This window comes from Phalacrocorax aristotelis, chromosome 3 (assembly GCF_949628215.1).
Source record: "Phalacrocorax aristotelis chromosome 3, bGulAri2.1, whole genome shotgun sequence".
NCBI classification, from domain to species: Eukaryota; Metazoa; Chordata; class Aves; order Suliformes; family Phalacrocoracidae; genus Phalacrocorax; species Phalacrocorax aristotelis.
Genome location: NC_134278.1, coordinates 73,923,615 through 73,995,703, shown reverse-complemented (window position 1 = coordinate 73,995,703; position 72,089 = coordinate 73,923,615). Strand labels below are relative to the sequence as shown.

The window sequence follows — 72,089 nt, the reverse complement described above, 5'->3', positions numbered from 1 at the left end:
AAACCTTCACTGAATCTGAAACAAAAGGAAGGGGAGAACTTTTCCAAATTTTTCATTTTTTAAAAATTTGTCTATTTAGCTTTCATCAGCATTTTTAAATTATTTTTGACAGCAGAGGTGGGTGAGAGCTGGTTGGCATCCTTGCAGCAGAAAGCCCAACCAACAGTGAGCTCTGCAACAATTTCAGCAGGACTCCATGAGCACCTTTGGATCTGATCTTACATTGATCAAGCTGATCTCTTGAGGCAAGAGGACAGGAATTTATTTTATGTTCTATCTTTCTTTTTTCCTTTCCTTATTTTCTGGTATAAAGAACACAATCTAGTCTTTTTCCACTTCTGAGAAACAGCTAAGTTGCCTTCTTTCCAAATGTTTCCATTCACTCCAGCCTTATGTACTTACCTATGGCAATTTGAAATATTGTACATTTACACTGTGTGGTTTCAGTTCAATGAAATGCACAAGTGTTTAACTGCTTTCCCATACAGCCATACCTTAATAAGCTAATAGCCAAGTACTTGTGTTAGAACTTTCTTCAGTGAAGACTAAAAGCCAAACCAACCAACCCAGAAAAGTAATTTTTGCATAGTTAGGCAATAAAGTGCTTTTCACCATACTATTAAAATACAACTAAAGAGCAACAGGAGAGAGTCATGATCAAATTACGCTTTCTACAGTGTTTTACTACACTGCTGCAACTTGACAAAAATATTTTCTGTCATAAAAGGCACTTTTATATAACAGGAGAGCAATTATACGTCAGCTAGTGATACACACACACCCTCCCCTACATTTCTCTGTGCCCATCTCAAGAGGGACATAAATCTAAGGGCTCTCTTGAGAGATCCTACTAGCTCTGCTTCAAAAGAGCTGCAGGAGAGTTGGGTATTTTGGGTAGTTCTTGCTTGATTTATTAAGAAGCAAGAATTTAAAATAGTTTAATTTTTTTCTTACATTGAATTTTCTTTGAAGGGTGCAAAGGTGTATGCTCTCATTTATTCTCTTTTCCAAGCAGAGCAGCTGAATTCACTCACAGTCCACTCACTTGAAGCAAAAAGCCAGGTTCCTTTCATAGCTCTTTATCTTGTTTTAAAGCCAATTGTTTGCTTCTGCCAACTCGTAATTGCACAGAAAGGTTGATGTCTGTGAGTGTGAAAGGAGGTTTTCTATCATTATGTCTAATGGCTGTTCTGCTCTGTTGGTGATTATTCATTTAACTCTGATGTTTGCGGCTCTTGGCGGCAGTTACTAGAAGATTTGCAGCAGTTGATGTTATTTCCTATATGTCTTTCACAGGATCATTTGTTTTCTGTTCCAGAAAAACATCAACATCTTAATGCAATTTATTCCTCTGATTAATGGGAGAAGTAAACCCACCTATTTTTCTAGTTTACACTCATTTTATTCAATAAGCTACAGTTGTAGGTATTCAAGAATATTTGAATTGATAACACGCCTTGAAATTTTAATCCCTGTGTGGAAAAGAAAGCATTTTTACCTGATTAGTCTTACTTTTTCCTACCACCTGCTACAGGAAACAGAGATATTAGGGAAAAAGTATTTTGCAATAATCAAATAAGTTGCCAAAGTGATATTTGGTTTCTGTGTGCTCGCTGTGACCCATGAGGAGGCAGCAGGCTTTTGTCTGCCATGAGCAATAGGTCTATCATTGGGGAATATAATTACAATACCCTCTTTGTGAATCCCAAGACTGTGCCCAAAACACCATCATCTACTTCAGAGACTAAAATTCACATTCCCAAACTAACCTATTTTGAAAGTCCGTTTAGTCAAATAGTCTCTTTCTATAAAGAGTGTAGAATTAAGTGATTGCTCAGTCAATGTGAAACAGGCCAAAATGGCTCCTGGTATTTACTGAGGTAGTGCCATGGTCATCAGTGGAGAGGTATGTATTTATAGAATATACAATTGATACAATCAGTACTGATGAAAAGTATGAGACTGCATTTTAACTGACATCCTGACATCCTAAATACTTGGATGACAGTCTGCAGCTGTAAAAGGCACCCATCCCCCACCTTTGATTTTAGCAGACATTTTTACACTTAAAAGGAAGTTAATTTCTTTAAGTCTTAAAGATAAAGCTTTTTTCTTGAATTTTTAGCAGGAAGAACTTAACTGTCTTTTACTGAGTTAGTAATGATTCAATATATCTTAATCAGAGTATATGCCCTTCAGAGACTGAAGGCCTTGTGAAACTTTACCTGCAGCCCATTTGTAACGTCAGTTTGATGAAGTTCAGCGCTTGTTTGGTACCATAAAAAATGCAGACTCATTTCATCGTCATCAGTTCCCTTATGCATTCTCTGAAGGACATAAAGTTACCTGCCCAGATCTCTTGTCTAGTTTAAATAGGTATCATACGTATAACTTCTCACAACAGTTATACTCATTATTTGCTACCTCCTTTCTTATGTGGTCTGATATGGTAAGCAGTCACTGTCGATCAATGGGAATGTTTTGATACTGTCTTCCTGTATAATTTACATGGTACTTGGCATTTTTGGCCCTGGTTTTCCATGGCAATGGAAATACCTGCTCAAGTGCAAACTCTACTGCAAGATTTTTTAAAAGACAGTTGTTGAAAGGTAACTCAATTTTCAGCGTTTATTTTGTTCTGCCTAAGGAACTTTAGTTTTCTTCTCCAAGGAGTTAATCTATTAATTAGTTCAGCCACCCATTCTTATTCACTGAAAAATAGCTAATCCTCCAAAAACATTTCTTCACAACATTGAAGGATTTTATCAGATCCTCTCCATTATTACAGGGTGTTTTGCTGGGAGTCCAGTGACTGGTAGAAGATGTCACCATACCATGGATATGGTCACCAGCAACTTCTGAATCCAAAATGCTGCAACAGAAGCTGAGAGTTCCGCAGCCCAAAACCTCCTCTGAAAAATAGCCAGTTCTGTAAGCAAAAAGAAAAGCCAGGAGCTTCAGTAGGGGAGAGTAATAGGTTTGCTTCTGGATGAACATTAACATCCTGTAAAATGTCCCTCAGGACTGATTCCATCAGTATGAACTAGGGGCTCAATATGACCAATTTGCCATGCAAGTGAATTATCTGTCACTCGCCTTCCCTCAGTTTTACTGCTGCTAGTGGGCCTCGTACGGGTTTTGCTGGCATGTGATGTAAGATTCTGGTAACTTTGAGTAGATTTTTTTAAAAGGCTGGATAATTTCATGCAATCATTAACCACCTCTTGCTGCTTGGCATGCTGAAATAATAAGGGTAATTGAATATCACGCTTCTGGGTGTGAGCTAATTGCCTGCAGGGCTCTGGAAGGATGTTTCTTCCCTGTACACCGCATAGCATAATTGGATAGGTAATAGGTGTTATGGGAGTCTTCCACCTTCCTCAAGAATATCAGTGCAGAAGGCAAAATGTCAAGTTAGATGAACAAATTATTTAATCCAGTACGGTGAGCCCTCTGCTCCTATGGTGCCATGGTGAGCAACCAGTTGGATTGCAGGATATGCACCTGCCATTGTTGATGAGGTTCTGAGTAAGCTGGGTCATTATTTTTAACCTGAAATGCCAGCAAAAGCCCCAAACTTCTCAAAATGCTCATCTCTATGGCAACCTCCATATAAAGTATTGTTCAGTTGTGAATTAATATGTATTTATGCTTAAATGAGAACCAGGAGTGACTATTCCTGGTTTTACAAGCACACCATCCCCTGAATCCCTTTAATCTTCTCTGTGTGCTGCTGAATGTCAGGTAATGGAGAGGCACAGTGTGAGCTCAATTAGTTTAAAATCTTATCAGTGTAATTGGGCAGGATGAGCTGTATTAGCTTGCCAAAGATGACTCCACACTTTCAAGTTATTTACTCAATTTTATATTCTTCTAAATGCAATTAATTGCATAACCATTAGCAAATAATATTAATTAATTAATGGGGTTCCAACCTAATTGTATGTGATAGACATCACCAAATGAGTCCTTTGAGATGACTGGAAGGTAGGGAAGGTGATTGCTACCATGAATACCAAATCTCCTCAGCAGTCTGACTCACCTTCAAATCATGTTCAGGAACGATTAGAAAAATGGCATGTGAGAAAGAGGACTCTAGAGCTTGCATTGCCACACACAAGGCCTCAGCATGGAGATGCGGGGTGTTATTAAATCAGAATAACCTTGTGTAGGGGACCAGCTGGAAGAACAAGCAATTTAACACCAAGGCTAACTTGTAAGCCCCTGCAACAGAGAACCGTTTGAACCATGTGAGCTCTGCAAAACAGAATCTGGCCATCAGAGGAGGGAGCTGAGAGATAAGGAGGCATTTGTTTTATGACTATATCCACAGAGAAGAACTGAGAGACGGATAAAAGGGAACCTTCTGCCTCACCTGGTCGATAAAGTGTAAAGTCAGTCAAAAACTGTGGTAACTAGGGGAAAGGTAAGGGTAGCGGGGGGAGATCACGACCACGAACTCAATTCAGGACTGAGAAAAATTGTTCCCCACTCCTGTAAGGAGCATGCATGCTAAGCACACAGCTGGTAGGGATGGCTAACCAATCGACACAAGATGAAACTGGATAAGGGGACAGGGGTGGGTATCCCTTGAGCCTTTCCAAGGAATGTCTCAGACACTTGCAAGACAAAAACCCTGGGGAGCAGTCCGTAGTGACCAGTGGACATAAAAGGGGGAAGACAAGTGCCATTGGGGGACACTTTTTTGGATGAGCGCACCTACTGACCAGGCATCTGCCATTGGCTGGACCAATGCTGGGACCCAGACCACTGATCTCTATTCTGCCCACACCCATCCCCTGCTTTTTTCCATACTTTTACCCTTTCTTAATAAGTAATGCAAGGCTTGGGACAAGTAAGTAATGCAAGGCTTGAACTAATTAGGTAGCACCAGACTTAAGCTAAGAAGTAACTTTTACAATATTGTTGGGCCTCTGTTGATACAATTACAAATATACACAGTAGAAGTAATGTTTCTGTATGGACCTTGAGTGTTGTTTCACCTTAATTCACACTGAGAGGCTTGGCAAATCTGAGCCACCTCTCCCCCTTTCCCTGGTGGGATGTGACACCTTGGTGAAAACAGGGGTCTCAAAAAGCTAGCTAAAAGAATGACTGTACTACTTTCATCTGCCTTAAACAAACAGCATTTCACTGACTTCAACAAATTCCTGTCCTCTGAACTCTTTTTTACTAGCTAAACATTCTTCTCTTGATTTCAGCTAATTGAGGCTGAAATCTTTCTGTGTAACAAGCCATTTACTCTGGGAGTTGTTTGCGAAGAAGCCCTGCCTGTGCTTGTCAGCACACCACTGCTCCATTTTCTTCCCTTCAGCACCGGAGTAGCCTCCACCCAAGAAAAGCAAGCACATTGAAGGTATGCTATGGGCTGCTGTGCTTGCTGCCCTGTTTTCTTGCAGACAGCAATGCAGAAGCTACACAAAATTATATCACTGACTATTCAGTTGCTAAATTGAAGTCCCAGAATACTGTTGCTATTATGCCATTATAAGTGCCATCATTCATAACAGTTGTAACCCCTGAATGCTTGTGGTTATCTCAGGTCCTGAACTGCCTTACTAGCTAGAACAGGCTGTTATGATCCTGACCAGTTTTCTGACATGTGTTCATTGTGCATTGTCAGGGTACTGCTGTTATGATCAAAACGTTCAGGAGCAAGCATTCATTTGACATTTCTGACTTGGGCTATCTAGGGAGCCTATGTTTCCGTGGGATGAGTATGTGAGCTGGGGTCCATCAGCACCCATGATTTTCTGCAAGGATGTGAGGACCTCTGAGACGCAGAAATCATATCCTGCCTAAAAAAACTGAGAAGCACCTAGAAATTAGTGGGTTTTGATCAAAACAATAGGTATAGGGTGTGACAGGTAGACCAGATACCTTCTACATGATACCTGTAATACAAATAGGCTTAAAACAGGTAAGGGATGAGATGAAGTGTGATTTATTTTCCAAAAATTGTATTAGTTCAATATTCATTTTTAGCTACACTTTTATCTGTGCTGTTTCTGCTGGCTTGTGCTTTGCTTCTGTCCTTCATTGTGGGACAGTGTTATTATACACAATTAAACACATTTCCAACTTGTACTCCTGAGACTGTGGCAGCTGTACTTCAATAGAGGGTGAAGACAGACCAGATGGATAGAAGGTGAAGTGCTGTCAGTCCTCTGGGATTGAAGATGCCACAGAAATGCAAACAGAACCTATAGTTTATAAGGGAAAATAATGTCCTGACAGTCTGATGAAAGACTAACTCAGAAACCCCTCATCCTCCCAAAGATTAAGATCTGGGAAGATTGATATGTGTGCACTGTCAAGTACTTCATCTTTTTTATCCATTTTTAGCTTTTTTTTTTTTTTATGAGAAACCATACAAATCTAATCCGAATGAGGAAAGTCACCTTCCCTGGTGCTCGGTTTCATTTTCTTCAAGCAATAGAAATGAAAATGAAAATTCCATTTTAAAAAAATGAAAAGAGGAACTTTCTCATGAAGGTAGAAAAAAAAAATCTTCAGCAGCCCCACAAGTAAAACTCTTTAAAACTGTCACTCACATCCTTAAAAAATGAAGCCCTGCAAGTCAGACTATTCAAAACCATATGCAGGTGCTGCACATTTTTTTTTCTTGAAGACCAATAGAAACTGCAGTGACTTAAAAATACAATAAATACATAGCAAGGGAACACTTGAGAAGGGAAGGAGAGAGAGGAGACAGAGGTGAAGTCAAGTGAATTTGGAAGACGCTTTAAGAAAAGATGATGAATGCTGTTACGACAGTTCTTCTGGGACTTCCCGTTCTGTGCATTAGTCAGTAATGAAAGAAGCTGCTGATGTGTAGATCAACATTTAAATCCATGATACTTCTGGCAAAGTGTTTCTATCGGCTTTATCCTTCTTGCTTTTTATACTGTATCTATTTCACATGCATGCATTCCTATTTCTTATCAGCCAGATGTTGCACATCCAAAGCAGTGCTAACTCCTATGAGATCAATGAAACTTTTAACCTGAACTGCAAAGCAGGATATCTTTATGTTTCCATGTGTTAATCTTTACGGTCCTGAGCAAAGGTATGAATTCCCTGATTGCAGCGGTAAGCAACTCTTCACCTCACCAGTTCTAGCCAAGCCTGAAGCAATGAATTGTGTGAATATCTGCACCCCTGTTGGGTTTACAGATCTGCCCCTCGTGCATATTTTACAGCAAAGATTTCCAGTCAGCCGGATTGACATTATTCTATGAATTGCCTATGAAATGATACAGCTAAAGGGCAGTATGCCCAGGAATGACCAATTCAAGTGTGGCGAATATTGACTGAAACAGAATATTTCATATTATGAGGCCTTGCTTGGATTTTTCTGTAAGGGCCTGAGACACACTCAGTGTTTGCATTCCCAACACCCCCACCTGCTTTACAGACATGCCATCCAGTCCAGCAGCAAGAGGAACTCATTGCAGTGACTGCTCTGTAGACAGAGAGCTGAAAAAAATTTTCCTTGCCCAAAACCGTACAAAGAAATCTGGGTTTCTACAGGTATCTGGTTCTACCCGGTTTTGGAGAGGTAAAAGGAACAATGAAAATGAATCCTGTGTTGCTGAGGTCAGTGACCTGACATCTCCAGGGAGAGAGGATGAACGATGAAGGAGGAAACCTGCTCTCACACCCTGTGGTGCCCCGTAGCCCTGACACATCTCTGCTCTGTCAGGTGAGATGAAGACAAAGGTGCTTTTAGGTGTGGTTCTCAGGAATGCGCTCTTTCCACAACAAAGTGTTTTCCCTGCAAAATGTTATCTGAGCCTCCGGGGCTCTCTTGTCAAGATCACCCCATTAAAGAGTTAATCACAGAAATTACATGAGATATGAGGTAAACCGTAGCTCATCCTTCTTCCCTTTCGTATTAGTATACAGAGATGTTATAATGTGAAATATTATGACATGAGAATGCATTATTCCCTCAGGAATATCTTGGGGGAAAAGCAGAAGAGAATATAGCTGAATTTAATGAAATTGCCAGTTACAGTACGGCTACTTGCAGGGTAAATGGCTGCTCTTTGCCAAGTGCAAAAGCATTATTATACGCATAGAAGAACAAGCCCATGGCAAAGGCAAACTGTAATCACTGCAGAAGGTAATATTAAAAATAGGATCTTCTGTGGATTTCTAGATTTCCCTTATATTGTGTATATTTTTCAGAGCAAAATAACAAAACTGATAAACTGCATTTTTTATTTGGGCCCGTATGTAGGCAGCAGACTTCAATGCGCATGTCAGCAGCAGACATTTTTATTAGGACCCCACAGACACAAGGATCTGTAAAGCTAGAGCCTTTTTTCCCTACCTTCTTGGGGATGCTGGAAACATTTCGACAGAGTTGCCAATCCCCACCCCCCATGGGTGTTTGCATACTTTCTTCTCCCGGCATGCTTTGCCTCACTTTCCAGGTGTCTCATTTCCTTTTCAAGCTGGTTTCTCCAGCTATCCCATTTTTACAAAGTTAATAGCAAGCTTTCTTTGGGTTTCTCTTTGCCTGTCTGCCCAGATGACAGCAGGTTGGTGTGGCAGGCAGGCAGGAGGTCTGGGCTCTCCACTGTCCTCTGAAACACATTGTCAGTAGGCTGACCAGGATTTCATCACAATATTCCAAACACATTTTGTGATGACTCTCAAAATCTTGCTCTTATAAGGAGCCTTGTGTGGGGTTTTTTTAAGCATTAATATATCTGGTTTTGTGCCAGGCTGCAACAGCTGACATTTCTATAAACTCTCCCTAACGCTAATCCCCGTGAACAGGTACAAGGGCATGCCGCAGTAAGCAAGGGGCTCCTGACCCTGACTTTGCTTTATTTTTCTCCCCTCTGTTCTCCCTGAGGGAAAGAGGTGCCCCAGGCGAGGAGTCTGGACCACCAGCACCCACAACACTGCTACAGTGGGCACTCAACAGCTTGGGCCCCAAGGTATTTAAAGTTAGTTTATAGCTCTGAGGTGAGGGGCTGGTCTCTGCTGCGAGACTGCCCTCAAATCATCTTCTCTGGCACATGGGCACTTCCCACCAGGAGGACACGGGCCATCTGTCCACCACGGAGCTCTCCCAGATTGCAATGAACTCCCACGGCAACTGAAAAAATCATCCCTCACCTTGACTTTTAGGTCATGATTTTGTATGTCCTCTTTTTCATGAATATATTTCCCGAGGGACTTCAGGCTGGTTCAGATTTCCCCCACCATGGCACAAGCTGTTTGAGGGCAGAACACGAAGAGTGTGGGAACAGCTTCAAAGGCACGTGGCCTTTTCTTTTCCTTCTTTCCCCCAAAGCGATCATTTTTAGAAAACTACCAGGAAACTTGTGTTTTCTGTTACTGTTCTGCAACTAAATATATAGTTTTCCTTTTAAATTTTTATTTAAATGATTTGATCATTGGAGGAAAAGAAGAAAAAGACAACAGCAAAAACAATTTATTTACATTATAAACCTACAATGTTTCTCCGTTCTGAACTATAACTTTTGCTGGCAGTATTTGAGCATCTCATATAGGCTAAGAAGGGGAAGAAAGAAACATTTCGCATGTGGTGAAGCAGCACCCAGCCTTCGCTCTCCTCCACTACGATATACACTTTCTTCACCTTTTGGTTCTAGCAGATGTTTGCAAGCTGTTGAATAAAACAGGGATTGCACATACATACACAGTTTTTTTGTCTCTCACAACAGATGACAGCCTCAGAAGAAGCTGAGATCCAAAAACCTCTTTAGGCTCTGGGGTGCCAGCAGTGCCAGCGTGGAACACTTCCATACCTTGTATACCTCAGCCACTAGGGATGGGATTTTCAACACTGTAGACACTTTAGAGAGTTTAGGCTTCATAGTCTAAATATCACTTACTGGCTGTGGGTATCCTAAATGCTGATGTAAGCATATACCATATTTCTTCTGAAATACCAGAGATTATTGTGATACCTCTGGCATAATAGCCTATTCATAGGAATACTTGTTTTGGAAATGAGCATAAAATCCGTAAGTTGCTTTAGCAATAAGCTCTAGGCTAGGCTGCAGCATGGTGGGATCAAGCCACCCGCCCCAGAATTATGGTAGTGCAAGTGCCAGAGGAGCCACACAGCAGCGCTAATGTAGCATTTATGCTAGAGCTCATGCCAGAGCTGTGCCAGTGTGCAGCGCAGATTTGAAGTTTCATTGGGCCAGAGAGAGGGAAAGCACAATAGAGATGTTGATGGTGGGATCTGGAGACCAAGACACTAATGGTTGACAAGGAGCCTGGTGGCCTCCTTCCTGCTCTCCAGGATGTTTCTGGCTTGCTAAGGCTCTTTAACATAAATTCCCTTTGCGTGCTATACCGCTCAGTGTCTAGGGCCACATCCTGGGAACCATGGTCTTGGAACATTTTGGGCAGAGGAGTGAATTAAGGCTAGGGTCCCGCTTTCTAGGCCAATATTTAAGCCCTGGATAATCATGATGCGCATTAGAGCCGTCATCCCTGCCCCACTACCCTGGAAGACAAGGGTGAGTCAGCAACTTCATTACAAAGGACAGGTGTCTCCTCTGGGGACGGTGCTATGTCCTGTGTCCCACGCAGGCAGAGGTACTTACCTGAAGTTCTCCCAAGCTAGGGGCAGGCATCAGATTTGCCTCTGCCCTCTGATTTTCTATTAGGTATCTCCAGGTGACACCTCAGCCAGCATGCAGGTGGCAAAAGGGGGCTGGGACACCCAACAATATAGCCTCGTCTGGTAAAATTTACGTGGTTTTATGAAGTTTTTAGCTGGTAATAAAAAAAACTTATTAAGAAACTTCCTGCTGCCTGCTCAGTAGCTGGGGTATTATGACTTCTGCAGATCACATACCCAGAAATAAAGCTCTGGGGAAAGGGATGGGGACTGGGACAAGGTCTTCAGGAGGCATTAATCAGAAACATGTTTGGACACATACATGAGAACTCTCATTCCTTTAAGTTATCTTCCATTACTTCTAGATCTTTTATCTATGCATATATACGCATCAGGATTTTTATAAATAATGTAATTCACCAGAATTACAGTAGTGCACGTGCCAGAGGGGCCACACAGCAGTGCTAATGTAGTGATTGCTTTCACTTTGTTGTTTAATTGCTCAGAAGCACCATTTGGTGCCTGCAGGATTTTTGCATCTTCAAGCCTCTGTGAGATGGCCAGATCAGTGCAGGTGCTCACTTCCCTCTTTGTGCTGGTGGCCTCTGACCAGGGGCAGTGAACAGATGGGAATCAGAGGAAAGCAAGAGTTAAAAGAATGAAAGCTATGTGGGAATGCATGCCCACTTTATTTAATATCTTAATAAACCAGAAGGTTTTTGTGGCAGCAGTTAACAGGGATAGAGGGAAAACATTTGTCTCTAGGAAAGCAAAGGTTTAGAAGTGACCTTCTGAATGTCTACACCTAAACAAAGGCTCAGAGCAGGGAGTTCCACTTTAAAACACAACAAAATGAGTTTAGCTCTGCAGCGATGCTGTTGGAGACCTCATGCTCAGCAAAGCTTTTGCAGATGAGTTTGTGTTTAGGTTTGGGCTAAGGTTTTGTTTATTCCCACTGTACTTCATCAAGCTCTTAATATTCTGTTATGTGTGTGCTTAACAGAGCAGACGCTTCTCTGATGGAGAAGGTGGAGAAGAGATTAATTACACTCTGAATCTTCAGGTACAAAAACTAGGGGATGTGAAATGCACCACAAAACAAACAAAATAACGCAGTTATTCCTCCCATGTGTAGAAGACTTGTGGAGTTTCTTGCCAGAGGCCACTGCGAAACACTTGAGGCTTATGCCCACAGGAGACAGACCAAGTACTTCAACAGAGATATATTATAGATTACTAACCAGAGAAATTACACCAGCTCTGGAAATTGCTTGAGCTACAAATGGTCAGAGCCTGGGGGCAGTGTAGTACCCTCTATGATTTGCCCCGTTCTAACTCTGCCTTTGGCTTCTGCTTGTAGCCACTGCCCAAGTCAGGCTATTGGGCTGGGTGAACCCTCAGTGTGCCCTTATGCAGCCACTCTGTAAGTGAACTGCTCTGTGCAGCTACGGCCTACAGGAGAACAACATTATTAGCCTTGCACTACAAATACAGAACACAAGACTAAGTCTCAGGCCCTGTTTACAGGGTATCTCTGGGATTTAACTCATGTTTTTGAGCTGAGCAAACGAGGTAGGCGTAGCAATCGCCCCAGAAATCAGGAAGGAAATATTATTCTTACAGGTTCCTGGGAGACACGAAGTATAAATCAAAGCAAACTCAAGCTGTTGGTGATCACTATTCATTGACTGTTCTCATTTAGCCACCCGCTTGACTGATGAAGCTCCACCACCAAACAGAGCTCCTTGGACTTCTGCCGCTTCCCCTCCAGGACAGATAATTGGAGTACGAGCAAACTCAACACAGTCCCCTTACTGTGCAGCATTTTGAAATGCCTCTCAGAAGTCACTACGTTATAAAATGCCCATGTACCTGTAGTAAAGAGGACTGTTTGTCTTAGCATTTACACCCCCACTTGTCAGCAACTGGGGAAATCTGCTCCTGTGCAGCCAAGGCACTCTGCTGGTCACAGAACCACTGTTGGCAACAGCTGTGAACACTGGTTGAAGGAATTGTATTACAGGCTATTATCAGAGGGGAAAATAACTAATGGTAATCAGTGAACAGCTTCAACACATCCGTGCCAAAATATAAGCAATGAAAGAACTAGATATAGGAAAAAATATAAAAATAACCAGAGATCCATTCATAGGAAACTGCTGTAGCTCTGGTATCTAGTACGCAGCTCCAAAGGGCTCTGAGGCACACATCATTATTTGCATGCTGAAGAGACCAAAAGACCATTCACAACCATTGCAAGTTGCAAAGTGTTCTTCAAGACCAGGTCTCTTCACTGCAGAAGGAAAAGCATAAGGGTTTCCTGACTAGCAACTGATGTGGGAAAAACCCACACATTAGTTCAAATTATGTCTAGAAGTACTGATGGAAAAATCATGCTGAACTGTAGTTTTCAGATGCTTCAGCAGGGACATATCTTTCTATCTATCTATCTATCTATCTATCCATCCATCCATCCATCCATCCATCCATCTGTCATCTACCCATTTATCTATCTATCTGCTCTGATTTCTGCACATCTCTTGGAGGTGATCCAAAGCCACACAGAATCATTACACAGTTTTATGCTTCTCCCTACCAAGTTCAGGAACTATGAAGGAACAGGTGAAAAGAAGGAGTTGTGGCACTGAAGTAGATAAGAGTATTGCTCTGGTATTTGGCAAGTCAGGAATGGGCAGTTACCAAGAAACGGTAAGGAAGCCCATGGAGAATAAAAGTTCTACAAGTCAAAGAATTTTCCTCAAAATTTCTGTAGTATTTGGGTCTGTTTCAAGCAGGAGAAGAAGCAGGGGCAGAAAGCAAGCAGGAAAGTACAAAGAGTAAATGTGTAGAGGAAATCACACCCATGCATAATGCAACAGAAACATGGCTAAAAACTGCAGGCTTTCCCCAAGACACTGCAGAGCTCATTTGTGTTTCCAGCCATTACATATCTGACACATACACATTCATTCTTTTAAGTTGCAGTCCTGAAAACTCTCATTTTTGGTAGGCCTTCTCTTTATTTTATTTCTTTTTCAGGTGGGCATGTGGCACATGAACACAGATGCTCAGACAACTCTGCTGGTGTGCACAACGCAGTTTTCAGATATTGCATTTCTAATGAAGTTCCAACACCCATTCCCTTGAAAAACAAAGTGATTTCACTTTACCACCTTACGCAACTTGTTTGAATCACAGTCATGTAACAAGCAAGTGTCCTTACCCTTTTCTAAGGGCTCACAGCACATGACATTTGCTGGGGCCATTTTAGTTGCAGCAATGCACCAATTTAGAATTTGTCTCATCAAAAATCAAGGTGGAGAATGCAGCAAAGCACTTAGGCACCAAGTGTAAAGTTTTCAACTTGAAATCCCCAGGACTATTCTTGTACTGAAATTTCCACAAGTGGTAAGTGCTTTGTTAAATCAGTTTCTATCTAAAGGAGGTGTCCCCTGAGCAGAGCCTTTCAGAGCGCAGAAGGAGGATCAGCAGATCATCTGCCTGAACCCACTTCTAAAAAAAAAGGAGCAAGGGTATGTCGATGTGCATAAGCGTGTCTTCTGTTTGACTTCCTGAAACATTTCCCAAATAATTTTCTCTCCTGCCATGTCATATGAAAAGCGGGTAATAGAGGATAAACATTCTGGTAACACTGCATTTCTCACCAATCTTTGTTTAACAGGTGAGGGGAGGTTTAACATAAAATATAACATAGTGAACCCTGGATCTTTACAGCAGCACAAAAACATAACAGTTTCAGAAATAGTTTCAAATCTAGATTATTTTTATATTTTCTATACTACCCAAGCATTTGTTTTAGTCTGGAATATGACAGTAGGTGAGCTGAAAGAAGATAACTGCACGTTCTAAGCTCAGTAATACCTCAATAAAATAGGATGATCATCATTAAAACCACAGAAATTACCCTAGGTATATAACATTTATATCAAATTCTCATATGATCTTTGGGGTTTTGGTTTTTTCTTTTTAAATCAGGGTGTCACTGAAAAACAGCTTGAAATTATTGCTATTCAGGAAAGCAAAATAAGAACCATGTTTACAGCTAAAATTAAGTTATTGATTTCCGTTCCATAAGCAGAAATACATGAATGGCAGAGCTCAGCATTTTCCAAAGTGTACTCAAGTCATGTTCCCAGCAATCAAGAGAGGCCTAATCAAATTTTTTCCTCTCAAAAATAATGATCTTGGCAGATTTTGTTAAATAGCTTGCCAGGCTTTGCTGTTCCTGTAGATATTGTGTGCTTTTAGTGATGGCTTGGTGCTGAGATGTATTTGGGTCTCACTGCTGCATTTCCTCAGACCCTGTGCTTATGTCTGCTAACAGCTGAATGAAATATTTCCAAGTGCACTGAAATAAGAGTGAAGATCTGAATGCATCAGCCACACCACCGCCCCCCGGGAGCAAGCCCTGCTCACACCTCATCTCTGCACCTTTCCCCAGGTTCCTGGCCATTCCCCAGCCACTCTTGTTCACAAAACTCTGCCTGGACTGCCTCCCCTCCCTGTCCTCAGCCTGCATCCCAAGTCCTTTCCTTCTTTCCATGTGACATGAGACCACTAGAAGGAAGGCCGCCTGGCCACTTGCTCTGCCTCATCTCAGCAGACCACTGCTTCAGGTCATGCATTTTCCTACTCCTGCATCTAAATCCTTCTCTGGTGGTCTAGTACATATCTACTTATTGCCTTGTGAAATGTTTTGTAGTTCTTTGCATGAAAATTACTGCAGAATAATATATTTATTTTACCATTTGGGAATGGTGGAAGATGTCAAAAATTCAGAGCAGCATTTTTAATTTTAGTTGCCCATAGTTGGGTATCTAAATTAAATTAAATTTAAAAACCCCCAAACCTAAAACCGCATCACAAATGAAATTTTCAGTAGTGCTGAGAACTTCATGATTGCTTTCATTATTCTCTGAAAAGAGCACTTGGATGGAAAGCGCAGTATAAGGCACCAAGAAAACTACAGTAAGTCGGAAGGTGACGGCATCTGTTCATGCATCTTTTATTTCCAGGTGAATAAGATACCCCAGCTGGAAGAAGGCCAGATCAGAGTCCTGGTTCTTATTGCTAGACCGTGTGTTACCTGTGAGCACCATCAAACTGCAATGCTCACTCATGTACCAGGAGGGTATGTGGGGGACATGGACAACTCCCTGTGAAATTTAAGCCAACCATTTAGACCATATTAACATGGAGTTGCAAAGTACTTGAAATAGTGTCTGATCAAGCGCTCACAGGCACCCACACAGCCACTGTGGGTGGAGGCACTGAGAACAGCAGTTGTCCCAGTTACTAGTAAAGGACTGAGGTGAAGTATCCTTTGTGTCATGTTGAGAAACAGAATAACTCAAGTAAAGAGGTTAAATGGTCCATTTCACCTGCAGAAGCAGAGTTCAGCACTGGGTGCAGGACCTGTCTCTTGTCTTCCAGTCCACCCTTCTCCTGGCTGGATCCTGCTGGGCCATCTTGGTCCTGCAAGATGAGTTTAACTCCCCCATTCCAGATATTCCTCAGACCTCCACATGGCAGCCTTCCTCTGAATTTGGCCAGCTCTGCCAGACTTGGTGATGGTCTGAATGATGTCATTTAACAATTAACTAACTGGGGTCAGGGCCACTGCTACTCACAGTTACAATTTCCCCTTCTGGTGCTCTGGCTTTAAGCACAGGTGTTGCAGGACAAAAGACCTCTAAAAGGCTTTCCTGTTTCAGCAAGACACATGAAGAGAAAGACACTGTCAAGATATATGCTTGTTTAGACTTCCATCTGGAGCTATCAGTTAAGCATATTTTAAGAGGTGTCCTTCCCATTAGTTCTTCTAAAGCACAGTTTCTCGGTCCTGTTTCAGAACAACACACCAGCAACCACTTTTGTGCTCACAAAGCTTCACCTGCTCAAGTACACTCCGTGAGTTAGTTGCCCAAGAGAGGATATAAAACTGGTCTCTACTCTTGAGACCTTAACCTTCCACATTTCTTTCTTTATACAGATAAATATTGTAAGCCTAAATAGTTTGGTGGTATCCCTTTAACTGATTAGTGAACTTTAAATACCAGCTATACTTTTATCTAACATACTGATTATGTTTTCAAATGACTTGTAGTGTTTGTTATCCCACTCCAAAATATTTTTCCCTTTGACATTAGCTAGGATTATACTTTCTGTATTTTTGCTTTTCTTAAAATACAGTCTTATATTAATTTCTTAACCTTTGCGGTTATGTATTTTATTGAATTTCTGAAGATTGGATTAATTTTCAGCCTTTGATTTTTTGCAGTGACTTTGGGCTGGCTGCCCAGCTTAAACATGGCTGCTACCCTTGGATGATGGCCTCACTGTTAATTATTTCCCTGCTGAAACTGCATTACCACAAAACAAATTTTGTTATAATGACATTAAGTAAAGACCATAGAAACCTGCCCAGCATTAGAAATTTTTTCTTGGCAGCTGTTTTATGCTTTTTCCTCACATCACCTAAATCAAGAATGAGACATCATTTAATATTTTACCAGCTCATGAATAAACAGGCCTTCTATTTTCCTTGATGTAAATATAACAACATCAGCATCGAAGCAATTATCAAATCACAGACATTATCCCTCAATCTTTATAAATTCAATCTCCCAAATAAGATGACACGTTTAAGCACAAAAAGGTTGAATTATATAGGTCTAAGATTCACAGTGTCATCATCCTTGTTTTACAGGGTATAAAGTTCTTATTTCCTTATCCCCAAACAAGCCTTTATATGTAAAAAAGGTTTAACAAAATAAACATTACTTACCTTTACAAATATGGCAATTTTTAAACACAAAACTGTTTATAAACTGGTCAAGACTGGAATGAGACATCCTGAGGTGAAAGGGAGGAGAGAGGAAAATATATCTAATTAAGAATGAACACCATATAAGTTCACTGTTAGCATAAGTGAAGGGCCAATGACATGTATTTTGATCGCTTATATCACAATTATGTAATTATGCTAATATATGTTAATGTCATTTCCCTTGAAAAAAAGCTGTTTTCTTATGTCAATTTAGGAAGAAGATCAATTATGAAGTCATAGGGTTTGGTCTTGCTCTTGGTGATGTCGTTGTTTCACTGAGTAACAGAAAAAGGATGAATTCCTATATATTTCCACTGTTCTAAAGCCTGCTCCCTCAGAGCAGGCCCTTTCCCTTTAAGCTATATACGTGTGGAAAATAAACCACAATCTTTTCCAGCAGATATTTTTAAGGCATTAACTGTAGAGGTGTTGATTTACCACTAAGAATGTAAACAGTTAGAGTTGGATACAGTCATCTATATTTTGTCTTCTGCTACATTAATCCAATTCCATTATAGCTAAGGGCAGCCTGATGTTCATTATCCTTCAAGAAGGTAGGGCTTGCTTGCCAAATATATGCTTCTGTGGTAGTTATTATGCTTCTAAATATTTCTTCATAATTTCTTGTTGCACAGTCCCAGTGTATTTTTTGAAGAATCATATTATTCTTTTTTTTTTTTTTAACTCTATCATTGGTTTGAAACCTCTCTCTGCAATTTAATGATAAAAGAATAAAAAAAGCAACAGGGTAATACAGTTAAGGCAAATGCCTTTGACTACCTCAAACCAAATTTTTTTCTCAATTACAGACCAGTAAAGTCAGTGGGTTTTATAAATTAGAACTCAAAAAGGACATCGTAGTAGATAACGGGGTAAGTCCGATTTTTTGCATTCTTGTTTTAAATAGAGATTTTATTACGAGCTCCTGCAGAACCTACAGCCTATCTTTTTCCTTTATCTTCGCCCAGGAGGGCTTGGCTGGCAGTATCAAATTTCAGTTCCACCCCAGAGCAGAGCCACTGTTTTGCACGTTTTTGTGCAGCACACACAGCTCAGTTGCCAGCTGTGAGACTTTCCAACTGCTCTAGAGTGCAATCTGGTACAAAACCTGCAGTTCTGGCCACATCCAGAGCTTCACTGTGCTTGGTGGTTTACAGACAGAAAGGCAAGACCAAGGACTTAAAACTGAAGTGACTAGAGCAAACAAATGCCAAAGGGACAAAAGTTCAAAGTGTGAAATAACAAGTAAGGAGTAAGGGAGAAAGGAAGGTATTGAACAGTCGTGCCAGCAAGCCCAGTCTCCTTTCACCAGGCTGCATTGCCTGCCTAAAAACGTCATGCAGAATAATCCCATTAGCACTTTGCTGATGTCAAAAGGAAAAAGAATATTCATGTAACTATAGCACTCAAAGACAAACCCATCCCTCAAGGCACTCGTTTTGTTACAAAATCACTTGTAAGAGCGAGGGCTGCATACCTCCTTCATGTCCATAGCCCTGGGGAAGAATATATACACTATTGTTTGGTCTAATAATGACTTGGAGATATCCTAAGTACCTGGAGTTACAAATGGTCCCATTCCATGTAGCAAATTCTGCTTTCTTCTTTAATTTAACAGAGGTAAAAACCTGGCTGTAATAGGGCAGAGAATACTGATGCTTATATGAGCAGAAAACCATTTTCCCCAGCTGATGCTTTTCAGTGATGAGTTATCAAAAATATTTCTACCTGGCTCCTGTTATTGTGTAAGTATTAGTTTGTCTTCCTAGGCCTACTTTAAAACAACTGTTACTGTTTATCGAATTCCTTCTATAGGAGTCGTTCTTCTCTAAATTTTGTAGCACTTTTATGACTAAAGTAGCAAGGAAATACACAAGTACATGAACAACAGACTGTCTTCATCCTTTCACCCAAAATGGATCGAGGCTAGTCTGTAGAAACAGCTAATGATCCAATCAGCATAAGAACATATTACAAATTGGAATTCTAATAGATAATCTCTAGATGCAGATTTATCATGTAATTTTACAGCTGGAGAAATGGAATATTTTAATATGATTGCTTTTTCTGTTGCTGTAGCTTCTTGCAATGATCTCTTTAGCATTTCAATTCCTAGTTGCATTCAACAGACAGGGCTTTGAATGAATGTTACTTGACCGGGTAGCCTTCAATGAAGAAGGCAGGAAGGTGTCAATGAGGAAAAAATGCACGCTACAAATAGGTACAAAGGGACCACAAGCCATGGGATCTCTTTACATTCTTTGTTAACATGATGTTGGCAAGTTGTTTTCATGCAGTACAACCACAGGTACTTGTCCCAACATATATTACAAGTTCCATCTGATGGAAAGGGCTGTCCGCCAGGGATGCTTGGAAACTCATTTTAAGCTTGGGGTTTCAAATATATCTCAACTGAAATGTAAAACTTAAATGAGTTCTACTCTCCACTTCTTATGCGACCCTTCTCCTCTCAGCACTTGATTTTGAGAGGTACATGGTAGCAAAAGCTCACCATTTTTACTTTAAACTCAGTCAAAAGGAGATAAAACTCCTGGGTGCTCACGGGTGCTCAGCTGTAGCTCTGCACATTTGCACGAGAGCCCAAGAGCCAGAGAGCAGCACTGACGTACTCCCTCTGCTCTCTGCATTGGGCTAGGGTAAACAACCCTTTTTTTTGGTCTTTCAAGGTATCAGAGGTGCCATACTACCTATGCATCTTTGCTGTGTTGTTTTTTGAGATTTCCCCCTCAAAACTGACACAGCATAGCAGACAAGAAATAAGTTATTACCATTAAAGTGGCTGGTTCCACCTATATATAGAATTGTCAGTCATGATGCTTTTTGCTATTCATGAAATTGGGAGCCAAAGACATATGACAAAAAGGGCTGCTGGAATTGTCTTTATATTTTTATTTAATAGAGAACTTTTCTTATCCATTTTCTAAACAGGCAGTGTTATTTCAAAGGATAATATAAGAAACAAAATCATGATCAAAACCACACAGGTAGAATAACTTAAATAAACATTTTTCCTTTTGAAGATGATTGAAATATAGGATAAATAAAATGTATTATATTATTCCGTTCTCCACAGAGTTCATATCTAATAGTTTCTCCATTAAGTATTCAGATAATCAATATATATCAGCTAAACTACTCTGTCAATGACTGGGTCTTTAGAGGGTCAATTTGGCTGGAAAAAAAATGAGATTTCACTGAAGAATAAACCTATACAAATTAGGTTTCTTCATGTTTATACATCCTTAATTCTCTGTTCCTTAGGAAATGCTTTCTCTCCCTTCTCTCTTGGACTTAACCTACAGGAAACTGGGTTTGCCTGAGCAGGGCTGGAAGCTGTTGGTGCCGCTGCTTAGTTTAGCTAAGGGACTAAGCAGCACTGGAAAACATTAGGGATCATTCACAAAGCCAACTTTAGCCTACTGAGGCTAAGCTCCTGAGAAACCCTCAACAGAGCTGCTCTTTGCTCCTACAGAGGAACGTATTTGCTTCACTTGGCTAAATCTAGCAGCTGTGAACATCCACACACTGCTTGTGCAAGAATAGACTTTTGCTATAGTGAAGAAATTTGTCTAGGTCAATAACAAAGAGGCTGTGGCATCAGTGATGCACAGAGGCTTATCACACAGATCCTATAGGTCCTGTTTTAGCCCAGTGGCTACTGCTTATATTCACTTGGTACCTAGGAAGACCACTGTAAGCACTGCATAGACCAGAAGAGCAAAACGTATCTTTGACTTAGAGATCTCACAGCCTAGGATAATATAACAAATAGTAGTCCTTCCCTGCAACAGAGTAAGACTTTAGTAAGTGGAGTTGTTTCCTTTCTTCATGCCACATTCCAACACGACACCAATGTCATGAAAGAATATAGCTATAACTCATGATATTTAACATTAACTACATAGGCAAAAAGAGCAAATTTTAGTTCACTGCATTAGACACTAGCTTTTTGTTTAAGAAACTGAGTTGAAAAATCAGTTTCCTTCTGGTCTTTCTCATTAATATCTCTTGTCTACAAAAACAATAGCAAACACTTCAGTAACAGACACTCCATCTAAAATAACTCACCAGCTTTGACAATGATCAGCTTCATCCTAACCTGAACCTTAATCCAGCCAAGCTTTGTATCTGTTTTTCTAAGAATGTCTTCTCTTTCTTGTCACTGAAATATTGCCAACTCTAACTATTTCACATTATGACTTTTTTAGCATCTACTCTAAAAACTCAGTGCAGGCAAGTAGTTAAAAGAAAATCTTAGTTTCCCTTTGCAGAGTTTCTAGGTCTTATACTTGCAGAAAAGGCTTGAAAACATGAATCATATCAGCCTAAACAAAGCAAGTAAAAAACCCTCAAAGGCACTTTTTAACAAAATTCTCACAACTTCTGTGACAAGCTTATAATCTGAAGAGGAGAGGCAGGACTCTGACTCATGATTTCTAAGTCCTTGGGGTTCAAATGTAAAGATTCCTCTTCACCTTCCTTTTCATCTTCTGCTTTTCTACTCTTGTATTTTGCATGAGGAACGAAGACGCCCAAATTTCTGGTAGAAATCATCTTCAGCATGAATCAGAGCTTCCTCGTCAATGTAGACAGCTGCTCTCCTGGAAGCCAAAAAGTACTGCACTTTCCGCAGGCTCCATCCCATCACATACTTCAGCCAGCCGCTGACAGCAGCTGTAGACCTGCCAACGCCAGCGTTACAATGAACGTAGACAGTATGTCCATTCTCCAGTAGCCCGTGCAAGAGGCAGACAGCTTGTGGCAACATCTGTATTCTTCCTAAGGTCAAAAAGAAGGCACGTTCATTTGCATTTGAGAAAGCTGTGTTCACAGTTGAGATTATGTCTGTACAGCCTGATGCACTGTGAATCATAATGGCAAAACTGACATATTTTGGGTTTTTTCCTTTTTTTTTTTTCCCCAAATGACCTTCTACCCGAACCTTTGTTTCTTCTGGCAACATAGATTCGGATCACACAAAATCTGTACCATGCCCAAGTCTTCTCTAAATACACATTCTGATTAACGATGAACGTGTGTGGCATATTCATTTTCACAAGGACTGAGATAAGGGAGAAAATCACATCAAACAGCACATCTTAAATACCATTAAAGTTAGCAAGACAAAAGTGCAAAGTTTTTTAGTGCCAGAGGTTTGTGAAGCTACCTACATACTGCTACTTTCCAAAACACTGTAATGAAGGCCATTATGTCAATAGTAACTGAGGGAGGGAAAGCAGAAGAGTATTTTCCTGTACAACTTAATACTGTTATGGTTTAACTGTGTATTAAGCATATGGTTAAACAACACAGAACAGTCTTTCTCACTCCCAAAGGGAGGACTATACCATATTTCCTGACACCTTTCTCTCTGTTACCCCAGGAACTGAAGATGTAACCATCAGAGCCTAACTTTTCCTCATGTCACAGATGAGCACTGACATTAAGCCCTTTCAAATCCCTGTTTCAAGGCCTCCTGTCTTCCCTGATGTCCTATTACTGATATGACAGTTCTCTATTTGTGGCAGCAGTCCATTGAAAGCACTCTCTCCTCCTGGTAGACTACTCACTCAAAAACCTGCACACTTTCTAACCTACCAGTTGGAAACAAGATTTTGAACTGAGCATTCCAATAGAGGAATTAAAAATAATAATTTATGTTACGACACATGATGCTATGGGTATTCTAAATTATTTACAAATAATTATATAAATGACTCTATGGAGATTTATCAGACTGGGATATTACAGTTAAAAAAAACAATAGATTTGCTGGGGGAGGGGAACAGCAGAGGCAGACACAGAGCACTGTCTCTCCATTTTTAACCAGCAAGTTTGGCAAGCTGTCCTGCTGTGCAAGCTTGCAGTCTTCCACCTACACAGTGTATTTTCATTATAAGGGCTGAATTCAAGCTGAAAGCAAAACCAGCCAAGCAGTTATCAATGTCATATGGCTTTACACTCAAATACATATATACTGCCAGACATGAAGTACTTTAGATGGCCTCTCTGTCTATGAGAAAATATTAGTAATTTGTTAAAGATAACATACAGAGAAATCACACTCTGTGCATTATATTTTTATGCAAAATTTACATGGAAAAAAACCACAGTCGTGAAAGTGACAGATTAGTAACTCAAAGGGTTTGTTACTATAAATTTAACTGCAAGAGTGGTATGAGCATTACCTTCAGTGCTCATGTCCGGGGTTGGCATCCAGACATAGGCAATACCTTCCTCTTTATACAGTTTAATGAGGATTTCAGGGCTCATGGGTTCCGGGTAGCGGTTGCATCCCCAGGAATTCTGAACAATGTCCCATTCGGTCTGGAAGTTCATCACAGCTGTAACACCCAGCTCATGCTTCAGCTTGACGGTCACATGCTCCAGCTGCCGAGGGCAACTTCCCAGCCAGATGTTTGGCAGAATTCTAGCATTAAGAAAACATTGCGGTGGGATCGATTAAAATATCTTAACAAAGAAACTGCCAAGTTCAGCGGCGTTCCAGCTCCAAACCTGCTTAGCACCATCACACAAACACTGCTAAGCACAGCCTTTTCATGTCATGCAGTAAACAGCTTCTTATTTCATTACATTTGCGTTGGTAATGTTTGATCCTGGGGATCAAGTACCCAACCTATCACAAAGACCCCAACAGTCAGAGAAAAAATTCAGGGCATAATTAGTAGCACAGGTCTACAAGGCATCCATCATTAAGCTTTCAGTGGAAACTTACTAACATCACAGATTAGAATAAGAAAGCTCTGAAGATTCATGCAATTTGCACCAAAAAAAGAGACACCTAAAAGATTCACATGATCCACATCTGAATTACTTTAATAATAAGCCAAACACATAGAACTCTTCCAGCTTTGTAGCTACTACTATAATGAGGAAAGTAGACAGAGAAAAACCCCAACACTACCCTTCTGTGAGGAAACTCAAAAATGAATGGGTAATTTTCTTCTCATTTTTCTCTGCTCTTGTGGAGTCTAGTGGGAACAAAAAGCAGAATTACAATACATGTCTAGTGTCCCTCGAGGCCTGAAGAACCAGAAATTTTGCAAGCAAACTTGAGAGACGTGTAGGATGGATAAGCGTCCATATTTCTGGTACTTATCTAAATCATACTCAAGACTACCATGGTTTTCCAACTGTTAATTATCATAAAACTATTTTATATCTCAACAGATTTTGACATAAACTGAATATTAAGATGCTTGTTTTCAAGATTTCAAACTGATGGTATTTACATGCACAGATTATTAGCGATCTACTTTATTTTTTCTTGTTTGCATAAACTTCTGTTTTGAACATGCAATCCACAAACTATACAAAATATCCCTGCAGTTGAACATACAACTTAGCAAATATTATTAACTACAGAAAGTGAAGCCCATCTACTACAAAAGCAAGATCCTCAAAAATAAAATGTCTGCCATGCATTTCTTATGGCTCTTTCCAATCTAAATCTCAGAGATAAATAAGAAAAGTCCAGGAAGCACTTATTATTGTTGTTCCCTGTGTTTCAGCTGCCCACAGTGAGTTACATACCCGCTAAACAAACACAGTCTTTAGCCTTAACAGCCCCTGTTTCAGTGAGACAACACGCTTGATCTCAGTATATGGCAGCTGAGTCCATATATTACATAGCAAATAACCACTTCAACTGTGTTTCAACAGTGAGATTGTTTGAAGAGATTTGACTTAGTAGTTGTTTCACATCCATGTTCGGGTCTAGAATGCAGTGAGACCATTTCCCCTTATCAATAGAAAATGCATTTGTTCTATGCAGCAAGCAAGCTTTAACCCAAAATTTCAGAAATTCAGATTTACACCTTGAAGTTGTTTCCTTTGTCACTTTTCTCACACTCCTGAACACTAACTTTCTAAGGGAGAGAAGACACGGAAAGAAAGAAGTTCTAATACGCAGGCTTTGGATTTCTTAAGCTACAAATTAAATTCAGTTCATTTATTAAGAAATATCAATACCCAGTGGACTCCACAGCAACCTGAAGGAAATCCAATAAAGAACAACAACTGTGTACTACCATTATGTTCAAGGCACAATCCCACATGTTGGTGCAGGAAGGGAGCTTCACAAAATTGCCCAAAATCCAGCATAACCAGCTAGAGCATTCCCACTGACCAGAGGGATTAGCAAAGTCCCACTGCAACAACTGTTTCACTGCCCCACTTCCCACATGCTAGCCCCACAGGAAACCCCATCCTAACCTGAAAGAGTGACTGCTGTCAGGCCACAGGGATCTGCCACACTGATTAGAGCATTTCAGTGGTGAATATAAGCTAAAGTGCCCTACCAGACACTGATTAGTGGCTGGAGATGAGCAATGCTCACAAAAATCTGTAGCGGGGAAAGAGAAACGGCAATATCACTGATACCTTGTGACAATAAAAGGATATTCTTTCAAGAACAAGAATATTAGTATCCTTCCTCCAAAGGCTTTCCTGGAGGCTCATACATATGTAATTCTCTTGGTATTTTCAGAAACATCTAATACAATAAGTTACCTTGACGGGAGAGCAAAAGTGTGTTTTCTAGCATTTGATTGAATCAGGAGTGACTAAAGCATTCCTGAGATAAATGAAAATCTGGGTAGTACTCTTGCTTACAGAAAAATCAATGCTTTATGATTTTTTCCCCCAACGATTATTTAGTGGGTGAATGTCACAGCTGTGCTATCTGCAAGACCACTGCGATATACACCATTTGTTTATTCTGTTTTTGTAGCCTAAAGGGTGTTGTCCATGATGAGACCTCCTGTATTTCACAGTAACAATTGCATTTACCAAAGAAGCTGATGGGTTTACCAAGTTTTTATCACTGTCTTTCCCTATAATTAACCAAATTAGTGGTGGCATTCAGAGGATGACCAAAACAACATATTTAGGAGAGCCAATTCTTGTGAATTATTTTTCTGATCAGGTCCTAGAGTTTAGCCTTTGAGAGGACCAAGATGCAGCCTTGACCTTGGTCTTCATCTTTTCTCTACCCTCTGCCTTGTGACGAGGCACATAACTTTAAATGGTGATACCATCAGATTATGATGACCCAGAACTATCATCCTGCATGTGCTCCTTCTTTTGCCATTGGCAGCCTTTAAACAACATATAGCAGCATATTCTTAGGTAAATACGTGTCTCTTCTGGGCCTTCCTTGTTCTTTTTGCCTGAACCTGTGACAGTGAAAATACTAATAGCACTCAACAGAAATCAGACGAGGTTCCTGCACCTTTGTCTAGAAAATCAGGAACATTACTTAGATTGCTATCTGATGTCCTGAAATGCATATACAAAGATTTTCAAGTGACTAAATTCTGCTCTCCAGTGAAAGATCTGAACACATTCAAATATTGTGTGATATGTAGAAAGCACATTGATGACAACTCTCACCTTCAGAAATATTTTCCTAATGTCCAACATGAATAGCGCAGTCACAGGACACAGTGACTTGTCTCCACAATGGACACAAAGAACAGATTATTCCTTGCCACTCTGCAAAATCCATTCACCTATCTGAAAATTACTAACACACACACACATGCTTGTCATATGCAAAGCATTTGACAATTCTTGCTTGCCTTTGGACTCTCCAGCTGGTCAACATCTTTCTTAAGATATTATGCCCAGTACTGGAAATAGGTCTCACCATTTCTGAGCAGAACTGTTTAGTTACCTCTTGTGCCTGAAAGGCAATATCCCTATTTATAGTTCCCTGATTGTCCTTTTACAGCATGACACTGTTGACCTATATTCAACATGGAATTCTGTTTGCAAGTTAAGATCTCTCACAAGAGGTAAGCCTACTCAAAGAGAGTAAAATCTGGCCAAAACAGAACTATTTAAGTTTTTATTATAGTTACAACTGCCAGTGGTATCAAATAAAACTAAACAAATATGCAGCAAAGGAGCAGATGAAATTCACAGTTGAATGCATCTCAGGAATGTGTCTTGGAATAAATAATCTCAGCCACTCACACACATCACGGGGTTTTAAGTTAACTATAATCAATTAGAAAGGGAAACAGTACATGCTTGCAGTGATGCTTGGTGAAAGTGTTGCTTTATAGAGGGGTCAAAGTGGCAGTATTAGCCTGTACACAGAAGTGAACTAAAAATGACAGAAAATTTATAGTAACCTTCTAAAAATCAATGATCCCATTCTATGCACTCCAGCTTTGAACTTTCTATTAACTATTTTGTAGTATCAAAAAAGATACAGAAAAATGAAAGCATTCAAAATACAGGAGATGCCAGCTCTTTCTTGTGAAAATCCTTTCATATGAGGGCAGACTACGAATGTAGCATATTTGAGAGGTAATTGGATGACTGTTTAAAGATAAAAAGGGGCGGGGGGGGCAAATTAACTGGCCCTATCTATATAAAAGAGGTAAAGAATCTCAACTTCTGTATAGTTTCACCCGTAAAGCAACCACTAAAAGATGAGAAAAATGGCAGATCTTTTTTAATAATTTTTTTTAATTATTCTTGCATCTTCCTCCAAAATACGACAACATAAGCAGATATCAAAACAGAGGACTCCCTGGTTTGGTCTTGTACAAGAATTCTGGTTTCATTACATTCTCTTTAAATAAAGGACAGAGAGATTTCTCAGCAAAATGCCTCCTTACCAATGAAATAATAATGTAGAACTGAGGGGTTATGACACCGACATTTCATTGCACAGAGCATGTGGGTAAATGACTGTGGTCTTAATCCCTTCTCCCGCTGACTTCCTGATAAATTCTCCTTGCAGAAGACAAGCTGACAGAGGCTTTGTGATGAGAGGTTGACTTAAGCAGGATTGACTGAACACAGTCTGATGCACTCAATTGCTCAGCACGCAGACAGGCACTACAGGCCAGAGCAGGAGAGCAAGGTTTGAGGATACAATAGTCTAACTCACAGAACACCAAGATCTAATAGCCAGGCTTAATAAGCTCACTCTTATCAATAAAGATGGATTAAATGGACATAACCTTAGCAGAAGTCATCAGAGAAAAGCATTGACTAATGATAAAACTATATCCTACTGAAACAACACAGCTGTAGACCTTGTGAAAACTACTTATATTTTTGAACAAAAACATGCTTTTACCTAAATGCCAAATGTAGAAGGAGCACAAGTTGTTGTTTACAAATTTGTTCTGCTTTACCACTGAAAAAGTGCACTTTATTGTGAAGATTCCACCTCAGGGCTTTAAATGAGGAGAATTAAATAGCCTACAATGTAGTTCCAAGGTGGGTTTTTTTCCTCCTTCTTATTTGGCACTGTGATGAAAAGTAATTAAGCTCTGGCAAATTTTCTTCTTAGATGTAATTTGGACTACTTATCTAGCCTCTCACATGGGAGCAGACTTGGCAGCTAAAAAGAAATACCTGCTTTTATCACTTTAGAACAACACTTTGTCAGCTTAGCAATATGCAAAGTTTCTCAGGCCCTTGAATTCTGAGTGTTATGCTTAATAGTATCTTTTTTATTCCATGGTCGCAAATTTATGCATGAATGTGGTATCAAACGACCTCATTTGCTGATATGCAGAGCAAATAAGCCATTAAGATTTGACCTTAAGCTGACAATGTGCTGAAATAAAAACAGGTAATAATAATATCAAACCAATAACTGAAACATAAGGTTACCCAGACATTCAGCTACAAAGCAGTTCCAGTAGTACAGTGCCCTCAGGTTCTGCTGTCTTAGGAGGAGATTTCTGTAGCTTCAGCTTGATGGCACAAAAGGGCTTGGTTGTCCCCTCGTCACCCACCAATCTGCATTTACAGCAGGTGGTACGGTGCACTCTTCAGGTTGTGAGACAAGGAGCAACCGTGCTAATGCCTAAGCACAGCAGAGCTCTCCTCCTCGTTCATAACCTCCTGGTGGATTCTGACTCTGGGGGGCCTGTAGGCTATGTGTACTTTATGGATTGTCCTGGTTTTGAATGCACCAGGGATACAAGATAAGAAGGTTCAATGTGAGTAAAATTAAAGTCAATTACATAAGAGAAGTTTAGTCTACGTGGACTCACAAAGCTTTCTGTTTATGGCCCATTTTCCCCTTCCATAGCAATCCCAAACATTCCCTTACAATGAGCATAAGAGATTTATTAAATGAAACTCAGAAAAACATCTCATAAGGACAGCTGCAGAGATCAAGGGCATCTCTAGCATCCTATACACTACCAGAGCAGGGAACATGTTTGACAAAAACACCTAGACCTGGGAAGTAAACCACATCCCACACTACAAAGATTGCAGCAATACTTGGAAAAATAGGAAGTAGAACTATGCTTGAGAGTCACAAAATAATCCTTCCATTGTATTTAGTACTAGTATACCATCATCAGGAGGAATGGGAAGGAGGAACACCTGGAGAGCGCAGCAGAAAGTACCAGAACAATCAGAGGTCTGGAAGACAAGCTGTTGGAGAAAAGACTGAAAGAACTGATGGTGAATATCAAAATGAAAATACTGGGATGTTCCAACCTTAACCACTTTGTGATTCTGGGAAAAAGGGTAGGAGTTTCCAAGCATATGAGAGATGGCTATAAAGAGGCAGGATACTAATTTGTTCTCCAAGTCTGCTGTAGAGGCAACAAGAAGAAATGAACTTAAATTGTGGTAGGAAGAATTAAACTGAGATTAGAAAAGCTTTTTAATGGTAGGAACGGTGAGGTAATTGAATGGAAGCATCACAGGGCTGTAGAATCTCATCACTGAGATGAGATCATATCTAAGATCAGGCTAGATAAACCTGGAATAATTTAAATGTAATTGAGACTAAGAGCAAGGAAATGGACTGGATGCTTTTTGATGCCCCTTTGAGCCTATGATCTATGACATTATAATCATAAACTTTAATTACCATCTCTGGGATCACTACCTATATTAATTTATCAAGCTCCATCTTGAAATAATTTAGGTTCCTTGTCCTCCCTGCCCTGTTTGAAAGGTCATGTCAGAATTCAGACATCATTCCTTTGATGTCAGAAACCTTGTTCTAATTTCCACCCTAAATTCATTCAGAAGCAATTAATTTCCATTTGATCTTAAAGCAGGTTCAATTTCAATAATTCTTCTTCCTCTCTTGTACTAATTCCTGAATGTCTTTTACAAATAGTAATATATCCTCTTTCTCAGTCTTCATTTAACTCTGCTGTCTATCTCAGACACCAGAAGTAGCCAAGCTATGGTAGCACAGAGTTCCTTGCAAGCCAATTTATTTTGCTCCAACCCTATGCCATAGAAGCTACACAGCCTGTAGAAAATGCCCTCATTCCCTCCAAGGTAGCTCAGGTATCCCTGGTTTTCACTGTAGTTTGTGATTAAGGCATATGTTATGTCAGGGAACCCCTGACACAGAAACAAAAAAGAATGTTACATTATTTTGAATTTTAAGTGGGTTTGCAAAACCAAATTTGCTATTCCTATTCCACCTGTGATGCAAAGACGATGTAAAGTTCACCTGACAAGAAACCTTGGGGATTCCACAAAGTTGCTGTGAAGAGGGCAACACAGAAGAGGCAGTGTAACCTCATTAACAGGGATCGTGCCATTACCTCAAAGGCCAATTACTGACAGATCAAATAGACCAGACTGATAAAGCCAACCTCCTCCATGCCAGGACTAGAACATGTTCCAGACTTGTCTGCTCCCTGGGAAATGGAAGTGCAAAAGGGACTGTAAACCATCTTTGTTCTTCTGGCCAATAACAGATGAAATTTATCTGATTTTGTCTCTCGGAGAAGTGCGCATGCTCCAGTAAATTCAATGGAATGGCTCTCATTAAGCTTGCAGTACATTTGAATCTATACAGGGGAAAAACCACACTATAAACCCTTCTCCCCTCTCATTCACCTCACTCCATTAAAAAGCTTAAAGCCAATGAATTTATACCTTATACCTTTTTTATAATCTATTTTATCTCTACTCTAGATAAGATCTAAAATAACTTGGTCACACAAGACTTTATGTACAAGGTCCAAACTAAATTGTGGAAGATAAAATTTTATCCTCCTTGTATTGAAAGGGAAAAATCTTATGCCATATTTCACTATGTATTTCTACTGTGAAGATAAAGTAGTCAGTCATAAGCACACCAATGCCTTGTTGGACAGGGTGTCCAGATCTAGCCTTACAGGACTCAGTCAGACTTTACTTTCAAATATACACGTAATGTTTCTACTGATGCCTAAGGAGCACACTGCATGCAGCAGAAGGCAGGATTTGCCTTTGTAGGGAATGACTTTTCTCATACTTTTATTTGTATAATCGTTATCTGAAGTAAACGATATGCCAATGACAAAAATACAGCCTGAGAAGAGAATTAGGTTCCAAGGCTTATACCAAACAACCTGGAAAAGACTCCTCCATTGGCTTGTGAGGATTAATACTTAAATGCTCCAATTACAGATTCTTGTCTCACGCAACCATGGTTGCCAATGGTTACTTCCTACATATGCCTCTGTTAGGTTGCCAACATTCCCATTTGTTTTGAATTAGAACGAATACTCGGAAACACATGAACAACAGGCTGCTAAACTAAGCCAGATCGTAATGAGCCATGAATCTCTTGGCATTAGGAATGAGAATTTCTAGCATGAATGCTTAGCAATGGGAATGATGCCACTGCTGGTGCCTTTAAGTTAAAGCATCTTAACAAAATTGACTTAAACCACTACAGATGAACTTTAAGTTAGTGCCTGAGAAGTTCCAGGAATCGTTGGTAAAAATATCTTTTGTCGTCTCTCACAGTTTACATATTAGCAGTTGCTTAGAAATCTAGACCGTGAAAATAATAAAAGATGAACCCACTTTTCAAAATGCAGCACTTCAGATCCCATGGAAATGCTTTCCAGTCTTCAGAAACAAGCACATATTCATGAAAATTACATAATTGCAAAGCACTGTTTATTGAAGGGTGGCTTTCTGATCCACATGGGTGCGGTCCTGTGCACCCGGCTCTCGGTGTACGTACTCAAGCAGGCGGGTTGGACGAGATTATCTCCAAAGATCCCCTCCCACCCCTACCATTCTGTGATTCTGTGATTGTGTGATACGCACATGTACGGAATACTGGAATCCCCTCAGAACTGCAACAGTCAGAGGAAGAATCACATCCATCCCATGTGGTACCATCCAAATACAACAGTCTTGACGGGCTACGTATCCGTGTTCATTCCAGTTAAGATATTTATCCAGAATTTCTAAACCTGCATCAGTTCATTTCTATTAACTTTAAAGAGGGACAGACACATTTTACAGTAGCACAGGCTGGGGGACGACATCCTAGAAATATTGGGAAAAACTGAATCAATGCATCACCACAGTCAGCTACATAAATATCTAAAAGAACGTGTTCCCACAACAAAGTCAGATGAAAGGGACAACAGCTGCATGGTGCTGCCACAATAAAATTGTCAGAAAACTTTGTTTTAGCTAACATACCTGGTTACTAGATTATAAACATAAAATTAATAACCCTGGTGGACGAGTTGCCAGCCTCAAAGGTTGAGGCTGAGACTGTAATGGAGCTACTGAGAGGCCCCAGAATGACTGTGTAAGTCTTCTTAACACAAAACTACAAAGTATAGTGGGATCTCTTGAAGAAGCCTTGGATGTCAAAAGGAAAAAAAAATCATTTGACGCAAATTTTACGGATGAGCAATGCTGCAGGTTTTACTGGAGCCCAAAGATTGACAAGAATTACCAAGAACTGCCTATTTTTTAAACTGCCACTTTTTTTTCTGAGATTTCTTTCTTTTCCTAGCAGTATCATTTCACCTGCTTGGAAATTGAAATTGCAGGTATTTGAATGACAGCATTAAAGTGATCTGCTGCTACTAAAGTTTATATAAACGTGTTTACATTCTCAGCTGAATTTAACTTTGTAAATTTGTAAAACTTTACTTGTACTGGATAGCCTTATTACCTAGACCGCAAATATATTTGAGAAGCTTTTCCCCCTTTCATCTCACCAGATTGAAGCAACTCAGTATTACAGGAAGCTGAGAAATTCAGTCTTCTGCAGTGAAAGCAGTAGTTAATGCTGTGTTTAGGAATGGTCTGCACACGGCCAACCCTTCAAGCGGGCAGCCTGACTGCAGAAAGAAGGAACACTAAAGAAATTATTTTATTAGGGAAGTTGTATATCCTCCTCGTCAGACCTTCACCTTGGGAGAGTGAAAGCACTGGATATAACTGTTCTGAAGAGTTTTGAAAAGGCAGTCTGGAGAAGCTAGAGAAACTAAAAGAAAAAAAAAAATTAAAAAATAAAAGGGCTCTAGAAGCCCACCAACATCCACACATATATACTAGCACCGAGCATCCAGCCCCTGAACTGAAAGACAAAGCCACGGAGAGCCTTGCTGCTGGCCCACAGCTGATGAATGGACTTTCTGCATGAACGTTACCATCCTATTCCTGCTGCTCTTCACTCAAGTACTTGAAATTATAGAAAGGCAGGGTGGGAGGGAGGAAGGGAGGAAGATAAAGATTCTACTTCATTATTGATCTTCTTTATATTCTACATTTTCTTGTGTCTGTATTAAAACTTAAATTTATATTTCCCCCTTTTCCTCTTCTTGCATGCTTGAAATCATATTTTCTATTATTAGGTTTTTCACATCAAAGAAAAAAGACATTTCATTTAAACTTACAAACCCTGGTGTCTACTGAGCCAATAAAGAGGAAATCCATATTTCTTATAACTTGGGAATGTCTATGACATTTGGCTCAATTTTTATCATAGTTCACAAGAGGTCATACATTAAACCTCTGAACAATAGGAGAGATTATGTATCTGACTCCCTGAAATTAAATTTCCCAAAGCACAAGCATTAAAGGAGGGAATAAGAAATTTTCAGTTCAGCCTCTTAATATGTTCCGTGGGAAGACAAACACAGTTCATTTCTTTGTTTTTAGTTTTTTCTTGCAGAGAGAAAATTGTATATGGGAAAATATAGCAGCAATTCGATAATCTCTGTTTCCTCTTGGGAAATAAAATACTGATGTTTCTGAGACAGACTTCAAAGAAACTAGAACTACATTGACGTTTCCTTCCTAATAAATAATTTTTTATCCTTTAAATAGGATTATCCATATTTATATATGCAGGAACTTTTTCAAAATTATCTTGTAAATATCTGGAGTACTTAAGCATGTAAACTTGCATTTATATCCCTCACCATTTACAAAAATTAGTGAAGACAGAGGTAGAACTTGTAACAGCTTCAGCTTACTACAGTTTTAAATGAAGTATCTTTTACACTTTCCCCATGTCATTTCAGCTGAAACAACTATGCAGTGTTTATGTCAGACTTTCTGACTTACAGGTTACATTTCAGAAATACAGTATACACTAAGCAAGCAAACACCAAACCAGACTGTGGTAATAAACTGTCGGACGGTGTCACCTTTCACATTTGGGGACTGAAAACTTTTTCATTTTGAGGCTTTTTTTTTTTTTTCTTTTTGTAAGTCAGCCGCAGGATGGCTGGGCTAACGTGCCCTAGGAGTTGTGCCACGAGAAGAGTAGGCAGAGTGGGCCTATGCTACAAACACAAGTCCCTGGTCCAACAGTTTCACCAGTTGTAAATTTTGGAGTTTTCTTCGCAAAGTTCTTCCGGTAACAACCAAATATCTGAATTCACTCCCTCCTGCTACATTAAATAGCAATAAGGTTGAGTACACAATCTCTGCTTTTGAAAAAGGAGCTTCTGCTATCTTTAGATAAACTATATTAAGAAATGCCAGTGATTACAGGGCACCTAATAAATGCATGTAAAATCTAACAGGAAATAAATATCTGCAAGACAACTGGAACATCATCTTCGGTGAAAGAGCGATGCTGCCCCTTCCCCGTCATCCTAGCTGTGAGCTAAATTGCCCAGGATTTCACAACCTCAGTCAATTTCGTTCACAGTCGGCAATGCCAGCAAATTGCTTTCCAATGGAGACAGAACTTTACTCTCTCACTGACAGCCTGAATGTTAAAGAGTAGAGATTCCGGAAAAAGGGCTAAGACCTCCAGAAGAAATATAGACCAGGGACAGGGAGGCACAGTAAAACAGAAATTAGAAGCAACAGCAGTTTTTGCCCTCTAACAGTGATACCCCACATAAAGTTCATATTTACTATGAACAGACATATTTGTCTGTTATATCCCACAGAGAAAGACAGAAGAAATAAGTATGTTTATTCCTCAAGGTTTTTTCATGGAGGGTTCCTAGTCTTCCTCTGTTTTTACTCCCAGAATGACACAGAACTGGAAGTATTTCTTAAGAAGGAAATCTTTTTGTGCAGCAACACACCTGTGAAAAGATCCATTGTAAAGAGCAACAGTGGTTATAAGCAAATATTACCCATTACCAGCCAGCTGATGAAAAGCATTCATCTTGCCATCAACAGCCAGTCTGTGCTTGCTGCCATTTTATCAATGAAATGCTCATTCCTGAACAGTCAACCCGCTAAATAAGTAATTCTCAGTCAAATGCTCATTCCAAATACCAGATATGAACAGCAGAATGCTAAAGAAAAGTTCAGAAAAAAGTCCAGATAAAACTCACAAGAATATCCAGACAGCATGTTGAGCTCCCCTTTAGCTTGTTGTGTCCTGTTGCCTACTCCCTGTTTACAAATTACTTGGCTAAATTACTAGCTCTTTTGAATTGAACCCTTATTTCAGTTTTTCTTCTAAAGCACCTTGCAAGCCACAAGTTTCCCGTATGTGAATAAAAGCCAGTTGCTTCCACAAAGCAGCAGCCGGTCTTTGCAGCTTTCTCTCCCTCTGCCATCTCACAACACTCGGTCTAACTCAGCTATGGACTTCCTACCAGGTTTTTTAAATTTTTTTTTAAAAAATTTAAGATTTGCTAAATTCATCTAGCTGACTAGAAGCACATTGAGCCATGCTCAAATTTATACATACATAAATTATTTGGTTTCCAGAGGAACGACATATCTAATAATTGCTGCCCTGCAGAGCTTTGTGCCGATGCGGCGTTACAGGCACCAGGGCTCTTGCTGTGGTCCCATTCCTCCTCCTGCTGGCACACACATGCTGACAGTCCAGCAGTGGCACTGCATGGAGCTCATAAAGCCCAGCCCAGCGACAGATGAAATGATATTAACTTCTGAGATGAAAGTACACTAAGAGCTTTGTTGCTGCAAAAGCTCTCTTTTGCCTAGGGAGCATTACTCTTTCGGGTTTTCAGCAATACTACCATAGGAAGTTAATGCAGATCCATACCACTTCCCTAGCCATCAAAGTTTAGGGAAGCCAACTGGTTCTTCCTGGGCTAAGCCACATGGCAGTTTGAAGGGCTCTGACATTACTTCTGAGTGTGATTCAGACTGTGGTTAGGGGAAAAAGAACACTTTTTTTCAGGTGTGTAACATCCAAAAGATTTCCTTTATCTACCCATTAGGAATACATTGGGTTTCAGCAAAAGTGAAATCCATGTATCAGTGTGATTTGCCCTTATTTGCTTTCAAGAATTATTCTAATTGCTCTATAACCTAAGGCAATATAAAATTCCCCATTAAATCACTTATAAAATGTTATACTGTTTAGACTGCATATATGAACTGTTCAAAATTATTCATTTATCAATAATGCTGACAGCATACATTGTGGCTTTATAGAAAGAGGAGAAAACACTCAGAAAAGCTGGTGAATATTAATGATGCCTACCATTTGAAAAATTGCTGACAAAAATATTAATAGTTCACAAGTTTGCTGGTTTTCAGTCCCATTTGCTGACAAAATAATTTTTTATATTTACATGACTCTATCATATTTACAGAGATAATTTACCATTCATCAGCCATGACAGTGTCATCCCAATGCCTAGACAATGTTTTGCGTCCCTCAGCCACTGCAGTACACAACAAACCTGGCAGCATGCTGGCTAGTCACCATTCATCAGATTTAACAGACCAGACACCGTAACAGAAGTAATACTGAGAATTCAAACACTGATGACAGCCATGCAAAAATCTTAATCTAAAAGCTCTGTGATGTTTTTCTTCTGGCAAGATTTACATCACCCATTCCAGTGCCAGATTTCACTTGTTACTACGGCACATAGAAGATACATGATTAGAAATGAGTAGCTGAGATGCAGGAGTGCCCATTTCAAGCTTCTTTCTAGTGGTCAGGTGGCAGGTCACAGCGAGGGAACCAGAGCTGTGCTGACAACAGCTGTTTGCTAATAGAAAAACAAACTGACAGAAAAGTGACTTCCATCGATCCGGTTCATCCACAGTATTACAACGGTACCAGTTTGCGACTGCACCGCTGCCACATCCTAACTGCATTCCTGCGCACAATTCACGGGACTGAGATTTGCAGCTAACTCTCCGACAGCATGACTTGGGTTGTCCCAGCCACGTGCCATCCTGCCCATGCAAAAACATAAAACTTGGAAAAGCAGAATCAGTTTTCAAGTTTTTAGCCATTGTTAGGGAAGGTGCAGCGCGGGGAGTCCCTGGAAGGAGAAACTTTTTGTTTGGAGGGGCAACAAATGTGGAAGAAAAATGTATTTGTTACCCAATACAGGGATACATCCGAATTAATAAATGTAAACAAATAAGGACTTTAAAAATGGATTAAAATCTGGCCTTGTAATGTGTTTGTCTTCCCACTCATGCTCCTGTTCCCTCACACTCTTAATTTTCAAGAACTTAAATAAAAAAAATGCATAAAAGTCACTTCTTACACTGGTTTGAAACCCATTTTCTTCACAGCAGAGACTAGCAAAAGTATTTCACAGCTCCAGTTGAGGGCAATATAGAAAAAAATGAAGATATCCAAGGGACACAAAAATAGAAGTCGTATTTAAAACATTCTGTAAAATATGATTCCCATTGGTAAGTCAACAATAGCTCTAATTTAAAGTAATTTAAGACTATAGCCCAGTATAATAAAACAAAATTCAAATGAGTGGTCAAATGTCCTAGTTTATGGGATAAACATATCACAAAACGTGCCTTAGAATATTCTCATTATTTAATGTACAAAAGAGCCAGATAACTTTACAGTTAGAGCCCCAAATGCTGAAATCAAAGGCCAAATTCCTATTCATGTTAACGATTTTCAATCAGGATTATTTTACTAGAATACAATTGAAGACTTTTGTTCCAGAGCTCATTATTTCTTATTCTTTTCTCTAATATTGTTACCACAAATAGGCTTTAGGCACAGGGGACAGCTAGCTCTCAGCTTTTAATGTTAATTACGGTAATCTCCACAGACATCATCACCTCTGCTCTTAATTCATAATGTAATCATAAAGTATCAGTTCAGCTTTCTACTACAGTAGTATAGTTCACTGCACTCGGCGGGGGGTGGGGGTTTGTGCCAGCTCCCTCTAAAGTTTTTTTAATAATTCACTTAATTGCACTTAAAACAGAAGGATATTTTATTTTGTAAATGAATTAAAACTAGTAATTCAGAAGAGAAGTTGAAGAGTAAAAATAAAAGTGCACCCTCTTGTATTTTTTCCAGTTGCATAATTCAATGGTAATTCTGACTTCATATGGAATAGAGATGGACATTATTCACTAATATAGGCTAGGGACGGGATACAAGATTAAGATGAATGGCCCTGGTTATCTACAAACGGGTGTCTTCAGGCACAGCAATGCTCAATGCACTGCCTAAGGACAGCTTCCCACTGACATCTGAGACGTCCTATAGCATCTGGAACATCTGGTACGGCCAAAGAGCTACAGGAAACCATGCTCCTGTAGTGCAGCAGCTGGAGGCCAGACAGTAAACTTCAGAGCATCTCAAATGACACTAGACATCAACATTCGAATAACCAGAAAGGGTGTTTAAAGCCTCATTATAAATCAGTAGAGATTTCATCAGCATCATCAATGGAGTTTGGAGACTGATTCAATTCTTCCTTTCACTCTAAAGTAGACATCTAGTCACCAGTGAGTTAAATTGCTGTATAGAGATATACGAATTTAGTGGTCTTAAGCTCAAGCTGAGTCCTACCACAGATGCCTTTAAGTGTATCTTTTAAGTTCATCAATCCCAGCAGTGTTCCAACATTCAAATAGCAATAACTGCACCTTGTATGACCAAAATAAGTTAACAGAACCTACATTATTTCCCTTCTCCAGTGATTCTCAGGCAAAAATATACCCAACCAAGTTCTTGTCTTCCACCCCAATTAAAGATGCATGTCAATCAAGCAAATGCAAATTTTCTTCACATGAGAATTACTACAGACAAAAGGAAACTCAGTGCTCATTGGCAGAATCATAGAATCATAGAATGTCCTGAGCTGGAAGGGCCCTGCAAGGATAATCAAGTCCAACTCCTGTCCCTGCACAGGACAACCCCAAAATTCACACCATGTCTCTGAGGGCGTTGGCCAAGTGCTTCTTGAATAGCATCAGGCTTGGTGCCGTGACTGCCTCCCTGGGGAGCCTGTTCCAGTGCTCCACCACCCTCTGGGTGAAGAACCTTTTCCTAATACCCAACCTAAACCTCCCCTGGCACATCTTCCTGCCATTCCCTCGGGTCCTGTCATTGGTCACCAGGGAGAAGAGATCAGCACCTGCCCCTCCTCCTCCCCTTGTGAGGAAGCTGCAGACCATGATGAGGTCTTCCCCTCAGTTTCCTCTTCTCCAGGCTGAACAAACCAAGTGACAGATGCTCCTCATATGGTTTCTCCTCTAAACCCGTCACCAACTTCATGGCCCTCATCTGGACACTCTCTAGTAGCTTTATATTCCTAGTGTACTGCAGCGCCCCAAACTGCACACAGCCCTCGAGGTGAGGCCACACCAGCGCAGAGTAGAGCAGGACAATCACCTCCCTTGCCCAGCTGCAGTTCAGTGCCTGATGCACCCCAGGGCGCGGTTGGCCCTCCTGGCTGCCAGGGCACACTGTTGGCTCATGTTCAACTTGCCATCAGCCAGAACCCCCAGGTCCCTCTTTGTAGAGCTGCTCTCCAGCCTCTCATTCCCCACACTGTATGTCCATCCAGAGAATATTGCTTTAGTGCCTCAAGAAGTTAAGAAAGAAGCATCTGGATTTTTCCCTGGATCATTCCTCACCCACTCACCTATCTACCTTAACATTTTAGTACAAATCAGGAGCGCACACTTTATGAGAGTCTCTTGATGATGCTCACTTAACACTTACAACCTACATTACTATGGCAGTGCCAAATGAAACCATCTTACCAATAAGCTACAAAGCATCTGGAAACACTATATCATAAATTAAGTTTAAAATACAACCATCAAGAAACAAACAAACAAAAATACTATTGCCAAGCGCAAGTGTTTATTTTGACTTTTGCTTTATTTTGTCTTACAGAAAAATTTAGCGGCCTAAACACTGACAACAGCAACACATTAGTCATGTTTACAATTTCTTGGATTATATCCAGCTACAGGAACATCCCACTCGCTCCATAAACATGAAATAGTAATATTTAATGGCCTTAATATTTAAGCGAAAAAAACCCTCAAAGAATTGTTGTCAAGACCCACGGCTACTCTCGTGTAGTGACTCCCCCATTAGATTCTTTCATATTTAGAGCTGATTGTCTATTTTCCTCTAAAAGGTTTAGCAGCTGTAACAATACTTCAGTTAAGAGATTAGCTATCATTGTCTGAGAAATTCAGTTACAGAAGCTAGTTCAGCTGCATTCTCTTTGCAAAGCATGTAAAAAATGTTTCTTCATCAGATTTAAGAGATATGACCCACAAAAAGCACACACAATGACTAAATTTACAGTTATGAAGACAGTAAATTTGAAACATATATTATTAGAAATTAGACACCATAGATGGCATCAAAATATATGTCCTAAAATGAAGAGGCAGTGGTCACACATCATATTCAAATGAGTAGGCAAAAACTATGGGAAGTCACTGCTTATCAGGGGTGGATTTGGGAACCTAAAATTAGTCTGAAAATAGAAAACTAACTAGATAGTTTTTCCTCTTGGTGATATTTATTCCCACAGCACCTAATTCTGCCATCACGCATCAATGTCTCCAACACATTATTTAAGGATTTTGCAGTTTCAGGTGTCACTTCCTCTCTTGCTCTTATGCAACGCCTTTCTTCTGAGAATTGCAGAGCTTTTTATATAAATAATAAGGTATATAACACCTATGAATTAGGAAGTTCCACCTTTCACAGATGGAACTGAAACAGAGCTAACATGCTGCAGATCTACAAATTTTCTGAAGTCATCTTCTCCCAGAAAAGATTACAATATCTCTAATTTGCTTTGGAAAATTACTTTGTCCTAAGTGAACTCTCCTGCAATTTGAAGGCATATTATTGCAGTAATATCTAACATGAAAGATAAGGGACTGTTACATCTTCCTGAATTAGATTTTGGTGATATGTGTCATTATCACCAACACAAGCGAACAGTAACACCACAGAGGTATCAGTCATGACTCTGTAGGTGTGGGCAAACTCCATATCACACTTTAAAAAAATTAATTCAAATCCTGTGATGCTTCAAACCACATCATACACTCACCAACTTGAATGACCAACACAAAGTGAGTTCTCTAAATTTAAACATAAATTCACTGATTTATGAGCAAATACATTTATACTGAGTAAGAAGAATCTGATACCTCAGAGTGTTGCCATCAGCCTCAGCATGATTCGGAATGATTTGGGGCAACAGCAGTAAGCAGGCTGCCTCACCCTGCTGCAGCCTATTTAAAGTTTATGCACGTTTTATGAAGAAGGAAGGTGGTAGCAAAGCTCAGAGCAACTGTGTCTAATTGTGATTAGACAGACAACAAGTAAAATCAGTCTGAGGGCTCATGTAGGAGGCCATTTTGACAGAGATAAACTTTCTTCTCCAGCTAATTTGCACATGGCAATCCTGTTAAGTGGAGGAACATAGAGAAGGGACTCACGTCAAAAGTTTTCACCAACAGATCACTTCTTTCCAGCCGCCACTGTTCTGTAAAGATCCTACAGCTGGTGGCAGGGTGCAGCATTTGCACTCATAAAGCTCCCTGCAGTACCGCTGCCCCCATTACAGCATGGAAAAAGTAAACTTAGCCAGATAACTACAATCCAATCATACACTGAGCTTTTAACCGTACAGGTAGAGGGATTGACTCTTTGCTCTGTTTTGGGGTGTGGGTTTTTTTGTGAGTTCTTTTTTCTTTTTGATGATATTAATCTCCATAGTACTCTTCTGAATCAATAAATCCATTACAAAAAATAAAGGCATTTTCATCAGCTCACTTCAGCTGCTCTGCCAAAAAAAAAAAAAAATCTTAATTAGCCAGTATTTTTGGGCTGCTTTGTTATCATCAGCAGAATGGTGAATCTGCCCCCAACTGCTAATAATTAAAAAGTCATTTAAGCCTGCATATCTTCAAAGTATTCAAAACAATTATGCAACAGGACTGTTATGGGGTACGCTCACTTAATATAGCTTAAAGAAATGAGATAAGAATTACTTACTGAAGATGTACATATAAGGTTGCCTTGCAATGAAGGCATGTGTGTGTGAGAGGAGATCCTCACCTGGAAAAGACTACACAACTCAGAAAATTTTCTCCAAATATTCTTTAATGGAATCTGCAGCTCTTTACCTCATCTTGGAAACATATAGTCATGCAGATAAGGCAGTATTGAATGGATAACTGCTGCCTCTGGAAAGGAAGATAAGTTAGCCTTTGGTGCTTATATATTTGCTTTTTGATAGCTGTTCTTTCTCACAAATTTCCTCTGTGAAGCAAAGATTATTTGGAATTGACAAGTCTGTGCTTTGGAATAAACATGATTTTTTTTCTCTGATAGGGTGTTGGAAACAGATGCTTAAGATACAGATAACAGCATGGTCTGTCAGGCGTGTTATATAGATTGAGGGGGCCTCAGGGAAAACGTACCAAGCCACATGAATACCTACATATGCCTAACATTGCTTATGAATCCATACTATTCCAAAAGATACCAAAAGAAGGAAATCATTCCCCTCACACACTGCAACTTTGATGAGAAAAAGACAATTCTGCTTCCTACACTGTGTGAGGGTGGAGGCAAAAACTTAGAAAGAGGAGACAAGACCAGGAGGTTGGAGTAGCTGAAACGGAGAACTTCACACAAAACAATGCTAAGGCCTAACGAAAGCACAAGGCAATTTGATTTCTTAAAAAATACATCTCACTCTGGGATCATTACCTATTCTGTAACCAACACCAGCTACATGCGGCATATCAGGGCTGCCAGCATTCAAGCCATCATTATCAACCAACAAACTTGCTGTCATATCCACAACTGGAGAGGAAGAAAAAGTTATAAATGGTCCCAAATTCCTCACTGCCACTTTGTTAACCACCAGTGCTAAGGCTGCTGCTCTAAATACAACCTGTGCTTTATCTGCAGCCCTAAAGGGTGGGTGCCATCTTCTCTTTAAGCCTTACTGGTCCCTAATTCAGGCCAGGATGCTTCACTGGTGAGGCAGCAAAGAGGCACTTCAGACTCTCTTTCACTGCAAGGTCTGGAGGTCTCTGCACCTTCTCAGGCTCCTTTCCCTCAAACAGCAGCAGCAGTTCTAGCAGCACTTCTTGAACCTGGTACTTCAAAGATGAGCTATACTGTTACAAGAACCCAAGATCACAGGGGTCTTCTAGACTCAATAGTCCATGGGAATTGGCTGGACTCAAGAGAACTCTAGGGAAGTACAAACATTTTAGGACTTCCCTAAGTTTTAGCTTTTTTTTTTTTTTTGAAGGGCTCGATCCACAGAAGCAGAGGTCATCTGTAAGAGTTGTCACAAATTGCAGTTGCTGCCACACGAGTGATAAAGTGATCCCCTAGAGTTCTGGTGATGGAATATATTCTTTTTATTTCCCCAGATGATGTTCTGCAGCAAAATATCCTGAACTAAACACATTACATACATGCATATTTACACATGTATGTGGACAAGCACTTGAAAATGACAGTTCCTCATAAATTTATCCATAGTTACCAATAGTCATTTTCAGATGTGATGCAGCTTAACGTACCTGTACAGATTGCAGGTATCCTTAAATTCAGAATCTCTCCTTTTTATTACTAAGTGGCATTTAATTGCCAAGAGGTGTTGAAACTTTATTAAGCTTTATGGTTACACACATACTGCCATTCACCACTTCAAATTCAAAGTTTGCTGACATCCTGTTGGTACAGATTTTCTGTTTGAATGCTTGACACCAGCCAAGCCCTGCACTTTTCTTTTACCTGGAGTAATGGATAGCTTGATGTCCTGCAATATTAAAATAGAAGTCAGTTGTGTGCTTCATCTCATCCGTATGTCCAGAGACTTCAATCCAGTGTGCTATCGGGAGGCAGTAAACTCCATCTACTATGTTGCTCTGATTGTAAACACAACTTCGATCATGATGGGGCCCATTACCTAGAACAGAAGAAAGGACAACTGAGGGCTGTGTATCCAGAAAACCTTCTGAAAGATTTGTAGATCTGAACTGAGTATTTAAGGCAAGGAGTGGTGGTTGCTGCCTGTTCAGACTTCATTTCACATACCATATTAAAATCTCAAATAGTTGTAACAGAAGCACTGCCACAAAGCAAGTGTTCAGCATTAAAATAAGTTTTTGCAAATTATTTAAGAAGCATGAAAGCTATATAAGACTCCCAAATCATCAACCGTGGCACTTACAATTTCAAGAAAAATAAATTTAATTTAAGCTCCTCATCTGATGTCTAGTAACAGGTGACCTCAGTGTTTAACATTTCTGCTGTGTGACCTCCCTCTGGAGGGGTCAGCTTGCTGCAGCCTAAGGTCTAGCTCTGCCACGGCACAGCAGCGTTACCGTGCCTCAGGCTTACTTCTAAGGAAATTGCCAAGCTGTGAGAACGACCTCGGAGAAAGCACAGAGTACAGCCGTGCAAGATCAGAAAGGTAAAACCGCAAACAAAGGTAGGACCGGTGACACTGGAATTGTTACCGGCTTAAGAATTCAAGAGGAAAAACACCAATGTGGAAAGGCATCAAATCCCAAAGAAGAAAAGTAAGCAGGCAGCAGACAGTGCAGCAATGAAGACCTGTTGCAGGGAGAAGTGACGGGTGGTCCTCCTCCACCTCATTCACAGCTGCCTGGCCAGCAAAGACTCTTCAGGTGTCCTGCCTTGGGACAGGACACACACTGATGCCTAGCCTAGGAGCTCATTAAATCCTACCTGTCTTTTATGTTTGCTAACTAATAAGCAATCGCTTTGTACTCTTCAGATGCATGTCCCACTTGCAGAGTCTGTCCATAGACAGTAAAAGTTGCTCAAAGTGACCCTGAGAGAGACAGTCACATCTGCGATGCCGAGTGATCACAATTACCTAAAATGGCCTTGTATAAAGTAAGAAATTTTCCTTACGGTTTTCCAGTACCTGTTATCCATTACCCCTTCTTCTTCTCTTACAGCAATAGCATGAGCCTTAGTACAGAAAACCAATTTATAACACCATGCCAGAGTAAGCAACTTAAATTGAACTGGGCCGTGTCATCAATCAAAGGTTATCTAGCCTCCAAAAATTCAGTACATGTATATCCCCTCCCCACCGTTTTTACATACTTAGTGTAATACTAATTGCCATGTAGGAATTATTGTGCAGATTAGAAGTGACCTAGTCTATAGCTTGCTTTTAATGCAAGTCTGTTACACTTGTACATTATTAACAATGTTGGAACATTTCTGAGTAAAATTATGCCCGAAGAAACATCTTCAATTTCACACTGCATGTAACTGCATGTAAATGCATGACCAGCTTCCAAACACCACATTTAGGGAAATTTGCTAGAACAAGAGCATTTTGGGAGATGTATTAATGCAATGACTAGAGAATAAGAGTAACATTTAATACTAAAGCTCAAACAATCTCCGTATTTCCAGATGACATGCAGCACATTTTATCATAACTGTGAAATATTATTTACTAAAAAGAAAAAGAGAATACTAAGCAGAAAACTATTTTCTCATTCTGTATCGCTGAACCATTATGCATCATATGCAGTGGTATGACATAGCTTTTGATAAATAAGGTGAGCAAGATCAGTATATAGCTCCTGAAGCTACAAATCTTACCACTACATTTTTATCTTACATTTCTAGTTGTTTACACAATCTTACCACTTTTAAACAGTATTTGAAGTCAGCAGAATACATTGACAAATACAATAGTGTAACGAAACCTATGGATGTTTATAATTGACTTCATGTGTTGAGCAAAATCTTTACAACCACAAATAACACATCTTGCCTTCCCCATTTTACTCTCTGACAACTGTCTGTAGCAATGCACCTTGGCCTGCCCAGCCATTGCAAGGCTGTGTCTGATTCTGACCCCCACCCACTCATGGGCAGATCTCCCATCCCAGCCTCAGCCCCATCCCCAGGGAGGTGCCCGATGCCCGGGGCTGGGACTGCCCCAGTGCCCCCCAGCAGCTTGCCAGCCCTGGGGGTATCCCCGCAGCCCCCAGCCCCCAGGAGCTGCCAGCCCTCATCACATCCTGGCAGTTTTGAACCATGTTCTCAGGATCTCTGGCTCCTTTGTTACTCCCAGCCCTATACTCCTTTGTACGGGGGCACCCTTGTACCCACGCGGGCTCCCTCACAGATTGCCCCCTTCCATTACCCACAGCTGTTTTTCCTCTCCCACCCAGGTTTCTGCACAAATTTTTGCAATCACAATGTATGATCTCTCCCTCCTGCTTAATTTCTTCTTTCCTCAAGGTGCTAGTCAGTCCTACAAGACAACAAAGCCTCACTCTTTGTCTTCAATGATCTCAGTTGCATGACTACATGCTTCCTACTTTCCCATATCCAACTGCTGCTGCTTGACACGCACGCAATTCTGTCACTTGCCAGTTTTACTGTCCATCCTCCTTCTCCTCCAGTTTTAACTCTTGGCTCTTATTTTCCTTCCTTCTCTATCATCTGCCTTCTTAAATGGCAGTAACCTCCTTGCTTTGTAACCTTTTCACCTTCACCATCATTCATTCCCTTACCTAGCCTACAATCACACATGAAAGCAGGGCCAAGAGTAAATTGCCACGAGATGTTTGTTTCAACTGTTCCCTCAAACAGGTTTTGACAAATCTCATTCTGAAAAGCTTCCTTCTCTAATTGTTATTTATTGCTGTTGATTTTTCTGTACCACTCAACCTCACCTTCCTGCTGTGGCCTACAGTCAAACAGGAATCTCGGAAGGTACATTTCCATTTTGGCTGTTATACTTAGGTAAACAATAAAGCTTGCATTCGTAACGTTTTTTCATAACTCCACAGCTCTTTAGTACTCCTTACCTTATATACTGGTCTATGAATTAACAACCCTTCTACTGAAATATGTCATCTGTGCAACAGAGTGTATATGAATATACATTCAACACATATATATTCATGTGTGTAGATATATATTCATGTATTTGTTGAATACATATTCAACAAATGCAGTGATATAATTTCAGACAGGAAGGGGAGAGCACTACCGCCTCCAAGAAATACCAATTTAGAGAACAGTATGATCATACTGAGCTGTTCAGGAAACTGAATTCTCCATTCCCCTTGCGAGAGTTATGAAAGAAGGCAATTACAAATGATCAGCATCTCACTACCCAGGCAATAGCTGAACGATGCACAAGTGCTTCTCACTGTAGTTTGCTTCATAAGCTGCATTTAACAAATGAGTTTCAAAAAAAAAAAGAGAAAATTGTTGTATCAGTTCACATAATGCTTCTGCTAGCACAGTTTGTCACAGGAAAACCATAATATTTTGGATGCCATAAAACAGTGCAAGGAAACAGTTTCAGAAGTAGAGCCAGATGACAAGTTTGGAGGAGTACAGTAGAGCTCATCTATAATTTAGAGCTGCTATAAAAGGGCCAAAGATTTAATTCTCTCAAATTCTATCTTCCAGAGTAATTTAATACAAAAATAAGTCAGCCAATGAAACCAACTTTCATTCAAGGTAACTGATCATAAACAGTGTTTTAAACAGAAAACAATTAGCATCACTTACATGTTCTGTTATATATTTGCAGAACATATACGGCTAGGAAAAGGGGCACAGCTTGGGTGATGAGCAGAAATCATTAACTGTACAATCCTCAGTTCTTCCTTTTCCACTCCTATCTTTTTAAACCTTTCCTCCTGACTTTCCTCTATCTGAAGCACGGTGCATCAGCCTCATGGTATGACATACATCCAGGCAAAACATGCTTTAGTCTCATCTTAGCCCCTTTATCTCTGCTGATGGAGCAGGCTCCTTGCATCTCTTTTGCAGTAGTTACATGACTCCGTCAGACTCAGACGAGCTGGTCCAAGACTTCCCACAAGTACAGGAAGAGTTTGTGCCAAGAACAAAAAAGCTTTCAGAGTCAGAGGGCAGGATAAAAATCTGGCACACTAGAGTGAAAAGCTTACTCTCCCTTCCGTCGCCACAACAGGCCAGGCAGTCCTTTCTGGATTTGGATCCCTGGAACACAGGGACGTTCCCACACCCAGGGCAGGACTTGGGCAGGGTGTTAGCTCCAGGCAGTGACCAACAGCACCAGCACTTCCTTGCTCTCTCTCTGGTCCAGGGCTGTTTGTGGGGCATGGTTGGTTAGTTTGGGAGTAAACAGAGCACCCAATGAAGGCAGCAGGACCTTCTCAGTGCATCAGAAACGTGTTGTGGTCATTTCTAATTTATTTGTTTCTGTTCAGGAACCAGACAGAAAAGATAGAGGCCACTGCAGAGAGAAGTGCCATGAGATTGTATGTATGCAGAGTCTGGATGTGTCTGCTCATGACTGGGGCTGCTCATACCCACACCAATTTCCTGCTCCACTTATTTCCCCCACAGGTCCCAGCTATCTGCATAATCTGAAAGGCCTCTGCACCTTTGGATCTTCTAAGTGACTTCCTAAGAAGTCAGACTCAGCAGCCCATTCCCACAGAAACTCAGCTCTATTACTCACTTCTCAAATGCACAAAGCACTTCACAACATAAATTACCAAAACTGAAGGACTAGTGCTGAAGTTCAGTTTCTGCACTTGAAGCTTGGAAAGGTCCCTTCTACAGGCTAGGAAGGCTACCCTGACCGTCCTGGGCAACCACACCTGTCAGGGCGTCCCTACATCACCACCTGGCATGGCACAAACAGAGAACATCCAGGATTTAATTTGCTGCAATCCAACATGCTTCCGTGATCACAAACGCACATCGGATCTTTACCAACAAAGTGTGCACCACTGGCGAGTCCGAGGCACATACTGCTCATGCAGAGATGGAACAGCCAGAGGACTCTGCATCCCTATTAGGCAAAACAGCTTGAAGCATAGCAGTGCTGAGCGCGAGGGCATACTGCAAAATCCCTAGGGGAGCTCCAAGGCAAATTCTCACCAAAGGGAAGACTCTGGTGCCTAAATTGTTTATGTAAATACATCTGTCCCCTTACACTGACTAGTCTCCCCAAACCTTGTACAAAGACTTCAAGATACTTTAAAGAACTCCCCTATGACTCCACCAGTCTCCAGAGCGGGAATTCATCACAACTTTCATTTAAACGCCCTGCTGAGGCACAACAGCTCTGTGCCTCCTCACCAGCATTTGCAAGACAACAAGAGCGCTGGTTTCAGAACCAAATGCTGTTTTCTCACATGTTGCTCGCAGCACACATCAGACCACTGGGTAGGTTTCCACGTACTTTTAATATGAAATAAACAATTATTTGGGTGAAAATTTAGGGTTTTCTATAGTCAAGAAAACACTGTGCAGCCTCAAAGATTTGGGGGAATTTTAACAGCATTTCAACTTCTCTGTTCCTAGAGCCAGTACTAAAGCAAAAAAAATTCAAATTCCACGTGCCTGTTTGCCATCACAGAAATAAAAACAAGTAAAACTGCCCTTTGAGAAAGGGAAAAGTGCAACAGGAAATGTGGTTTTTTACAGCCCAAACCAATCTAAATTAGTATTTCCCTTCATCTTGTTTTTATTCATGTTGTTTCAATTGACAAAACATTTGTTTATTTATTTGAGAGGCAAATACACAATTGTTTGAAAACATGTAAAATTCAACGATGAGAAAAGAGTCAGTAAAATTTCTAAACAGTACTGATCCTCCTGTTAACTGATCATGTGGACTTTCCTAACTAAAGAATGAAAGGAATTTGGAAGAGCTTATTAGGAGATACAGGTCCCAGTTCAGCTGATAGGGTAGCGCTCTTTTTCTTTCAATAATTCCCAGAATTATTTTATTTAAATAATATCTGTGACTTTTCACCGCAAAAATGCTTACCTGAAAGAGAAACTTAAAAATAAGCTTCTAGGTGTGAAATTATAAAAACCCATTGCTTTTGCAGCCCACCTGTTGCGCTCTCTACTGCGGACGGTTGTGCAGTGGAATCCACTGATGTAGGGAACTGCTGCAGAGGAAAGGAACCAGCAGACCCGCTTACAGCTCAAGCCTCATAGAGGGCCCTTTCACAATACGCACGAGTGCACGTATGGCTCCTGGTTTATTGCCTATGAAGGATGATCAAAGTGGCACAGGAAGGAAGCTGGCTGCACAAACAACCAAACAAAAAATTAAAACCAAAGATCTCCATATAACTGATAAACGGCACTAGCAAAAGACGGATACAAGAATGAAACAGAGGAAAAACAGATGAAGATATAGTAAGGGAAAAAAAGATGTCCAGAGATCAAGGACTAGAAGATAAGCAGGGACCAGAAGAGGATCTTCTAAAATTTGAGCTAACCACATGCAGTAACAGAACACAAAGAAAAACCTTCATTTGCTATTTATTATAACTGTACTGGAGAAATGAAAAAAGTATAATCTAACAGTCTACCAACAGCACAGAGGACAGCTGCACACAGATTGCATAATGGTCTGGAAGAGCCACACTGGTGAAATTATCAGCTTGATCCTAAAAGATAACGAGCAAAACCTAGGCCAATGAAACTTCTCAGCACGAATAAGTGTGGTGAGCAAAAAACCACGAATGAATGGAAAAAATAAGATTGCTCTTCCACTGTCTCCGCAGAGCTCTATGCAGCAAAGCCACTTAGTATACTGCTCAGCCACAGCTCTCCCAGCTACCAGCTTGTTGCATACCTTGCTGGAATTGTTTTTTCCTTTTTTTTTTTTTTTTTTTTTTATTAACTGTGTGAGGGAAGGTGTGTAGAAACTCCAGGGCACAGCGGTGGCTGTAGAGATGCTGTGTATCTCATCCTTGCCTTAGCCAGGCCCTATGCCAAGACCTACTGCTTCCAAACATCCAAACCCCAGCAAGGTCAGCATGTTTCTCAGTTCACCGCTCCCTTTGAAAAACCACAGGGCTACTTAGATGACCATAGATACACACATTAACTTCAACAGCAACTAACAAATCCAAACAGCAAGCAGCCAGGCAATTTTCAGATCACCTACTTCCAAATCAGTAAAAGCAAAGACTTACTTTTTTAATATTTGTCATAAATTTTGCATGAACCAGCAGGCTTTACACATGTCAAGTCAAAATTTTAAGTCTGCCTAAATATTATAAGTAATTACATTCGAAATATTAAACAGGGTCTTTTAACAAGGTAAACGAACATCCTGAGTTCATGCTTAGAAATTCCCCTGGAAGAGTTTAATAACATCATAAGCACTATAAACACTTGGGGGGGCAGAGGCATGAGGAAGGGTTGAGGAACATAAGATTTAAAAGAAAAAATACCAATAGAACAACAGGAACTAAAGGAAACATATGAGGAAAAAAAAGTCTCTGAAGTGAAGGGTTTAAAAGATTAAGTACTTGCTAGCTTCCTTATCTTTCATACCAACATTACAATGAAGAAAACCCTCAAGTCCTATTTTGGACCCAATTCTCAGAGTTATCTGCATGTGCTACTGCATGGCGTCATTATCAGACATTACTCTAACTGGACCTCCATCGCTACACTTACAATGTTCAAATTTACTTACCCTTTACACCAGATTCTGTCATGAAAGTCTCCCTGCTGCCTAGCTGTTTGAACAAAATTCAATCTCTGATGTCTTGAAACAGGGACTGTCTGAATCCCACCACAGCTGAATTGCTATCGATTGTTAAAAACCAGAGAGGGACGTGAGGTTGAATTCTCCTCCCTGGAACTGAGCCAGGTCAGGTATTTTGGCAGTGTGACTCTGCCACAGGCTCTTAGACTGGAATCCCACCCTCCTAAAGTCTCTGTAAAGCCCCTGAATAGCAACCCTTTGTTTTTATACCCCTGAAAAGTAGCACCAAATAACACATTTTAGTTCTGTGTTGTGTACTAACCTTTACTTGTACGCTTAATATACTTACTCAGCTTTTTAATGCTACTTTCTCTGCTGTCAATAAACTGTCTTCCCTTTAGACTCTGAAAACAGTAGGTGAATTTCTTGTATTACTTAAATACTTAATGTAAGACAAAATTAATTTGCCACACCTAGTCCACTAACACCTTCGTCATGACTGGTTTAGTTTTCAGAAATGTTTCCTTGCATTTGCCAGCCCAAAAGAGATACCAAAAAAACAAAAGGCCTTTTGTATCATACACTGCACATCATAGACTTACAGCAGATTGTTTCCATATCTCATTTGGGAAGGCTGATATACAGAACCAAGGAAAGAGTTTTCAACCTATTAAAATACAGGTTGAATTCAAGATCTTTTAGTCTATTTATTATGCCAGAATTAGAACTAAATGGCTCACAAGAAAGCCCTCCTCACCACTTAATGCTGTTAATCAGCAAGGCTTTTTCTTTTTTTTTTTCAATCAGAGATGAGAAAACAAGAATTTTCAAGGCAACTTTCAAAAACATGTGTTTTATTTCTCTCTCTAGGTCTGCTTAGGCGCAGGTGTTTCTCAGTGGGAGCTGCTACCATACTAAGAGCTTTTAGCCAAATGCCCAGTCTAATAATGTAGATTAAGCCAGAGAAAAACAACTAAAAGGGAATTCAGCCCAAGTGAAATAGAGGTTCTTCTCAGCCAAATAGTGGAAATAGGAATAAAGGAAACACAGATGACAGAGAACGGTTGATAGCAACAAAATGTATAATGTAACAGTCTTCCTAACTGCTTTGATACTCTCTATGGCATTGCACCGTGTATTACTGTTACTTTCCACCATACCAGGAAAGGCTACTGAACTGTAGGCAGGAAAAAAGCTACATCAAAATAGTAACTGTGGCAAAAACCTTAACCAAAGTATCATCCCAGTTACTTTACTTACCACTTCTCAGTGCTTCTTGTCACCAAAAATAAGTTCTTGACCCTTACTGCATGCTGCTGTCACTTGGAAGCAAGGGCAGGGAGTGAAGTGGGGGATGGGAAAAATGGTAGATAAAAGTATTTGCATAAACAATGCATTTACTGTAATTTTACCATTATAACCACAAAGGATTTAATTAGGTTCTCACAGCATTCATTGCTGGCCCCTTATCATCCCTGCAGGTAGGAAATGACACATACCTGCCAAGTCCAGAGGAATGCATACGTACATATTTATTTTTATTCTTCTAATTTTGCAGTTTCATGGGCAACTCTCCATTGCTTTATTGATCTCCGATAGTCTGCTGGTTAATGCTGGCATACAGATAGGATGTAATGAAAAACTTGCTACCAATTATACTATAATCCCTGCTAAGTATGTGTCTTGAGGGGGTTGAAAAAAAAACACCAGGAGCTATAACACTTTGTAAACAAGATTCTCTCCATTCATTAAGGAGGTATTCCATAGCAGATTTCAAAGTTATCCACTTCTACTCAAAAATTTACCTCACATCTGAAAGGTGTCAAGGCATCTACAACTGTCCAGGAAGCTTATCAACATCCAATTGTGCTGTATGTTCCTTCCTAGTCACTACCTACCACCTACTTCTGTACAAGACTGGGATGGAGGAAGCAAGTAAAGCCCTGATTATTTTCAAAAGTGGAACAGATTACACTAAACACTGATGAAATGTGCAAGTAGCTGCAAGACGCTAGGCAGTCACTGGCTATACACAGGTAAAATGGCGACACCCAGTGGGAACACTACTACATAAAACATCTGCATTAAGAGGGGATCTGTAGATCAGCTTTGGGAAAGAAAAATATGTATCTCAGTTACAGAAAAATAACGTTGCATCTAACTGTACTTCTCAAAGAATTTTTACATTGCTTTATCCTGCTCTGGCTTAGCCCCAAATATTTCTTATCCTGTTACAATCTCTCCAACTTGAATGGCAACTAGGTATTACCTTACACAGCCTTTACAAAATCTCCCCCATTAAAATAAGAAATTATACCCATTTTGTTCCACAGATGAGGCCAAGAAGTGAGATCACTGCCACTTTAAAATGGAAATTTTAATGTGCCTTACTATCACAAATGTTTTCAGCCAGACAAGTGCTCAACCCTTGAAAGCTATGAGCAAATTTTACTTCTGACATTTTCGCTGATTATATTACAACATTATGAGAACCTTTATTACTCCATAAATACACCAGTCCTTTTGCACTACCATCAGAAGTGTATGTTGTCCAACAGACGGCTCAATCCATAACCAACAAGCTCGCAGGAGCATGAACTGCAGACGCTGGAAGGCCAACACAGCAAGCCACAGGCTGTGTCACCAAACTGCTTCTAAATTGAACTGTGTTCTACTGGTCGTTTTGGGCCTCTGAGAAACCACAGTGAACAACAGCACCAGGTGAGTGCAAGCAAGACATCTCCTCTTCTCTCCTCCTCCCTCCCCAAAACTAGAGATGGCTTTATTTGGAAGGAATCAGGCCTCGCTCACTTGTTCCAATTACTAGAATGTAGGCTGATTGTGCTTTTCAGCTTTAAGTGGCAATACTGTATCTGTCAATCTTCAAGCAAGCACCAACTACAAACTAATGGTTATGTGAAAATGGATCAACATTTTAGAATATAAGCGTATACATTTTATATGTATTTTTTCCCCTTCTCAAAAGGTAAGGTGTCAATAGACTGTATTCCACCATCTCAAAATACAGTTTAGGGCATACCTTTAGTAACTCTTCTGTCCTTGTACTGAACATGTATCTTGTATAGTACCCACAATTTATTTAGACCAGAGTAAAGGGGGAAAAAAGGCATAGATGAGTGCTCAAGTATGAAGTCACAAAAATAAATTCAAGCATAAGTTTCATCTTATTTATTTATTTAGTTTTGACAGTAGGCACAATATGCTTTTACTTTCCAAGCTGAAAGAGAGACATAAATAAACCCCGATCTGAAGAATCTACATCAAAAACAAATTACACAAAGACACATGGGACACAATTGGGGGAAAAATTAAAAAGAAGGTATGTACATTCATTTATTTTTTCTAATGGGTAAAAACCTATTCCCAGGTTCTAATGCTCAACATGATCACCCTGTTTTCCACACACACTGTAGCACAGTTAACAACTCTCCTGGGTAACAGTTCTTTCAGCTGAGCTCACAGCAGGTAAGCAAAGTACCGTCCCTGGAGAAACCTCACTTGGGCCAGAGTGCATACAGAAATCACGTGCTTTGAGCCAGAAGAGCTGTAAGCGACAGGCTCTGGATGTGGCGTCATCGCCCTGGGACAGCACAGGTAAGCATCTGGCCCTTCAGGAGCACAAGAGAGCCTCCTCTCCCACATCACCCTCGTAGAGAGGGGAACTACTTCCCTCCAGACACAAGCAACAAGCCAGCAACCCTCCTGCAGGCCAAGCCTTGCCTGAAGGCTTCCTACCAGACCACCAGGCAGAACCCAGAAGCCACCGAACACTGGCCCGTGACTTTGACTCTTCCAACCCACAGAAACAAAAACCCTTGCTTTATCTTTCAGTTTCCCGATTGCATTGGAACGGCTGTAAGGATGAACTAAATTTATACTCAAAAGACACGATGCAACATGTGCAGTAGCATTATAAAAATAATATGCATTATTTGTGGAATTCTCACACAAAGTATACTAATAAAAAAATTGGGGGCAATTTTCTTAAATACGGCACATTATTTCATATCCAATATATGTAAACGTCTGATATCCACAACTGGGCAAGAGTTTCTCTGGTTACAGATGAATGCCTCACCTCATAAATTTAGAGCAAGTATCATTCTGCACTTTCCTCTATCCCTCGTGACCATGTATTCAAAATTGCAGATGTTCTGTAACTGCTAAATGTCTCCCAAAGCACATTTTAATTCCAAACACACAAGTTACTAAAGAGCCAAAGCACAGCGTTTGCTTATCAGCAAAAAAAGTTTTGTTCTTTTTTTAAAAAAGGTAGTTGACTTCTCAAACAGTGATTTTTACAAGAATAAACAGATGACAGACACATCTACAGTGTGTGTGGGGGGAAATAATCATTAAAATAGATGACATAAAAACAACCCTGCAAGATATTACTTAATTATTGAATAGAAAAACATCCTTAAGCTCCCTTCATGTAATACATGAAGAACAATAAATTTCAGGGTTTAAGCAAATTTAGTTCCTTCTGGTAAATAACAACTCAGAAAAAAAAAACGGTTGATAGGAATGACTAACCAAAAAACCCCTCCGTGTTTGGACAATATGCCCATTTGTTCTTCTATCATCCTAGCTAAGCGATAAACTCAAACCGCTGAGCATATACTACGGCAAGAACAAAATCTCACACAGGTTAATCCTAAAACTGCATCAGCAGCACTACTGCCAAAACAGAGTATGTTTACTACTCAACAGACTACATGTACTAAATGAGCTCCCAGGTATGGAACAAATACCTTGAGGTACCATTACTCCTAAACTAGACAGTAACCATCACCTTACAATTGCAGATTCTCTACAGACTGGAACACTCTCTTATTTTTATATTCTGTGTGGTGAGGAATCTTTGTATACCAATATCACTGGCATATTATGTACAACCTGGCACCTTCAAAACAGACCCAATTCTGCTTCCTTGGACAGATGCAAAGATTTTTATTCCATAAATTCACTTTTCCTGCATTTCTGCAAAAGAAAAACATTGTTAAAACAGGCAGAACATACTATTTATTTTAGCTGCTAAATAAAACAATTTATATTACATGGTGTAAATAGTACTTTGTGATGTAAACTTCTATGAATGTACTATTAACATGCAGTCTTTTATTAGCATGAAGAAGAAAAAACAAATGCAACAATTGTGATGATGTGCATGTTTTAGTGTATATGACAGAATGGCACTTTAAGAGTCTGATACGTATTCTTAAAATGGGTGAAGAGCAACTGCTCTACAATGTGTTATTTCGGTACATGGATTATAAAACTATTTTATAAGTTTAAAAAAAAACAAAACCCTCACAAATTACCTAGTCATCTGTCTTCCTTTCACCATGTCCAATCCATTCGTCAGCAACAACAGGTATATTTAGAACTTTATTTGACCCAGCATACAATGGTATGAGTGTTCTCTTTTATTTAAGATACTTAAGTTAAATATACTAGAAGAGTACATGGAAACTGACTAAAGTTATTCAACATTTCACAGCACACAACAGGAGAAAATCACGGTGGAACTACTACCAAAGCCACAAGAAGACTGGAAAAGCTGTGATAGAACTTTTCCCTGGGTTTTTTTTTCCAGCAATTCTGACGGTAAAATTTACCGGCCTAACAATGCCACGATGACATTTCGGCTTACTGAAACAAATTAACAAATCACACCTTAAAACGCATAAGCGGGGAATCCCGAGTTCTTTACTTCTGGGGGAAGATAGAAAACAAAATATGAGGACAACGGATGCCTAAAGTAAGGTTAAAAAAAAAAGACTCGAACTGTTTCAAGGAACTTCTACCGACCTAGAAGACCAGCCTCCTTCTGCGTTCGCTCCCCTCCAGCCCACAGCGAAAACATGGTTTTGTTAGCGAGCGCTCACGTCATGTCTCGATAGCCCGGGGGCCTCCGCCTGCAAGCGCAGCCCGGGCCCTCCCCGCGTGGGAGGCGGCGCCGAGCCCCGGCCGCGGCCCGTTCGGCGGGGCCGCCCCTCCGGGCCCTGCTCCGGGGCACGGCGCAGGAGGCGGAGCCGCCAGCAGGGCGAGCGATCGCTCCGGGAGAGCCCCCGGCCCCCACCCGCAGCGGCCCCGGGCCGACCCTCCCCGCCGCCAGGGCACGGGCGCGGCCCGCCCGTTACCTTCCCAGAGGAGGTCGCCGCCCTGTCGCCGGAGGAACTTGTACCAGAACGGGCCGGAGGCGTCCTCCTCCGGCAGCACCACCTCCGCCAGCCACAGCGCGGGCTCCTGCGCCAGCAGCGGGGCTGTCGGCCGCGCCGGCTTCATGGGGACGGCCCGCTGCGGGTCCCACTGCCCCAGCTCCGGCCGCGAGCCGGCCAGCAGGATCGCCCCGCCGCCCTCGGCCAGCCGGGACGGCAGCACCAGCCCGAAACGGAACAGCATGGCGGGCGCGGGCACCGGCACGGCACGGCACGGCACGGCACGGCACGGCACGGCACGGCACGGCACGGCACGGCACGGCACGGCACCGCCGCCAGGGGGCCGCGCCCGGGACGCGCTTCCGGGCGGCCGCGGGGGCGGGGCGCCGCCCCTCCGGTACCGGTACCGGTCACGGCCCCGGCCCCGGCCCCGGCCCCGGCCCCGGCGCGCGCGGCGGGGCTCGGCCCGCCACGGCTTTGCCCGGTCGGGCTTTGCTTCGACGCTTGCCCGCCCGTAGCAGCGGGAGGCGACCGCCCCCCCCCCCCCCCCCCCGAATAGCGGCGGGGAGTTAGAACTGTTCCTATCCCGAACGGCCGCCTAAAGTTAGGCCTGGAACGGAGGGTTATCCCTGCAGGTAAATAAATACTAGGTTTTCAGGTTGCAAAAGGCTGCACGTTACGTACTCTGACTTTCGCAAGTGAGTGTTGTTATTACTTCGTTAACTGAAGCCGCTGCAGTTACTCCCCAGAGCCCAGACTTAATTTAGCGCAGCGAGCGCGTCATTAAATAACCGCCGTGCGTGCGGCATTGCAAACGTGGTTTAGCCTCAAATAACACTGAAGTGTCCGTGATGTTTATATCTTTTCTGCAGACAGGCAGCCAGTGGTGGCAAGACCAGAAATGTGAAATATTGGGGAAGGTTGGAAAGTTTTTTTAAAAATGCTGTAGCTCCCACCTGCCCGCAGTCTGTTTTGCCCTCCTGGCTGGAATTTCGCCACTCCTACATAGAGCAATATTCAGGCTGGCAAAGAGTGACTGAGAAAGAGGATGCAATCCAACCATTTATAGGGCAGTCCTTGTCTGAATACACCCATTTCAGAAGCGTTTAAGGACAGAAACAGAGGAGCGGTAACTTTATTTAGGTCAAGTTCTGGGAACAGGATGAAGGCCTTTCAATGAGTCAAAAGAAATCCTGCCTCAGAAGATGGCTGCCTGTTTCCTGTGTTTGGGGGGGACGGCACACTGAAGCGGGTGTACTGCCAAATTTATTTTTAAGAGTGCTTTAGCTCATTTTTCCTGATCCTCATTGAACTTGTGTAAGTGATATGCCACCACTTTTCCAGACATAGCCAAAGCCAAGGGAATTCTGGCTGTCCTCCATGCGCTTCTACTAGCAGCAGCCCTCACTGTAGCACTGCTGCCTTTGTGGAACAGAGCATTACATTTGATTCTTTGCTTTTGCTCAACCTTACAGTCGAATTACCCATAACCTATCTCATAACTGTCTTTCAAATACCTACCCCTTTACCATACACCTTCATTTTAGTATTACGGGCTATACAGAATGTAACAATGAATTTTTGGGCTCTATCCCAAAGTTCAAGCTTGACGGTAGCCCTAAAAGCACTCCAGCGCATTGTGTCTGTAAAATCATACGCTTCTGTTCATTCCAGTCACAGTCACAACTAAGAAACTGCAGGATCCAACCAGATACCTGACTGACAGTTTAGTTCCGGGCTGTTGTCTAAGCCTCAGTGTAAAGAGGAAACCAGCAACATGTGTACCTTTAGACAAACCTTAACTTCTTTGTGCCTGTAAGTACCAAGTCCTCATCTTGGACCTGTAAGACATGTGGAACAATAGAAGAAATGTTCTTTAGACTCTGATGTGCCAAATAAAGCAAAAAAAACCCTCTAGCTTTAAAAATAACTCTGTTTCTTCTCCAGGTTCTGCCTTAATCCATTTTAAGCCTATCAATACCGGGTGTTAGATTAAGGTTAAAGATGACAGAAAGTTACAAGCTTGTCTTCCTGCTCTTTCCTCAAAAACCCTATTTCAGATTAGGGTTGGCATTGAGAGATCAAACAAGAAAGGCTGAAAAACTGGATTTATTGCTGGATCCTGCAAGACTGGGATAAAAACTAGAACTGGAGATAGGCTTGAGACTCTGAAGTCCAATGGCTTTGGGACAGTGGGAATAGAAGAGCAATTTTTACTGACGAATACTACCAAGCTGTGGCCCAAGTGAGGCCTGTATACAGGACAAAATGGATTCTCTGAGGCTGGTGAGCTATAGGTACCATAAGGTTTGGGTTTAAGCTCAGAAACAAAGGCAAATGTGTGGTTTTTCCATTGCTAGATTTGCACGGTCTATGGATTTGTCATCTCTAAACCAGAATTTTAGCCAGAGTAAAGGGGGGGCTGGGAGCGTGTACATTTACGGTTATTGTTTGGGATTGCAGGAGTTGAAGTACTTCCGCCATTGGGCCATTGCCATAACCCTAAATTTAGTTTCAAGTGTCACCCTAAGCCTCCTAAGGAATTAACAATAAACTGGTTTCCTTTGCCAAGAGGACCCCTTATCCTCGTGCTGCCTGACCAGCGCTCTTGCCCTGCAGTCCTCAACACTATTCTCAAACCTAAAACACTTCCCTATAATCCAGTCATCTTTTACAGCTGCAAAATTAAACGTGACCATTTCCTTTTTTTCCTATATTAAGTCCTCACTCCAACTTGGCAAGCCGTACAGGTCCCATCAAAAAGCTTTGGTATAAAGGGACCAAAACCCTAAGAAGTTGCTTTTAACTGTCCCAGAAACTATTATTAACTGTCAATTCTTGTGGGAACAAACTACCATCTTAGTGGTCTGTCTGAACGGTAATAATAAACATTGTCCCTTTGTGTCCTTAACAGCTGTTTAGGATCTAGCAATACACTTGCACCTACAGCATCTACTGAGTGGAACACTCGGTCTACCTCCAATCTAACAGTAAACTAGCAACACAGTGATGCGTAGTGCCAAATTAATTTTAAAGTCGGCAATTTATTGTCGCTGGTAACATTCCAGGTGTTTGTCAATGCTGACTATGTTTCTGTGGTGGGTTGACCCTGGCTGGACCCAAGCCACTCTATCACTCCCCCTCCTCAGCTGGACAGCGGAGAGAAAATACAGCAAAACTCTCATGGGTCAAGATAAGGACAGGGAGAGATCACTCACCAATTACTGTCACAGGCAAAACAGACTCGACTGGGGGAAATTAGTCTGATTTATTGCCAATCAAATCAGAGTAGGATAATGAGAAATAAAACCGAACCTTAAAACACCTTCCCCCCACCCCTCCCTACTTCCTGGGCTTAACTTTACCCCTGATTTCTCTACCTCCTTTCCCCACCCCGAGTGGCACAGGGGGACAGGGAATAGGGGTTGTGGTCAGTTCATCACATGCTGTCTCTGCCACTCCTTCCTTCTCAGGGGGAGGACTCCTCACACTTTTTCCCTGCTCCAGTGTGGGGTCCCTCCCATGGGAGACAGTACCCCATTAACTTCTCCAATGTGGGTCCTTCCCACAGGCTGCAGTTCTTCACAAACTGCTCTAGCGCGGGTCCCTCCCACTGGGTGCAGTCCTGCAGGAACAGACTGTTCCAGCGTGGGTCCCCCACAGGGTCACAAGTCCTGCCAGCAAACCTGCTCCAGCGTGGGCTCCTCTCTCCATGGGCCCCCAGGTCCTGCCAGGAGCCTGCTCCAGCATGGGCTTCCCATGGGGTCACAGCCTCCTTCAGGCATCAACCTGCTCCAGTGCGGGGTCCTCCACCGGCTGCAGGTGGATACCTGCTCCACTGTTAACCCCCATGGGCTGCAGGGGCACAGCCTGCCTCCCCAGAGTCTTTTCCACAGGCTGCAGGGGAATCTCTGCTCTGGTGCCTGGAGCACCGCCTCCCCCTCCTTCACTGGCCCTGGTGTCTGCAGAGTTTCTTCTCTCACATATTCTCACTCCTTTCTCTGGCTGCAGTTGCACGGGGTTTTTTTCCACCTTCTTAAATACATTATCCCAAAGGTGCTACCACCACTGCTGATGGGGCTCGGCCTTGGCCAGCGGGGGGTCTGTCTTGGAGGCAGCTGGCATCGGCTCTATCAGACATCAGGGAAGCTTCTCGCAGCTTCTCACAGAACCCACCCCTGTAGCCTCCCAGCTACATAAACCTTGCCATGCAAACCCAGTGCAGTTTCTAACTGACTAAATGGAGAGAACTGTATGGAAAAGATTATTTTTCCACAGTATTAGCATCCAGGAAGGGGCTCCAGAGATCACAGTCTCTGCAAGAATCAATTGCTTCATGGGATTTCTCCTAAATTGTACTGATGGGTGCATAGGCCTTATGTAATCTCCAGCTAATTAGCCTTTATGTCTGGTTTATTATGCAAAATTTGTGCAGGTGGTGGAGATTCCACAGGAGGAATCACTGAGGCTGTGTACCAACCATAACATCAACAATTATATCTTCAGTTTCTGCCTAATTGCTGTAGCTAAAAGGGTTCTAAGGAAAAGTTTGAATGTTCAGGAATTGGAGATGCAATTGTATTTATGTACACATAAAACATGTTTAAAGGCATTTTCTGTTGCTGTGCACAAAATTTTTGCAGAATCACAACTCCTAACTTTCTACATAGGGCCCTACTGAAATAGTAACACTGAGGTTCTGTGCTCATACAAATCCCATTGCTGTGGATGATTAACCAGTCAGGAAAGATATGTTCATGGGTTTTTTTATGCTACAGAAGTTCCTCTAATTTCTGATACTGTCTCTTCCTGGCATAGAGTTGTTCTGGTATTTTTGTGAACTCAGAGTTTTGAACCGTTTGTTACATTCAGGAAACTTGGACAAAATATTACTGGCCAAAACGATAATAAAGACACTAATCAAGAAGTTTGACAGTATACAGCAGTCCAAAATTCAGTTTACCAAGTGGAAAGATATTTTTCTTCACAGTTTTCATATTTGAAAAGTGTCTACTAGTTATAGAAATAGCACACAGTTATCTAAACAATGTAAATACTGTTAAATGACAGAAGAGCTTAATACTCCTACGTTGGGGTAGCCTGTGTCTGTAGCATACATGTTCTTTACTGATTACAAACTTTTTACACCATGGGCCAGTTTGCTCCTTGGCACAGCTTTATTTGGTGTTGCTGTACAGTGATCTCAAACGCTAATACTGCCAAGCAGGAAAATCTGTAGCGAAGACAGAGTTTGAAAAACAAACCCAAAACACAAATACTGAAAGGATCTGGTTGGAGAAGGGAGAGGGGGTTGGGGAGGTATCCCTGATTGCAAGTTTTGGGTGATGTTTAGATTAGCTGTACTCCTTCCTAGACTAGCCTTTCTTCCCTTTTTAGGTAATTTTCTTTCTTGTAAAGATACAGTGTTATTGCAATTTCCAAATGTTTGTGCTAATAATAGAAAAGAGAAAGGCAGCACACTGTACAGTATTGCTTGTAAAAGGGAAAACATTTATATTATGTGGTAAGCTGATATAGATGTGTTAGTGATTTAGAGGTATTAGTGATTTGAGTAGAATGTTCATTGCTGAAAAATTTAGACAGCCTATGTTTCTTCAAAGAGATTGAAACAAATATAAAAACTAGTCTAATGCAAGGAATTTAAGGCCACTCTTTTAAGTGAAAGTTGATCATGTTGATTAATAATCTAAACTAATCAGTGATCTATGGATCCAGACCTTCTAATCGAAGTCTAACTGTTCTTCTCATGATGATTCTGATAGAACTATGAACTAACGCTTTCACTGTTTGTTCTAATTTGAGAGTACAGCAGCCAAGAAAAGCTGAGATTTTACCTTTTATAGTCTGAAGACTGAAAAAAAATTAAGCAACTGAAGAACCTGTTACCAGATAAGCACTGCTGTTCTCATTGTTTTAGTTTTAGGTGCTGTGTCAGAGCAGTGATAACTGTACGAACTGTTATAGCTGCTTAGTGCTAGCAGCAGCCTTTTATGCAGACTATATTACAGAAGTTCTGGCATGACTGACCACTTTAGGAATTGTGTTGGAGAATTATATTGTAATAATAGGTAGGACACTACAGTATTTTCACTTTTGCATGGCGTTTTATATAGCTTATTTCCTTAAATTATAAAAAAAATAGTTTTTTCTTAGAAGTAGGCAGCATAAATATGCAGTAAAGCTACAGTAAACGTTACAGGAAGACATACAGGAATAGCTGTTTTAGTAGGTTTGTTTTTTCAAAACCCAATAAAATATAAAGCCATCCCTGCATCCTCCCCAGGCTCAGATGTCTTGGGAGCTGGAGAAAGTTCTAACATCCTTCACCAGAGGGCCCTTTCAGTATGCCACATCAGCCTCATCAATGCCCAGGTACCAACAAATATCACAGGCAAGACTAGCACACAGTTCCTTTCCTGCTTCAAGCAGAGTCACCCACACAGTTCTTGGAGGGACGCTCTGGGCCAGCCTCACATATCTGTGGAGTGCCTGCACGAGGGTAATATGTCCGCAAGCAAACCTTGAGTTCTGGTAGCCCTAACAGCAATGTGGCTCTTCTGCCTGGCACCAAGGGACAGAGGAGAGGCTAAGGATTTACTTGGAGGGCTTGCATAAACTCCTATAGGAGAGTAACGATTTGATGACTGCAAAGTACCTTCTGCTTCTTGAGTAAAAACCAGTATGTAACAGTAAATCGTTCCAATGCCAACTCATTATAAGGTACATTGTTTGAAACCTGCCTTTTACCACCAATGGTACATGAAGTTTCTCATTAAAATACTTACCTTTGGGCAGGGGGAACTGTTTCAGCCCTATTGAAACAAGGCACAGTATAAAACCAAACACTTGACTGTAATGGAGTATCAGAACTTTATTCCATTAGTTGGAAGAGTACAATCTGACCAAAATTGATGTGCAATATGACAGATTAATTTTTAAGTAGAAGAACGTGTCTTTTTTTTTTTTTTTTTTTTTTTTTTGTGGAGACTTATATAAGCCTTCTGTTGCATTAATGGTAGGAGTCTGAGGAGTGGCTAGAGAGAGACCCTACTGTTAAGTCATGAGGTTCAGACGGGACCCCCTTGCTTTCTAAACTCCTCTGAGAGGAGTCTAGGTGCGGCTAAGTCCAGTCTTAGCCTCAGGCTTGGTCAAGAGTTTATTTTCTAAGGATTATAGAAGTAACCACCCATCAGAGTATCTGTTGTTAATAACTAGTTTGGCAGATGCCCAGGCTGGTCGCATTCAATGAGAACGATCACGGCTAGATTAATGAGTAGTACAATTTAATAAAGCAACAGATACACAGGTTCTTTGGATTACCAGTGATAAGACTGCTGGTTACAAGGCGCACACAAATACTAAGAATATGGGTAACGCTGCTAGGCTACAAGTGCGTTAAGTAAATATGAAGCGACTCTAATATGTTAGAGACTTAAAGTGAGTCTATAGAGGTTTCCAATCTTACCCAAAGGCATCCCAGTAGGGGGGGAAGAGAGATTCAGCCCGTCGACTGGTCCCAGAAGTCAGAGTGGTATGTGATGGTATCTTCCCTAACACCCTTTTTCCTCTTCACACATTTGATACTATTTTTTATCTTTCAGGTGGAGCCTGAGTGACTCTAGTCATAGACACCTTTATTAGGACTGGTGTAAAATGTCCTTGCTTTGCTTTTAAAGGTGTAGACTATAAAAATTCAAAGCACATGCTCAGTGAGGGGTGGTCATACCTTAGAGGCGGGTAGCTTTTGGGATGGAGGTGTGTTTTGGTATTACAATGAGCAAAGTTCACCAAAAGGACAGCATTTTGTCAAAAGTATGACGGACTGTTGGCCCAGGGTGGCAAATATGCAGCATACCAGCTCCATGGTACCTCGAGTTCCCATTTATCACAGAGCCTGGTCACGATGCCTCCACACGGCTCCACCCTCCAGACAACTCCTCTTAGGGTCAGTACGCCAAGTTCTCCTAGCATTGCTGACATCTAAGGTTACTAGGGAACTTCCATGGAATGGATTCCCCACGTATCAGCTGCACTTCACCCTGACAGCTTCTTCAGTGCTGTACCTTGTCTAAAAACATAAATCTAATTTCTAAGTCACCTCCAGCAATTATTCCACACCTTCCACTTTCAAAAGAAGATGCACACAGACCTTACTAACTGTGCTCCAGCCTCATGCACCATCTGTACCTGAGCACGGTTTCAGTGTTCTTAGGGCCCCCAACAAATTATTGGTTGATAGAAAGTTCCTGTATGTTCTAGTCCTGTGACCATTTTAAGAAAAAGTTAGTGTTCATTATGCAGACTTTTTTCTTGCAAGTGTTTTAATGTATGACCAACAATAGTTCAGAAAGTCACAGCGTGAGAGGGCAAAACATTTGGCACAGTCTTTAAAATCATAGCATCACTTAAGTATTATAAGTTATGCATAGTTTGCCCTCTTCAGAATATAAATTACTAAATTATTGATCTTGAATTCAGGAACAATAAAAATCCAGTTGCTGTTGTGTAAAAGGTGAGAGAATGCACTTGTTAGTTTATGAAGCAACCATGGGAAAGTAAGTTAAACAAGAAAAGTTTCTTCTCAATACGCTCTTAAACAATACCTTTCTAGCTCCAAAGCTGACTGGAACTTAATGTACAGCATTAAAGAATTGGAGGTCTTGCAGAAAAGTCTTCTGACTAGATTTTAAGGAAGTTCGACTGTTTCACTGTGTAACAGTTAAACAGTTTTGTTTCCTTTACTGTTTTTTTTTAAAAAGTAAGCAAACGCAGACCAAGGGATGCTATCCCTAAAATCACAACCCATGTAACAGAAAAGGGAACAGAGGATGAAATGTAGGGAGATGATTATTCATTAAGTATACAACTCTCAGTGGTTATTATATGCTCCTCATAAAATAAAAATCCAGCTTATTGGTGACTGACCTTATCAATCAATTTCTTTCTCCAATGATATTAAAAAATAACAACTTAAAGCCTTTTTCTTAGACTGAAACTGGATGCAAAAAACCCCAGAAGTTATCTTTAGATCAACAAATTATCTTTAAGGTCTTGGTAAAGTGACAGCAGAAAGGAAAACAAAAAATTCCAGAAACCACCCTGCTTCCTACCCGACAGTCCCACCACACACAGAAAATAAAAAGAGGTTGTGTCATCAGCCAAATCTAATAAAGAAGTAGATTTAATGCTCAAGTGGATAACAGTGTACCGAGTATCTACTCTGTTAATCTTCTTTCCTTGTATGAATGTGTTGCTATATCAGTGCATCAATCCAATACATCGCTGCTGCTTCCTCATCTTGGTTTCACATATTTACCAATTTTTCAACTGTATATTTCTTGTTTCTCTTTCAAAGAAACTTTATTTCAGCTGGTTTGGAAAGCTTCACTGAATTAGCTGGCACACAAATAATCCTTGCTGAGGAACAAACACTGTTTTCATCGAGCTGTAATGAAACCCTCAAAGTAGGAATTGCAGTCTAGAATGAGTGTGTAAACAGCCTGCAACTTAGCAACCTTCCACAGGTCATGGCAACAGCTTGCAGCCAAGAGCCAGAAGATGTGTATGACATACTCTGAAGACTAGATCATAGGCAGGGGACTCCTACTGTGTAATTTGGTGTGTGCATGTTGCTGTGTCCCATAGCGACCTGTTTCCACTTGAGTTTGAGTTCTCCCACAGATGCCTTCCATTAGCACAGCCAGTCCCTCAAGGCAACCCCCACACGGAAGCCACAGCTAGCTACTCAAGAGCTGCACCTGGCCCGTAAATCACCAGCTGACCGCTTCTCGTTTTTTTTCCTTCACCTGTTTCGAAGGAGTAGCAGAGTTTGGAGATCAGCCATGTTAATGAACAATATTACAAGAGCATTTGAAGTACAAGAATATGTACTTCATTATATGCATATGAACAGTCTCCTTGTAGAGTTACACTTTTATTACACATATATAAATTACATTGGCTTGAACAGCTATGAGCACACTTCCATTTTCAAATGACGTTATCTCTCTCAGTACTTTTTGCTCCTTACTGCATGAAAATATAATTGTTCAAGCTGTCTGAAACTTATGTCATCTTCCCCCCACCAAGTGGCTTTAAGCTTACTGAAAAATAGCACTTGGGTCTAATTGTCCTACTGAGTCCTTCTTGGTTTAGGTGTATACATTAAGTCCCCTGCACACTTACACAGGCACAATAGTCTCAAACTAAAATCATTATGGAAGGCCTAGTGCCATAAAGCATTTATTGCCAAAAGCCTTTCCATTTCTGAGATAAACCTAAATAGAAAACGTCATAGAGTCACAGATTAGTAACAGGCACTAATTTGGCTGAAATTTAATAGTTTTTTATTATGTCACTCATGACCTCAAGTTCCACGTAAGTGGAATTGTTTTTCTTAAATTATCAGAATTAGTTTTTGCTTGATAGCAAATTCCTTGTCTGGGAAACTTATAGAATAAATCCTGATCGGAGCTCTCACTTTTCAGGTTCCTACCCATAAAACAATGAGGTGGAGTTTTTAAAAACATTTGAATATAAATTGTTGGAACTAGTTTGCATGGAACTAATCCCATGCAAACTTCAAGCCCTCTCTGAGTTCCTGCCAGCCAACTAACCATTCTTTGTAGCGTGCAGTAGTTCTTTAATAAACACATGTAGAAGAATATTGTGTTCCAAGTTCTCAAGAGCTTAATCTTGTTTAAAAAACAGTTTTTACACTGCATACATTTATGAGTATTTTTAACTTATTACTGATTACAGCTGTCCCAGTGGTTACAATATTTTTAAGGAGGAAAAAAGAAAGGAACTAGAGCTATTCTACTGGCATGATGGAAGTCAACAGTCTGGCAAAGTTATCAACGTCAGTACCTTTAAAAACATCAAGCCTGTTGTCACCTGTGACCAGTTCAATAATCTACGCTACAGCACGTTCAAAGCCACGCACTACAGTTGAGATGGCAATCACAGACCTGTCCACGTTCATACACATTAACCATCTGACACAGAACAACCTCAGTATTATTTTATTCCAGAAAGATCCTGTATTGAACAAGTAAGAGATTTACATCTTTTTATACTTAATACTGCAGAAGTTGAGCCCACCATTGTTTGCCTGCCAAAGTAACTGAGCCAAGGTGGCATATTCTGTTGGAACAATGAAATTAGACGTACCTTCTAATGCTTTTCCTTTTAATATTTTTAAGGAGACCACAAATCAGTATTCATAAAGAATCATAGAATCATAAAGGTTGGAAAAGACCTCTAGGATCATCAAGTCCTACCATCAACCCAACACTACCATGTCTTCTAAACCATGCCCTGAATGCCATGTCTACACGTCTTTTAAATACCTCTAGGGATGGCAACTCTACGACCTCTCTGGGCAGCCTGTTCCAATGCCTGACCATCCTCTCAGTAAGAAATTCTTAACATCCAGTCTAAACCTCCCCTGATGCAGCCTGAAGCTGTTTCCTCTTGTTCTATCACTAGTGACCTGGGAGAAGAAAACAACATCCATCTTACTACAACCTCCTTTCAGGTAGTTGTAGAGAGCCATATGGTCTCCCCTCAGCCTCCTTTTCTCCAGACTGAACAACCCCAGTTCCCTCAGCTGCTCCTCATATGACTTTTCTCCAGACACTTCACCAGCTTCGTTCCCCTTCTCTGGACACGCTCCAGCACCTCAATGTCCTTCTTGTACTGAGGGGCCCAAAACTGAACACAGTACTCGAGGTGCGGCCTCACCAGTGCCGAGTACAGGGAGACGATCACCCCCCTGCTCCTGCTGGCCACACTGTTTCTGATACAAGCCAGGATGCTGTTGGCCTTCTTGGCCACCTGGGCACACTGCTGGCTCACGTTCAGCCAGCTGTCGACCAACACCCCTAGGTCCTTTTCTGCCAGGCAGCTCTCCAGCCACTCTTCCCCAAGCCTGTAGCGTTGCATGGGGTTGTTGTGACCCAGCACTTGGCCTTGTTAAACCTCATGCAGTTGGCCTTGGCCCATTGATCCAGCCTGTCCAGGTCCCTCTGCAGAGCTGGTCTCCATGTCTTTGTTGGAAAAGTTGAACCAATCTGTCTTACCAAATGAGGTCTCTGACATTTTTAAACACTAAACCTTAGAAGGTAGGTGTTTCTTTCTATTAAAAAAGCATAAAGTAAAAAACACCGACTGTCAGTGCCTTCACTTACCAGTAGAAAGATTCAAAGTGACGCTAGCAAAAGCATTCTCATTTGGAAGCCTAAAGCTTAGACTTTAATTATTAGAGGTAACAGATAAACCAGTGCCTTCTATTGATTTTATCAGCACATAAAGGATTAAGTTCCTCTGTAAATATAGCTTTCATTTGGTATACTTTTAAGCCATACATTTGGGTATTTAACATTGGTGCAAGTTTGAGCTTAAGACTTTATGAAATAAAACTAATTGCTGTTTATAAAGCTATTAAATACTATTCTTTCACGTATGTAATTTAAGCTAGCATGACTGCAAACTAGGAGTCTCACTGGCAACAGCCAGTGGGATATTATTTTTAGAACAGTCCAAAGAAAACAACAGAAATTAAGAAAAAAGGGAATAGCACAAAGAAACTGATCGCTGTCTGGGCTACATAAGCTTCAAGAGAGGCTAATCATTCTGCTGCTGCTGCTCTCAGCCATGCTTTTTGCAAAGCTCTATGGATTTCATTAAAGTTCACACACGATCAGCTCAAACTTTAAAGGGGCTAATTAAGCTTCAGCTACTGATTTGGATACAATTTTTTTTAACATTGCAATTCTCCGCCTTTCAGAAATGCTTGCAAATATACCAACTTTTTCTTTAGGGACATATCGTCAACCAGAGAACTATAAAAGGGAAAGCTACAGAACTGTTACTTGGCAGCTGACTAGGCTGATAGATGAATTGCACATTATCACCTAGAAGAGCTTGTTTCAGACTTGGAGAACTATTACGTCGTTCTAGAATTGAGACATATTTTAAGCAGCAACCAATATGACCTGGATTAGAACGGTCTGAAAACTGCACGGAAGTCAACCGAATACACTCATTTCGCCACAAACACCTCTTTTCTGCAAATTTAGTAACACTGCTACCATATGCCAGAACATGAATATGTACGACACGTATGTGCCTGTAGCTAACACACTTAAGACTGTTCTACTGAGACCAAAAATAATTCAAAATCTGTTAAAAGTTGTATTTACATAACAAATCCAGCAGGCATCAATTTTCACTGGAGTGCTTTGAAGTCAGACAAACAAGTTGCTGGCAGTCTTTCCTAAGTAAACAAGTTCTGTTAAGGTTTCTGTCCATACCACTAGAGAATGAGTGGGTTTGTATTACATTTATTATTCTGTATTTATTAATACTTCTTT

General features: G+C 40.9%; 1 protein-coding gene across 2 annotated transcripts; it reads right to left on the bottom strand.

The window, feature by feature from the left end:
* Positions 1-20,384: 20,384 nt before the first annotated feature.
* Positions 20,385-59,023, bottom strand: EPM2A (EPM2A glucan phosphatase, laforin). Of its 2 annotated transcripts, none has more exons than XM_075088015.1 (4): positions 58,675-59,023; positions 44,770-44,944; positions 23,699-23,940; positions 20,385-22,289 (listed from the first exon to the last, which is right to left on the bottom strand). In XM_075088015.1, exons 1-4 carry the CDS (start codon positions 58,934-58,936, stop codon positions 22,009-22,011), a joined length of 960 nt encoding a protein of 319 aa, XP_074944116.1. In that variant the 5' UTR covers positions 58,937-59,023; the 3' UTR covers positions 20,385-22,008. The 2 variants fall into 2 exon arrangements, with proteins under 2 accessions (XP_074944116.1, XP_074944117.1); XM_075088016.1 differs by having other exon boundaries at positions 58,343-58,816.
* Between the last annotated feature and the right edge of the window lie 13,066 nt (positions 59,024-72,089).

Coding starts and splice junctions, on each gene's coding strand:
- EPM2A (XM_075088015.1), bottom strand. CDS start 58,936: ATGCTGTTCCGTTTCGGGCTGGTGCTGCCGTCCCGGCTGGCCGAGGGC. Junction 23,941..44,769: donor CAAGCTATCCATTACTCCAG/GTAAAAGAAAAG, acceptor TCTTAATGCTAG/AATTCTGCCAAACATCTGGC. Junction 22,290..23,698: donor CCCGGACATGAGCACTGAAG/GTAATGCTCATA, acceptor TTTTGACCTTAG/GAAGAATACAGATGTTGCCA.